Raw genomic sequence first — 72089 nt, forward strand, 5'->3', positions numbered from 1 at the left:
GAATTTTTGCATCTGTGTTCATCAGGGATATTGGTCTATATTCTCCGTTTTGGTGGGGTTTTGGGTTTTGGAATTAAGGTGATGCTGGCCTCATAGAGTGAGCCTGGAAATATTCCATCCTTTTCTATCTTTCTGAAAAGCTTTATTAGAATAGGTATTGTTTTTCTTTGAACATTTGATAGAATTCCACTGAGAAGACATCTAGCCATGGACTTTTGTGTCATGGGAGGTTTTGTTTTTTGTTTTTTGTTTTTTGTTTTTAATTAATTTTTATGGTGTTCAATTTACCAACAAACAGAATAACCCCCAGTGCCCGTCACCCATTCACTCCCACCCCCCGCCCTCCTCCCCTTCTACCACCCCTAGTTCATTTCCCAGAGTTAGCAGTCTTTACGTTCTGTCTCCCTTTCTGATATTTCCCACACATTTCTTCTCCCTTCCCTTATATTCCCTTTCACTATTATTTATATTCCCCAAATGAATGAGAACATATAATGATTGTCCTTCTCTGATTGACTTACTTCACTCAGCATAATACCCTCCAGTTCCATCCACGTTGAAGCAAATGGTGGGTATTTGTCATTTCTAATAGCTGAGTAATATTCCATTGTATACATAAACCACATCTTCTTTGTCCATTCATCTTTCGAAGGACACCGAGGCTCCTTCCACATCTTGGCTATTGTGGCCATTGCTGCTATAAACATCGGGGTGCAGGTGTCCCTGCGTTTCATTGCATCTGTATCTTTGGGGTAAATCCCCAATGGTGCAATTGCTGGGTCATAGGGCAGGTCTATTTTTAACTCTTTGAGGAACCTCCACACAGTTTTCCAGAGTGGCTGCACCAGTTCACATTCCCACCAACAGTGTAAGAGGGTTCCCTTTTCACTGCATCCTCTCCAACATTTCTGGTTTCCTGCCTTGTTAATTTTCCCCATTCTCACTGGTGTGAGGGGGTATCTCATTGTGGTTTTGATTTGTACTTCCCTGATGGCAAGTAATGCAGAGCATTTTCTCATGTGCGTGTTGGCCATGTCTATGTCTTCCTCTGTGAGATTTCTCTTCATGTCTTTTGCCCATTTCATGATTGGATTGTTTGTTTCTTTACTGTTGAGTTTAATAAGTTCTTTATAGATCTTGGATACTAGTCCTTTATCTGATACGTCATTTGCAAATATCTTCTCCCATTCTGTAGGTTGTCTTTTAGTTTTGTTGATGGTATCCTAAGCGGTGAAAAGTCTCTGAGTGTTTCCCCATTGAGAATGATTATTGCTGTGGGCTTTTCGTAGATGGCTTTTATGATGTTGAGGAATGTTCCGTCTATCCCTACACTCCAAAGAGTTTTGATCAGAAATGGATGCTGCATTTTGTCAAATGCTTTCTCTGCATCCAATGAGAGGATCATATGGTTCTTGGTTTTTCTCTTGTTGATATGATGAATCACATTGGTTGTTTTACAGGTGTTGAACCAGCCTTGTGTCCCAGGGATAAATCCTACTTGGTCATGGTGAATAATTTTTTTAATGTACTCTTGGTTCCTATTGGCCAGTATCTTGTTGAGAATTTGTGCATCCATGTTCATCAGGGATATTGGTCCGTAATTCTCCTTTTTGGTGGGGTATTTGTCTGGTTTTGGAATTAAGGTGATGCTGGCCTCATAGAACGAATTTGGAAGTACTCCATCTCTTTCTATCTTTCCACACAGTTTTAGGAGAATAGGTATGGTTTCTTCTTTAAACGTTTCATAGAATTCCCCTGGGAAGCCATCTGGCCTGGACTCTTGTGTCTTGGGAGGTTTTTGATGACTGCTTTATTTCCTCCCTGGTTATTGTCCTGTTCAGGTTTTCTATTTCTTCCTGTTCCAGTTTTGGTAGTTTGTGGCTTTCCAGGAATGCGTCCATTTCTTCTAGATTGCCTAATTTATTGGCGTATAGCTGTTCATAATATGTTTTTAAAATCATTTGTATTCCCTTGGTGTTGGTAGTGATCTCTCCTTTCCCATTCATGATTTTATTAATTTGAGTATTCTCTCTCTTCTTCTTAATAAGGCTGGCTAATGGTTTATCTATCTTATTAATTCTTTCAAAGAACCAACTCCTGGTTCTGTTGATCTGTTCCACAGTTTTTCGGGTCTCGATTTCATTGAGTTCTGCTCGAATCTTTATTAACTCTCGTCTTCTCCTGGGTGTAGGATCTATCTGCTGTTTTTTCTCTAGCTCCTTTATGTGTAAACTTAGCTTTTGTATTTGAGTTCTTTCCAGTTTTTGAATGGATGCTTGCATTGCGATGTATTTCCCCCTTAGGACTGCTTTTCCTGCATCCCAAGGATTTTGAACGGTTGTGTCTTCATTCTCATTAGATTCCATGAATCTTTTTAATTCTTCCTTAATTTCCTGGTTGACCCTTTCATCTTTTAGCAGGATGGTCCTTAACCTCCACGTGTTTGAGGTCCTTCCAAACTTCTTGTTGTGATTTAGTTCTAATTTCAAGGCATTATGGTCTGAGAATATTCAGAGGACGATCCCAATCTTTGGTATCGGTTCAGACCCGATTTGTGACCCAGTATGTGATCTATTCTGGAGAAAGTTCCATGTGCACTTGAGAAGAATGTGTATTCAGTTGAGATTGGATATAAAGTTCTGTAGATATCTGTGAAATCCATCTGGTCCAGTGTATCATTTAAAGCGCTTGTATCTTTGGAGATGTTGTGCTTAGAAGACCTATCGAGTATAGAAAGAGCTAGATTGAAGTCACCAAGTGTAAGTGTATTATTATCTAAGTATTTCTTCACTTTGGTTATTAATTGATTTATATATTTGGCAGCTCCCACATTCAGGTCATATATATTGAGGATTGTTAAGTCCTCTTGTTGGATAGATCCTTTCAGTATGAGATAGTGTCCCTCTTCATCTCTCACTACAGTCTTCAGGGTATATTTTAGTTTATCTGATATAAGGATGGCTACCTCTGCTTTTTTTTGAGGACCATTCAAATGGTAAATGGTTCTCCAACCATTTATTTTCAGGCTGTAGGTGTCCTTCTGTCTAAAATGAGTCTCTTGTAGACAGCAAATAGATGGGTCCTGCTTTTTTATCCAGTCTGAAACCCTGCGCCTTTTGATGGGGTCATTAAGCCCGTTCACGTTCAGAGTTACTATTGAGAGATATGAGTTTCGTGTCATCATGATATCTATGCAGTTCTTGTTTTTGTGGATTGTTCCATTGAACTTCTTCTTAAAGGGGAATTTTAAGAGTCCCCCTTAAAATTTCTTGCAGAGCTGGTTTGGAGGTCACATATTCTTTCAGTTCCTGCCTGTCTTGGAAGCTCTTTATCTCTCCTTCCATTTTGAATGAGAGCCTTGCTGGATAAAGTATTCTTGGTTGCATGTTCTTCTCATTTAGGACCCCGAATATAGCCTGCCAGCCCTTTCTGGCCTGCCAGGTCTCTGTGGAGAGGTCTGCTGTTACCCTAATACTCCTCCCCATAAAAGTCAGGGATTTCTTGTCTCTTGCTGCTTTAAGGATCTTCTCTTTATCTTTGGAATTTGCAAGCTTCACTATTAAATGTCGAGGTGTTGAACGGTTTTTATTGATTTTAGGGGGGGATCTCTCTATTTCCTGGATCTGAATGCCTGTTTCCCTTCCCAGATTAGGAAAGTTTTCAGCTATGATTTGTTCAAATACATGTTCTGGCCCTCTGGCCCTTTCGGTGCCTTCGGGAACCCCAATTAAACGTAGGCTTTTCTTCCTCAGGCCGTAGTTTATTTCCCTTAATCTGTCTTCATGTTCTTTTAATTGTCTCTCTTTTTTCCTCAGTTTCCCTCTTTGCCATCAACTTGTCTTCTATGTCACTCACTTGTTCTTCCACCTCGTTAACCCTCATTGTTAGGACTTCTAGTTTGGATTGCATCTCATTCAATTGATTTTTAATTTCTGCCTGATTAGATCTAAATTCTGCAGTCATGAAGTCTCTTGAGTCCTTTATGCTTTTTTCTAGAGCCACCAGTAGCTGTATAATAGTGCTTCTGAATTGGCTTTCTGACATTGAAGTGTAATCCAGATTTTGTAACTCTGTGGGAGAGAGGACTGTTTCTGATTCTTTCTTTTGAGGTGAGGTTTTCCTTCTAGTCCTTTTACTCAGTGCAGAGTGGCCAAAAACAAGTTGTATTGGGAAAAGGAGAAAAAGAGAGGAGAGAAAGAAGGAAAGAAAAGCGAAAAAGAAAAAAGAAAAAGGAAGAAAAAAGGAAAAAAGAGAAGAAAAATATAAAGAAAAAGAAAGAAAGGGAAAAAAGGTGGGGGAAGCAATCAAATAAAACAAACAAACAAACAAACAAACAAAAAACATGAGGGAGTATCTTCTTATTCTATATACTTTAAGTCCCTTGACTTCCCCTGGAACTGGTCCGTATAGCTGGTCTTCTGGGGAAGGGGCCCGTTGTGCTGATTTTCAGGTGTTAGCACTTGGGGGAGCTGCTCTGCCCCCTGCCTGGTGCAGTGTTCAGTGGGGGTTGTTTACCCCGTGAGGCCCCAGGAGGAAGAGCCCCAGTGGCGGGGCGTGCTCTGGAAACCTGGATTCAGCTCCCGCAGTAACTAGGGAGCTCTCTGTCTGCAGGGACTGGAGGCTCCGGGGCGGGGCCGCTGATCTGCTCAGCTCGGGGCAGGGGCGTCCTTGCTGTCCTGGGCCCTCCCGGCCTCTGCCTGTCCCGTGGGGAGGCCGGATCCTGGGCTGTGTCCCGGCGCCCTGTGCTCCGGGTCTGTGCTGTTGGATTCGTGCTCCTGCCCCGCAGCCCCTTCCATGGAGCTGCCGCTCAAGCCCCTCCGAGCTGCTCCCAGCCCGTAGCCCCCTCCGCGGAGTTGCCCCCGAGCCCCTCCGAGCTGCTCCGGGTCCCACCCTGCGCGCTGCAGCCCTTAGGGAGTTTGGTGCACTCTCCTGGGCGCGCAGTTGTTCTGTTACTGTCCCAGGGAGCCCGAGGGCACCCCCTCCCACCTGGGGTCCTGCTCCAACTCCCTACAAGCCCCTTTCCCCCCGGGAAGGTCGGTGCAGCTCCTGCTTCTCCGGGACGGGGCTCTCCTGTCCTGGGGACACTCGCCCCGGCCTCAGCCTGGCTCCTCGCGGGGCCCCTCCCCCTTGGAGGCCTTTTGTTTCTTTATTTCTTTTCCCCGTCTTTCTACCTTGATAGAAGCGCGAACTCTTCTCACTTTAGCATTCCAGGTGTTCTCTCTTTAAATCTCAGGCTGAATTCATAGATTTTCCGGGTAATTTGAAGGTTTTCTAGGTAATTTGGTGGGGACAGGTGATTTGGAGACTCTACTCTTCCGCCATCTTGCCCCTCCTCTTCTCTTGGGAGGTTTTGGATGACTGCTACAATTTTCTCCCTGGTTATTGGCCTGTTCAGGTTTTCGATCTTCCTGTTCCAGTTTTGGTAGTTTTTGGTTTTCCAGATATGGGTCCATTTCTTGTAGATTGCCTAATTTACGGCATATAGCTGTTCATAAACCTAACCAAAGAGGTAAAGGATCTATACCCTAAAAACTATAGTACACTTCTGAACAAAATTGAGGAAGACACAGAGAGATAGAAAATATTCCATGCTCATGGATTGGAAGAATTAATATTGTGAAAATGTCAATGCTACTCAGGGCAATATACACATTTAATGCAATCCCTATCAAAATACCATGGACTTTTTTCAGAGAGGTGAAACAAATTATTTTAAGATTTGTGTGGAATCAGAAAATACCCTGAATAGCCAAGGGAATATTAAGAAAAAAAACCAGAGCTGGGGGCATCACAATGCCAGATTTCAAGTTGTACTACAAAGCTGTGATCATCAAGACAGTGTGGTACTGGCACAAAAACAGACACATAGATTAATGGAACAGAATAGAGAACCCTGAAATCGGCCCTCTACTCTATGGTCAACTAATTTTTGACAAAGCAGAAAAGACAATTCACTGGAAAAAGGACAATGTCTTCAATAAATAGTGCTGGGAACATTGGATAGCCACGGCCAAAGAATGAAACTAGACTATTCTCTTAACAGCATACACAAATATAAACTCAAAATGGATGAAAGATCTAAATATGAGACAAGATTCCATCAAAATCCTATAGGAGAACACAGGCAACACCCTTTTTGAACTTGGTCACAGCAACTTCTTCCAAGATACATCTGTGAAAGCAAGGGAAACAAAAGCAAAAATGAATTATTGGGACTTCATCAAGATAAAAAAATTCTGCACTGCAAAAGAAACAGTCAACAAAGCTAAAAGACAACCTACAGAATGGGAGAAGATATTTGCAATGACTTATCCTGTATAGGGCTAGTATCTAAGATCTATAAAATCTTATTAAACTCAAAAGCAAAGAAACAAACAATCCAATCATGAAATGGGCAAAAGACATGAACAGAAATTTCACTAAAGGAGACATACACATGGGCAACATGCATTTGAGAAAATGCTCTGCATCACTTGCCATCAGCGAAATGCAAATCAAAACCACAATGAGATACCCCCTCACACCAGTGAGAATGGTGAAAATTAACAAGATAGGAAACAACAAATGTTGTAGAGGATGTGGAGAAAGGGGACCCTCTTGCACTGTTGGTGGGAATGTGAACTGGTGCAGCCACTCTGGAAAACTGTGTGGAGGTTCCTCATAGAGTTAAAAATAGAGCTACCGTATGACCCAGCAATTGCTCTGCTGGGAATTTACCCCAAAGATACAGATGCAGTGAAATGGCCGGACACCTGCACCCTGATGTTTATAGTAGCAATGTCCACAGTAGCCAAACTGTGGAAGGAGCCTCGGTGTCCATCGAAAGATGAATGGATGAAGAAGATGTGCTCTATGTAAACAATGGAATATTATTCTGCCATTAGAAACGACAAATACCCACCATTTGCTTCAGTGTGGATAGATGTGGAGGGTATTATGCTCAGTGAAGTAAGTCAATTGGAGAAGGACAAGCCTTATATGATTTCACTCATACGGCGAATATAGAAAATAGTGAAAGGAATTATAGGGGAAAAGAGAGAAAATGAGTGGGAAATATCAGTGAGGGTGACAGAACATGAGAGACTCCTAACTCTGGGAAAGGAACAAGGGTAGTGGAAGGGGAGGTGAGTTAGGGGTTGGGGTCACTGGGTGATGGGCACTGAGGGGGGCGCTTGAGCTGATGAACACTGGGTGTTATACTATATGTTGGCAAATCGATCTTCAATAAAAAATATATTATAAAAATAGTTTTGTTGCAATGTATGAGAAATACAAGTTGACTCATGCCATCCATACAGTTCAAGACAGCTGGTGCTAGTTGGACTGTGGAACTTTTGTTTTTATGTCCTCTTTCCTGACACTGACATGACACATGGTGGACTCAAGGACTTTGCTTTTTTTTCTTTGTTAATGAATGAGTTATAGTAGACTATAAAAATGGCATCCACAAAATTTAATTATATTAACACTACACATATTGTTTTTTACTTTGGCAGACATCCAAGGCAATATTTTTTAAAACGCTTAACACAATTTCAAAAATATGATGTATATTTTTGTACAATGAAATCTTATTGTAGGTATGTTAGAAACCATTGCCAGTTAATAACGAAAACACTTTAGGGCAGATTTGTTTCCAATCTTTGTATTTTCTGAAAGAAAGGCTCTGGACATATGGTCATGGATATTCTGAGGAGCACAGGAGAGGAAAGCAGGGAGAAGAGGGAGAAGTTACGACATCTCTAAAGAAAATATATCTTTTAGTACAAAGTGACCAGGGACAATCGTGAACAGACCTACAGGCTTATTTGTAAGTTATTTTACACTTTGTCTCAGGGTTTTAAAAATACATATATTTTAAATTTTAGAATAGTTTTAGCTTCACAGAATTATTATGAAGTAGCATAGAGAGTTTCATATACATACATATCCCACACTAAGTTTCCTTAATTATTAATGGGTTACATTAATATAGTACATTTTTATAATTGATATACCAATATTGATACTTTATAATTGACTAAAGATTATACTTGATTTTATTTCCTCCACTTTTCTCTATTACCTTTTTCTGTTCCAGGATTGCATTCCAGATACCACATTACCACCTTTAGTCATTGAGTCTCCTTAGTTTTCTATTCTCTGTGACAATTTATCAAATATTCTGTGATTTCCTTATTTTAACAGTTTTAAGGATTACAGGTCAGTACTTTATAGAATGCTCCACAGTGTTGATTTGTCTGATGTTTTTTTTTTTTTCACAATTAGACAGGAGTTATAGGTTTATTGGGAGTAAGAGCATTGAACTACAGTGTCATTCTCATTATATCAAAGGACTTACTATCAATATGAATTACCACTGTCAATACTGATCTTGATCACTCATCTGAGAGTGTTTTTCAGGTTTTTCCACTGTAAATTAACTTTGTTCCCTACTTTTCCATTTTATAATCTCTAGGAGTGATTATGCGCAGACATCAGTTAAGGAGGGCAAAGGCATATTTCCACCTCCTTTAGTGCAGACTATCTACATAAATTTTTTTAGTTCTTCTCTGTGGGAGATTTGAGAATTCTCTTCCATTCATTTATTTATTCAATCATTTATTTATATGAGCATGGATTCATGGCCATTTTTCAATACCTTGGGTTAAAATCCAGTACTGTTTATTTATTTTGTTGTTTACATTATTCTAGCTTTGGACATTGGGAGCTCTTTTGGTTGACTGCTGTATCCCTTTACACACTCCCATTTTTTTTCATTTTCTTATTTAGCCCTTTGTATTTTCTAGCACTAAAAAATGCTTCAAGTTAATCAGGTATATTTTCTGCCCCAGTACTAGAATCAGCCATTTTTCTAAATTCAGGAGAATTAGAAACCAAAATGTGATTACTAGGTGTGCTTGTCGCTATCTGGGCATCATTACTTCTAAGCTCTCTCAGGTGACAAAGCAATGAAAAGTCTGTGTGTATACAAACATATATATATATATGTTATATATATATATGTTATATAAATATATATATATTTCTTTATGCAATCATCTATTAAGTCGAACATGTATTCATACTCCTGTCTTTTACTCAAATTCACTACCAGATGGATCATAATAACTTCCTCCCCTTGCTTATCTGTTAACTCACACTCCAACCATGAGAAACATGGCTCATCCACCCTCCATTTATTTAATTGTTCAATTCCAGCATACATATACATTGGTTTTTTAACTGTTAACTTGTACCATACCATATGGGGACCATTTTTTTTTTTCAACTAGAGTACAGGACTTATATACAGTTTACTTTGCCTTTATTCATATACACAACACTCTTTTAATCAGTTATTTAGGTTAGAAACTTATTCCCCTATACTTTTCTGTGACATTATTTCATACATATAATAGTTAGATTGTTTTCCCATTCTGCACTCCATAATAGATTTGCTTTTTCTTAACTGATATTTCAAAATTTTCAAAGTTTTAGTTTAATTCATTGCATAAAAAGTTCAGTGAGTTTTGAAAAAAATTGAGAGTATAAGGAATCCACAATTATAGCATTAGAAAGAATAGTTTCATTACCTTAAAAACTCCTGTGCTTCACATTTTCAGTAACACTCTCCTTATCCCCCTATCTCAAAAACCTCTGGCAATCACTTATACTTGTCCATCTACATAATTTGCCTTTTCCAAAATGTCATATCATTGGAATCATACAGCTTGTAGCTTTTTAAGAATAGCTTTTTTACTTAGCAATATGCATTTATCTATATTTTCCATAGTTTATTAGCTAATTTCTTTCTTTTTTCTTTTTCATTTGCATAAGAGAAAGCCAAGAAAGTTATTTGTTTTCTTGATAAGAATATGATTAATAAATAAATGTCCACTTACAGAAATATCTAATTACTGGAATAGACACAGAGTCCTATTTAACTACCTAAACTTAGCTATAGGTTTATAATACATGAATATTTCTAATGCTCACCCAAATATACAATGGCATTTATCTGTTTCTCGATATTTTACTGTATGCAACTTATAAAAGTTTTATTGAATGCAACTTAAAAAATTAATTAATGTTAATTAATTAATTAATGGATAAAAAATGTTATCCATTAATTAATTAATGGATAAAAAATGTTATCCATTAGGGGAGACTGGGTGGCTCAGTCACCTAAGCATTTGCTCAGGTCATGATTCCAGGGTCCTGGGATCCAGTCCTGCAATGGGATCCCTGCTCAGTGGGAAGTCTACTTCTCCCTCTACCTATGCCCTCTGTTCATGATTGCTCTCTCTCTCTCTCATGCTCTATTTCTCTCTCAAATAAATAAATAAGATATTAAAAAATCATTAGAACTGTGAAATAGAATTTTAAAAGATCAGTCATTGACATTTGGATAAGACCATATTGTATGTATTTAAAAGAGGCTAATCTGTAAAGTCTTCCTGTAAAAAGCATTACTACTTCATCAGTAGCCACTTACTTTGAATCCAGAAATGTAAAGCTTTTTTTTTATGGTTTAAAGTGTAAAGCTTTTTCTTTGAATTTTTCTAGTTGCAGGGAGAGTCAGAGGGAGAGAGAGAATCTTTTTTTTTTGTATATATTTTTTATTGGAGTTGCATTTGCCAACATATAGTATAACACCCAGTGCTCATCCCATCAAGTGCCCCCCTCAGTGCCCATCACCCTGTCACCCCATCCCCTCGCCCACCTCCCCTTCCACTACCCCTTGTTCGTTTCCCAGAGTTAGGAGTTTCTCATGTTTTGTCACTCTGATTTTTCCCACTCATTTTCTCTGAGAATTTTAAGTAGGCTCCACACCCACCACAGAGCCTGATATAGGACTCATTCCCATAACCCTGAGATCATGACCCAAGCCAAAATCTACAGTCAGGGGATACCTGGGTGGCTCAGTGGTTGAACCTCTGCCTTTGGCTCAGGGCATGATCCTGGAGTCCTGGGATCAAGTCCCACATTGGGCTCCCTGCAGGAATTCTGCTTCTCCCTCTGCCTGTGTCTGCCTCTCTCTCTCTGTGTCTCATGAATAAATAAAATCTTTAAAAGAAATCTGAGTCAGATGCTTAACTGACTGAGCCACCCAGGTGCCTCTGTAGTTGATTTCTTTTAAATTGAACTATTGTTGACATATAAATTTATATTAGTTTCAGGCATACAACATAGTGAATTGACAATTTTATACATTACACAATGCTCACCAGGAAAAATATAGTTACTATCTATCACCATACAATGTTATTATAATATTATTGACTATGTTCTCTATGCTTTTTTATCACTGAGTAATAGTCCAATGTATGGATGAATACAGTTTGTTTATTTATTCACTATTGAAGGACATCTGGGTTGTTACCAGTCTTGGACAGTCATAAAGCCACTATAAACATTTGCATACAGGTTTTTTTGTTTGTTTTGTGAACATAAATTTTGTAACTCAGTTAGTTGAATACCCAGGAATATGATTATTGGAATGTATGATAAGAGTGTGTTTAGTTATCTAAAAATTGCCAAGCTGTCTTCTAAAATGGCTGTACCATTATGCATTACTATCTGAAATGAATGAGATTTCTTCTTCCACATTCTTGCCAGCATTTTATGCTGTTAGTGGTTTAGATATTAGCCATTTTAATAAGTGCATTATTGTATCTCACTATTATTCGAATTTCCAATTTCCTTATTACAAATGATATTTAGCATAATTTTCAATGTTTATTTGTCATATAATATATATATAATTTATATATCTATAATCTATATATATATATTCATATACATATATATTCTTTGGTAGTGTTCAGATCTAGTGCCCATTTGTTTTATTATGTTGGAGTTTTAAGGGCTCTGTGTGTAATTTTGCATACAAGTGCTTTATCACACATATGTTTTCAAATATTTTCTCCCAGGCTATTGTTCTATTTTTCATTCTTTTAACAGGGTTTTCCACCAAACATAAGTTTTTTTGTGTGTTTTTAATCTTAATAAAATTCAATATCATTTTTTCATGCATAATACTTTTGTGTTTTACATAAAAAATGTATTACCAAATCCAAGATCATATTGATTTTTCTCTGTGGTTTGGTTAAGAAGTTTTATAGTTTTGCATTTTACATATATGTCCATGATCCATTTTGGTTTAATATTTATGAAAGCTGTAAGGTCTGTTTATAGGTTCTTCCTTCTGTATACAGAACTCCAATTGTTTCAACACCCTTTGTTGAAAAGACTCATTTCTTTATCAAATTTTCTTTGTTCCTATGTCAAAGATCAGTTGATTGTGTTTGGGTCTATTTCTGGGAATATCTGTTTTATTCCATTGATCTATGTTTCTACAATTTAGCCAATACCACACTTTCTGGATGACTGTAGCTTTATAGGAGTTTTAAAATTAAGTAGTGAATTCTCCCATTTTGTCTTCAGTATTGCACCGGCTATTCTAGATCTTTCATCTTTTCATATAAACATTAAAATTAGTTTGTCAATATCTACAAAATAGTTTGGTGATATTTTGATTGAGATTAAACATAGAGATCAAGTTGGAAAAAATTGACACGGTATTGAGTTTTAATCTATGACATGAAATATATTTTTATTAGGTTTTTAATTACTTCTTTGGTTTTTTTTTGTATTTGAGTATAGTTGACACACAATGTTATATTAGTTTCAGGTATATAACATTGTGATTCAATATTTATATACACTCAAAACAGACATCACAATGTCTAGTTACCACCTGTCACTATACAAAGTTGTTAAAATATTATTGACTATATTCCCTATGATGTGAATCACATCCTCCTACCTTATTTATTTTATAGCTAGAACACTGTATCTCTGAATACATTTCACCTATTTAGTATATCCCTCATCCCCCTCTCCTCTGGAAACCATAAGTTTGATCTCTGTACCTATAAGTCTGTTTCTGGACCGTTTTGTTTGCTCACTTGTTTTGTTTTTTAGATTCCACATATAAGTAAAATCATATAGTATTTGTCTTTCCTTGACTTATTTCACTTAACATATTACCCTCTAGGTACATTCATGTTGTCACAAATGACAAGATTTTATTCTTATTTATAACTAATATTCCATTATATTATTATTATAATCCATTATTCCATTATATATGTATACATACACACACATACCATAACGTTTTTATATTCACCTACAGGTGAACACTTAGGTTGTTACCATATCTTGGCTATTTTTTTTTAAGATTTTATTTATTCAGGAGGGACAGAGAGAGAGGCAGAGATATAGGCAGAGGGAGAAGCAGACTCCCCATAGGGAGCCTAATGCAGGACTCAATCCCAAGACCCAGGAATCATGACCTGAGGCAAAGGCAGATGCTCAACTTGAGCCAACCAGGTGCCCTTGGCTATTTTAAATAATGCTGCAATGAACATAGTGGTGTTCATAATGGTAAATTAGTATTTTCATTTTCTTTAGATAAATACCTAGAAATGGGGTTGCTGGATCATATGGTGGTTCTATTTTTAATTTTTTGAAGTGTCTCCATACTGCTTCCCATAGTGGCTGCACCAATTTATATTTCCAGCAACAGTACATGAGGGTTCCCTTTTCTCCACATTCTCACCAACTCTTATTTCTTGTCTTTTTGATAATAGCCATTCTGACTGATCTGAGATAATATTTTATTGTGGTTTTGATTTGCATTCCCCTGATTGTCAATGAACATCTTTTCATGTGCCTATTGGCCATATGTATATCTTTTGGAAAAAATGTCTATTCAGGGCCTCTGACCATTTTTTAATTGGATTGCTTATTTTTTTTATATTTAGTTATATGAGTTATCTATTTTGGATGTTAACCCCTTATCAGATATATCATTGCAAATATCCTCTCCCATTTGTTAGGTTGCCTTTTTGTTTTGTTGATGGATTCCTTCATTGAGCAAAAGTCTTTATTTAGTTTGATGCAGTCCCATTTGTTTATTTTTGTTTTGTTGCCCTTGCCTTCAAAAACAGTATTACAAAGACCGATGTCAGAGAGGTTTCTGTATATGTTCTTCTATGTTTCAGGTCTTACATTTAAATGCTTAACCAATTTTGAGTTTATCTTTGTATATGGTGTGAGAAAGTGGTCCGGTTTCATTCTTTTAACATGTAGCTGTCCAGTTTTTCCCAGGACTATTTATTGAAGATATTGTCTTTTCCCTAACAGTATGTTCTTGTCCCTTTGTCATATATCAATTGATTATATAAGCATGGATTTACTCTGAGTTGAAAAATGTTACCACAGTTTCTATCTTCTGAAAAAGGTTGTGGAGGATTCATATCATTCGCTACTTAAATTTTGGTAGATGTCAATGGTCACACCACATGGAAGTGATGATTTTGTTTTTGGCAGATTATTAATCACTGATTCATTATATTTTACAGATATAGAATTCATATTACCTTTCTCCTGTGAATTTTGGTAGTTTCTGTATTTCAAGGAATTGAAAGGAATTCAAGGAATTCATCTACGCTATTAAATTTGTGTTTATACAATTGTTTATAGTATTCCTTTATTAACTTTCTTATGTCTTTGTCATCAGTAATGTCATTTTTCTCTCTTTTCATTCCTGATATATTTTTGACTTCTTTTCTTTTTAAATTTTTTATTGTGGAGATATATGTAATTTTCCACTTTGCCATTTTTGAGTGTATAATTCAGTAGCATTAATTAAATTCACAACGTTGTGTAACAATCACCACTATCTATTTCCAAAGCAACCCAGAGAAACCTCGAGCCATAAGCAATAACTCCTCATTTCCCCATCACTTCCACCCCTAGTAAACTCTAATCTACTGTCTGTCTCTAAGAATTTGCCTATATTATATGTTCTATATAAGTTCATCATAAAACATTTGCCCTTTTGTGTCTGACTTATTTCACTTAGCATGTTTTGAAGGTTAATTCATGATGTAGCATTCTCCAGAATTCATTCATTTTATGGCTGAAAAATATTTCATTGTGTGAATATATCACATTTTGGTTATTCATTCATCTGTTGATGGACATGTGGGTTATTTCTACCTTTTGGCTATAGTGAATAAGGCTGCTGTGAACATTGGTGCAAAAATATCTCTTTGTGTCCATATTTCTTTTCATTATACACCCAGAAATGGAATTGATATCACATGATGAATTCATACTCAGATTTATGAGAAACTACCAAATTGTTTTCTACAGTCGAGTCTCTGTTTTACATTCCTACCAGCAATGCATGAGGATTCCAATTTCTCCACAGCCCTTATAAATGGGATTAGTGCACTTATAAAAGAGATCCCAGAAACCTCTCTTATCCTTTCTATCGTGTGAGGACACAGGAAGAAGATGACTGTCTGTGAGACAAAAAGCAGGCCTCAACCAGACATTGAACTTATAGGCACCTTGCTCCTGGACTTCCCAGCCTCCAGAACTGTGAGAAATATATTTATTCTGTTTATAAGCTACCCAGTTTATAGTATTTTGGTATAACAGCCTGAACTAACTAATACAAGGTATCTTTTCATGAGCTTTTTGGCCATCTGTATATCCTCTTTAGAATAATAGTCTGCCCACATCCTTTGCACATTTTTTATTAGGCCGTTTGTTTTTGTTATTGAATTGTAGGATTTTTAAATATATTCTGGATACAAAGTCTTAGTCATAGAATTTGCAAATACTTTTGTGTATTTTGTAGAATTTTCTTTCTTTTTTTTTTAATTTCTTGATACTATCTTTGGTGAACAAAAGTTTTCAATTTTGATAAATTCAAATTTACCTTTTTTGTATTGTTGTGTTTTTCTGTCCTGCTGTTTTGGTGTTATCTCTCTCTCTCACTCTCTCTCTGCCTCTCATGAATAAATAAATAGAAACTTTATTTTTAAAAAAAGAATTGTGTTATCCTTTATATTATTGTAATTCACTTGCATTTTCCATGACCTATAATCACTCAATATATCATTACTATCACTATTTCAACAGTTGCCTTTTAGATCACTTAAGGATGAGAAAAATAAAATATCTTTTTTTTAAATAATAAATTTATTTTTTATTGGTGTTCAATTTGCCAACTTACAGGATAACACCCAGTAATCCTCTAGTCAACTGCCTTCCTCAGTGCCCGTCACCCATTCTCCCCAACCCCCGCCCTCCTCCCCTTTCACCACCCCTAGTTCGTGTTCCACAGTTAGGAATCTTTATGTTCCGTCACCCTTTCTGATATTTCCCACACACTTCTTCTCCCTTCCCTTCTATTCCCTTTCACTATTATTTATATTCCCCAAATGAATGAGAACATACACTGTTTGTCCTTCTCCGATTGACTTATTTCACTCAGCATAATACCCTCCAGTTCCATCCACGTTGAAGCAAATGGTGGGTATTTGTCATTTCTAATGGCTGAGTAATATTCCACTGTATACATAAACCACATCTTCTTTATCCACTCATCTTTCGATGGACACCGAGGCTCCTTCCATAGTTTGGCTATTGTGGACATGGCTGCTAGAAACATCGGGGTGCAAATGTCCCGGCATTTCATTGCATCTGCATCTTTGGAGTAAATCTCCAGCAGTGCAATTGCTGGGTCATAGGGCAGGTCTATTTTTAACTGTTTGAGGAACATCTACACAGTTTTCCAGAGTGGCTGCACCATTTCACATTCCCACCAACATTGTAAGAGGGTTCCTTTTTCCTCCGCCTCCTCTCTAACATTTGTGGTTTCCTGCCTTGTTAATTTTCCCATTCTCACTGGTGTGAGGGGTATCTCATTGTGGTTTTGATTTGTATTTCCCTGATGGCAAGTGATGCAGAGCATTTTCTCATGTGCGTGTTGGCCATGTCTATGTCTTCCTCTGTGAGATTTCTCTTCATGTCTTTTGCCCATTTCATGATTGGATTGTTTGTTTCTTTGCTGTTGAGTTTAATAAGTTCTTTATAGATCTTGGATACTAGTCCTTTATCTGATATGTCATTTGCAAATATCTTCTCCCATTCTGTAGGTTGTCTTTTAGTTTTGTTGACTGTATCCTAAGCAGTGCAAAAGGTTCTTATCTTGATGAAGTCACAATAGTTCATTTTTGCTTTTGTTTCTTTTACTTTTGTGGATGTATCTTGCAAGAAGTTACTGTGGCCGAGTTCAAAAAGGGTGTTGCCTGTGTTCTCCTCTAAGATTTTGATGGAAACTTGTCTCACATTTAGATCTTTCATCCATTTTGAGTTTATCTTTGTGTATGGTGCAAGGGAGTGGTCTAGTCTCATTCTTCTGCATGTGGATGTCCAATTTTCCCAGCACCATTTATTGAGGAGACTTTCTTCCAGTGGATAGTCTTTCCTTCTTTATCGAATATTAGTTGACCATAAAGTTGAGGGTTCATTTCTGTGTTCTCTATTCTGTTCCATTGATCTATGTGTCTGTTTTTGTGCCAGTACCACACTGTCTTGATGACCACAGCTTTGTAGTACAACCTGAAATCTGGCATTGTGATGCCCCCAGCTATGGTTTTCCTTTTAAAATTCCCCTGGATATTCACGGTCTTTTCTGATTCCACACAAATCTTAAAATAATTTGTTCCAACTCTCTGAAGAAAGTCCATGGTATTTTGATAGGGATTGCAATAAATGTGTAAATTGTCCAGGGTAGCATTGACATTTTCACAATGTTAATTCTTGTAGTCCATGGCCATGGAATGTTTTTCCATCTCTTTGTGTCTTCCTCCATTTCTTTCAGAAGTGTTCTATAGTTTTTAGGGTATAGATCCTTTCTTATTTGGTGAGGTTTATTCCTAGGTATCTTATGCTTTTGGGTGCAATTGTAAATGGGATTGACTCCTTAATTTCTCTTTCTTCAGTCTCATTGTTAGTGTAGAGAAATGCCACTGACTTCTGGACATTGCTTTTGTATCCTGCCACGCTGCCAAATTGCTGTATGAGTTCTAGCAATCTTGGGATGGAGGCTTTTGGGTTTTCTATGTAGAGTATCATGTCATCGGCGAAGAGGGAGAGTTTGGCTTCTTCTTTGCCAATTTGAATGCCTTTAATGTCTTTTTGTTGTCTGATTTCTGGGGCTAGGACTTCCAGTACTATGTTGAATAGCGGTGGTGAGAGTGGACCTCCCTGTCTTGTTCCTGATCTTAGGGGAAAGGCTCCCAGTGCTTCCCCATTGAGAATGACATTTGCTGTGGGCTTTTCGTAGATGGCTTTAAAGATGTTGAGGAATGTTCCCTCGATCCCTGCACTCTGAAGAGTTTTGATCAGGAATGGATGCTGTATTTTGTCAAATGCTTTCTCTGCATCTAATGAGAGGATCATATGGTTCTTGGTTTTTCTCTTGCTGATATGATGAATCACATTGATTGTTTTATGAGTGTTGAACCAGCCTTGTGTCCCAGGAATAAATCCTACTTGGTCATGGTGAAAAATTTTCTTAATGTACTCTTGGATCCTACTGGCTAGTATCTTGTTGAGAATTTTTGCATCCATGTTCATCAGGGATATTGGTCTGTAATTCTCCTTTAATGGAGTCTTTGTCTGGTTTTGGAAGTAAGGTGATGCTGGCCTCATAGAATGAATTTGGAAGTACTCCATCTCTTTCTATGTTTCCAAACAGCTTTAGTAGAATAGGTATGGTTTCTTCTGTAAACGTTTGATAGAATTCCCCTGGGAAGCCATCTGGCCCTGGACTTCTGAGCCTTGGGAGGTTTTTGATGACTGCTTCCATTTCCTCCCTGGTTATTGGACTGTTCAGGTTTTCTATTTCTTCCTGTTCCAGTTTTGGTAGTTTGTGGCTTTCCAGAAATGCGTCCATTTCTTCTAGATAAATGCAATAAATTATTGGCATATAGCTGTTCATAATATGTTTTTAAAATCGTTTGTATTTCTTTGGTGTTGGTAGTGATCTCTCCTTTCTCATTCATGATTTTATTAATTTGAGTCTTTTCTCTCTTCTTTTTAATAAGGCTGGCTTGTGGTTTATCTATCTTATTCTTTAAAGGAATCAATTCCTGGTTTTGTTGATCTGTTCCACAGTTCTTCTGGTCTCGATTTCGTAGAGTTCTGCTCGAATCTTTATTAATTCTCTTCTGCTGGGTGTAGGATCTATTTGTTGTCTTTTCTCCAGCTCCTTGAGGTGCAGGGTTAGCTTTTGTATTTGAGGTCTATCCAGTTTTTGGATGGATGCTTGTATTGCAATGTATTTCCCCCTCAGGACTGCTTTTGCTGCATCCCAAAGATTTTGAATGGTTGTGTCTTCATTCTCATTAGTTTCCATGAATCTTTTTAATTCTTCCTTAATCTCCTGGTTGACCCTTTCATCTTTTAGCAGGAAGGTCCTTAACCTCCACGTGTTTGAAGTCCTTCCAAACTTCTTGTTGTGATTTAGTTCTAATTTCAAGGCATTATGGTTTGAGAATATGCAGGGGACGATCCCAATCTTTTGGTATGGGTTCAGACCTGATTTGTGACCCAGTATGTGGTCTATTCTGGAGAAAGTTCCATGTGCACCTGAGAAGAATGTGTATTCAGTTGAGTTTGGATGTAAAGTTCTGTAGATATCTGTGAAATCCATCTGGTCCAGTGTATCATTTAAAGCTCTCGTTTCTTTGGAGATGTTGGCCTTTAAAGACCTATCGAGTGAAGAAAGCACTAGATTGAAGTCACCAAGTATAAGTGTATTATTATCTAAGTATGCCTTAATTTTGGTTATTAATTTATTGATATAGTTGGCAGCTCCCACATTCGGGGCATATATATTGAGGATTGTTAAGTCCTCTTGTCGGATAGATCCTGTAAGTATGATATAGTGTCCCTCTTCATCTCTCACTATAGTCTCTGGGGTAAATTTTAGTTTATCTGATATAATGATGGCTACCCCTGCTATCTTTTGAGGACCATTTGAATGGTACATGGTTCTCCAACCTTTTATTTTCAGGCTGTAGGTGTCCTTCTGTCTAAAATGAGTCTCTTGGGATCCCTGGGTGGCGCAGCGGTTTGGCGCCTGCCTTTGGCCCAGGGCGCAATCCTGGAGACCCGGGATCGAATCCCACGTCGGGCTCCCGGTGCATGGAGCCTGCTTCTCCCTCTGCCTGTGTCTCTGCCTCTCTCTCTCTCTCTCTCTCTCTGTGTGTGACTATCATAAATAAATAAAAATTTAAAAAAAAAAGATATTTAAAAAAATAAAATAAAATAAAATAAAATGAGTCTCTTGTAGACAGCAAATAGATGGGTCCTGCTTTTTTATCCAGTCTGAAACCCTGCAACTTTTGATGGGGTCATTAAGCCCATTCACGTTCAGAGTTCCTATTGAAAGATATAAGTTTAATTTCATCATGGTATCTATTCAGTCCTTGTTTTTGTGGATTGTTCCACTGGACTTCTGCTTAAAGGGGAATTTTAAGAGTCCCCCTTAAAATTTCTTGCAGAGCTTGTTTGGAGGTCACATATTATTTCAGCTCTGCTTGTCTTGGAAGATCTTTATCTCTCCTTCCATTCTGAATGAGAGCCTTGCTGGGTAAAGTATTCTTGGCTACATATTCTTCTCATTTAGGACCCTGAATATATCCTGCCAATGCTTTCTGGCCTGCCAGGTCTCTGTGGAGAGGTCTGCTGTTACCCTAATACTCCTTCCCATAAAAGTCAGGGATTTCTTGTCTCTTGCTGCTTTAAGGATCTTGTCTTTATCTTCGGAATTTGCAAGCTTAACTATTAAATGTCGAGGTGTTGAACAGTTTTTATTGATTTTAGGGGGGGATCTCTCTATTTCCTGGATCTGAATGCCTGTTTCCCTTCCCAGATTAGGAAAGTTTTCAGCTAGGATTTGTTCAAATACATATTCTGGCCCTCTGTCCCTTCGGCGTCCTTGGGAACCCCAATTAATCGTAGGTTTTTCTTCCTCAGGCTGTCGTTTATTTCCCTTAATGTATCCTTATGGTCTTTTAATTGTTTGTCTCTTTTTCCTCAGTTTCCCTCTTTGCCATCAACTTGTCTTCTATGTCACTTACTCGTTCTTCTACCTCCATAACCCTCGTCCTTAGGACCTCTAGTTTAGATTGCATCTCATTCAATTGATTTTTAATTTCTGCTTGATTTCATCTAAATTCTGCAGTCATGAAGTCTCTTGAGTCCTTTAAGCTTTTTTCTAGAGCCACCAGTAGCTGTATAATAGTGCTTCTGAATTGGCTTTCTGACATTGCATTGTAATCCAAATTTTGTAACTCTGTGAGAGAGAGGACTGCTTCTGATTCTTTCTTTTGAGGTGAGGTTTTCCTTCTAGTCATTTTGCTCAGTGCAGAGTGGCCAAAAACAAGTTGTATTGGGAAAAGGAGAAAAAGAGAGTAGAGAAAGAAGGAAAGAAAAGAGAAAAAGAAAAAAGGAGGAAAAAAAGAGAAGAAAAAGAAAGAAAGGAAAAGAAAGGTGGGGGAAGCAACCAGAAATCAAAAAGAGAAAAAAGAAGAAAAAAAAAATACACAGGGGAATATCTTCTGATTCAGTATACTTTAAGTCCCTTGACTTCCCCTGGAACTTGTCCGTCTAGCTGGTCTTCTGGGGGAGGGGCCTGTTGTGATTTTCAGGTGTTAGCACTTGGGGGAGCTGCTTTGCCCCCTGCCTGGTGCCAGGCTCAGTGGGGGTTGCTTACCCCGTTAGGCCCCAGGAGGAACAACCACAGTGGTGGTGGCCAGCTCTGGAGCCCTGGATTCAGCTCCTGCAGTAACTAAGGATCTCTCAGTCTGCAGGGGCCTGGATGCTCCGGGGCGGGGCCGCTGATCTGCTCAGCTTGGTGCAGGAGCGTCCTTGCTGTCCTGGGCCTTCCTGGCCTCTGCCTGTCCCGGGGGGAGGCCAGATCCTGGGCTGTGTCCCCGGAGCCCTGTGCTCCCGGGCCTGGGCTGTTGAGTTCGGCTCCCGGCCAAGCAGCCCCCTCTGCAGAGCCGCTGCCCAAGCCCCTCCGAGCTGCTCCGGGTCCCGCCGTGCGCTCTGCAGCCCTTAGGGAGCTCGGTGCACTCTCCCGGGGCGCAGGTGTCTGTTAGTGTCCCAGGGAGCCTGAGGCATCCCCGCCCTCCTGGGTCCTGCTCCAACTCCCTGCGGGCCCCTTTCCCCCCGGGAAGGTTGGTGTAGCTCCTGCGTCTCCGGGACGGGGCTCTCCTGTCCTGGGGACACTCGCCCCGGCCATAGCCCGGCTCCTCGCGGGGCCCCTCCCCCTTGGATGCCTTTTGTTTCTTTAATTTTTTTTTCTCCGTCTTCCTACCTTGATAGAAGCACTAACTCTTCTCACTGTAGCGTTCCAGCTGTTCTCTCTTTAAATCTCAGACCGAATTCGTAGATTTTCTGGATGATTTGAAGGTTATCTAGGTAATTTGGTGGGGACAGGTGACTTGGGGACCCTACTCTTCCACCATCTTGCCCCTCCTCCCGAAAAATAAAATATCTTATTGTATCTTTATTTATTCCTTCTCTGATGCTGTACCTTTATGTCAATGCAAGTCTTTCCTCCTGAGGAAAGTATTTTTTTTTTTTTGGTACAATTATATTTATTTATTTATTTATTTATTTATTTATTTTTTATTGGTGTTCAATTTACTAACATACAGAATAACACCCAGTGCCCGTCACCCATTCACTCCCACCCCCCGCCCTCCTCCCCTTCTACCACCCCTAGTTCGTTTCCCAGAGTTAGCAGTCTTTATGTTCTGTCTCCCTTTCTGATATTTCCCACACATTTCTTCTCCCTTCCCTTATTTTCCCTTTCACTATTATTTATATTCCCCAAATGAATGAGAACATATAATGTTTGTCCTTCTCCGACTGACTTACTTCACTCAGCATAATACCCTCCAGTTCTATTTTAACAATTTACTACAGGGCAGGTCTGAATGCAATAAATCCACTTTATTTTTATTTTCCGAGAAGGTGTATCATTTTCAATTTTGAATAATTTCTCTGGATATAAAATTTTAGTTTTATGTTTTATGTAAAAGTTCTTTAAGTACTTGAAATATTTCATTCTGTTCATTTATTTTTGGCTTTGTTTCTGGTGATAAGTCTGATCTAAGCATTATCTTTGTTACTCTACAGATTCGTTTTATCTCTAGATTTTTGCAAGATTTTTTCTCTCTTTAATTTCTGCAGTTTGAATATGATATGCCTAAGTGGATTTTCTTTGCTTTGGTTTGGCATTTATTCTGCTTAGTCTTATTTGTGCTTCTTAGATCTGTAGTTTGATTTCCATAATTAATTTTGGAAGTTCTAAACTATTATTTCTTCAAATAATTTTATGCTCTATTCTCCCTTTCTCTTGTTATTTCAATTAAATATGGTACATGTTTCAAAACTATCCCACAGTTCTTCAATATTTTATTTAAATATTTGTTCCTTTTACTCTCTGCATTTTAGTTTGGGAAGTTTCTATAGACCTATCTTCAAAATCACTCATTTTCTTCCTTGACATTGTTGAGTTTACTGAAGAACCCATCAAAGGCATTTTTTAAAAAACTTTCTATTACAGTACTGTTATTATTGTTTTCTAAGATTTCCTTTCATTCTGCCTTACTGCTTACATGACCCTTCAGTTTCTTGTCAGTTGGCTTCTTTTCCCACTAGAGCTCTTAACATTTTAATCATAGTCATTTTAAATTCCCTTCTGATGATGTAAAATATATGTCATATCTAAATGTAGTTCTGATACTTACTTTGCCTCTCTAAAGTACATTTTTTTGGTGACTCAGTGGTTGAGTGTCTGCCTTCAGCTGGGGCACGATCCTGAAGTCCTGCGATTGAGTCCTGCAATGGGCTCCCCACAGAGTCTGCTTCTCTCTCCACCTATATCTCTGCCTCTCTCTCTGTGTATCTCATGAATAAATAAGTAAAATCTTTTTTTTTTAAGTATATTTTTCCTTGACTCTTGGTTTGCTTGTAATTTCTTGTTACGAGCTTAACATGTTGTATTTGGTTTAAAAAATGAAGCAAATAAGATTCCGGTGTGAGGTTTTATGTTATACTAGTTAAGAGTGGGTTTTCTTTGATGTTTGCTATAGCTATATGTGCTAGAGACTTCAAATTTCTCTAATATCTTTGTTTATTTTTCCCTTCTTAACTTTGAGTATCTCCAACTACCTCTTAGAAAACTTATGTCTTGCAGCTCTTTCAGTTATAATCCATTAACATTATACTGAAATTCTGTTAGTGTATGGTAAAGTGCAGATACCTGTGTCAGTTTACTTTCAATCTACAAAATGAAAATAATAATACAAGCTGTCTGATAGAGTTTTTGTGAGAATTCTTTTTTTAAATTTTTATTTATTTATGATAGTCACACACACACAGAGAGAGAGAGAGAGAGAGGCAGAGACACAGGCAGAGGGAGAAGCAGGCTCCATGCACCGGGAGCCCAACGTGGGATTCGATCCTGGGTCTCCAGGATCGTGCCCTGGGCCAAAGGCAGGCGCCAAACCGCAGTGCCACCCAGGGATCCAGTTTTTGTGAGAATTCAATGAGAAAATATGAACAATGTGCAATGCACAGTGCCTGGCACAATGAAAAGCTCTCAATAAATGTTACTGATTATTATTGTTGTTATCACCAAAATCGTGACTATTTGAGAAATATGGTGGGGACCGTGCATGTGACAAAGATGACAAGAACCTTGTTTTGCCATATTAAGAGACAAATTAATTTGCACTTTATAATTATTAGTGACAAGGAAAAAGTTTGGATATTTCTTTAAAATTTTATTTATTTATTCATGAGAGACACACAGAAAGAGGCAGAGACACAGGCAGAGAGAGAAGCAGGCTTCCTGCAGGGACTCCAATGTGAGACTCAGTCCCAAGACTCCAGGATCACGCTCTGAGCTGAAGGCAGATGCTCAACCACTGAGCCACCCAGGCATCCCTGGATATTTTCTGATTATGTATATTATTGATGATAATATCGAGTGTTGCCCTGTATTTGGATAGATTTACTCTTTTTTAAAATTTTCTTTCTTGGTTTGTATGTTATTCCTTCTTTCCTTCCTTCATTATTTATCTGGAAAATATTTATTAGCTTCCTCATATGTTCCAGCATTATACCAGACTCTATGCTAAGTCCTGAGACTACAGAGTCAAAAAGTTATAATTCCTATCTCTGAAGTTCACAGCTGGGGGAAAGTTGGGAAAGAAGATTAAAAAATGATAGAAAATATAATGCCATAAATATTACTAAAATCACTTTTAAAGCTATGGGGTCACATTTAAAGGAAAGTAAAGAACAACTAATTGTGCATAAGTTGGTCAAGAAAAGTCTTCCCAGAGAAGATGACTTTTTATTTTATTTTAAGATTTTATTTATTTATTCATGAGAAACAGAGAGAGAGGCAGAGACATAGGCAGAGGGAGAAGCAGGCTCCATGCAGGGAGCCAGACATGGGACTCCATCCAGAGTCTCCAGGATCTCACACTGGGCTGAAGGCAGCACTAAGCCACTGAGCCATCGCGGTTGCCCAAGAAGATGACTCTTTAGCCAAGTCTTGAACAATATGGAAGATTTTTTCCAGATAAACAGAAACAGCAAGGACATATGAAAGATTATTTGGCATGTATATGTGTATGCAGTTAGGTGTGTGCATGTGTATGTCGGCATGTGGATGTATGCACCACAAATAGAAGTTTAATATGGTTGAATCATATGGTTTGGATGTTGGGATGTAGGGATATTTAGGACACTTGATGGCTATTATCTATAAATGTAGGTAAGGTATCAGTCATAAAGTATTTTGTATGTTATGCTAAGAATAGAATACTTTTTTCCTCCAGCTTATAGACAGCCATTAAAAGATTTAAAGATTTATTTATTTATTTATTTATTTATTTATTTATTTATTTATTTTATGATAGAGAGAGAGACAGAGACACAGGCAGAGGGAGAAGCAGGCTCCATGCCAGGAGCCCGACGCGGGTCTCAATTCCAGGACTCCAGGATCGCGCCCTGGGCCAAAGGCAGGCACCAAACCGCTGAGCCACCCAGGGATCCCCGCCATTAAAATATTTTATCCCAAGGAAGCCCCAGTGGCTCAGCGGTTTAGCACCGCCTTCAGCCCAGGGCTTGATCCTGGAGTCCAGGGATCGAGTTCCACGTCAGGCTCCCTGCATGGAGTTTCTCTCTCTCTCTCTCTCTCATGAATAAATAAACAAAATCTTTTAAAAAATTTATCTCAGATTTGGCTTGCAAAGCTCTGATCTGCTTGCTCTGGCTGTAGAATAAGATTATCCAATCCATATTCTTGAAAGAGCACTCTGGTGATTGCAGTAATAACTAGAAAAGGAAGATGGAGTGCCAGGAATACCACCAGTGAGAAGGATTTGTAATAATCCAAGTAGAAGATAATAAGAGTCAACATTTCCACAATGGCAAAGGAAAAAAAATAGAGTAGTATTTTTACAGGAGATGACAACTGACTAGATGTAGAAAAGGAATTTTAGAGTCAAAGCTGATTCTAGTTTTTTTAATTTGGATAAATAGGCAGAGTGTGATTTACAAAGAAATGTGGAAGAGACTAATGGAAGACTGAACTTCAGAGAAACAATTGCATAATGAAAGCCGTAACATAGGATAAGAACTCAGGATCTCAGATGCACATGACTTCAGCTTACAGCTCTAGAATTCCTAGAAGTTAGAAAACCCAATATATAGATATAAATCCTGAGAATTATAAAAGCAACAAAACAGAAGTCATTGAAAATCTACATCCCTATCAAAATGTCAAACAATTAGAAAAATTTTTTAAAAATCCTTTAAAGCCTTGTACCCATTTCTATTTTAAATCCTTATAATAGAAAAAATGCCACAACATTCCCTTCCCTTTAAGTTTTGAAAAAGTCTTTAAAGTTTTTTTTTAATTTCTTACTGAACCTAATTGCCACTCATGCCTTAATATGTGTTTCTATTATTTTTCTTTTTAAAAATATTTAATTTATTTATTCATGAGAAACACACAGAAAGAGAGAGAGAGAGAGAGAGGCAGAGACACAGGCAAAGGGAGAAGCAGGATCCATGCAGGGAGCCCAACGTGGGACTCGATCCCAGTACACCAGGATCAGGCCCTGGACTGAAGGCAGGTGCTAAACTGCTGAGCCACCCGGGCTGCCCTGTGTTTCTTTTCTTTTCTTTTTTTTTAAGATTTTATTTATTTACTCATGAGAGACACAGAGAGAGAGAGAGAGGCAGAGAGAGAAGCAGGCTCCATGCAGGGAGTTCGACGTGGGAATCGATATCCAGGATCACGTCCTGGACTGAAGGCAGGCACCAAAACGCTGAGCCACCCGGGCTGCCCGGTTTCTTTTCTTAGTGCAGTTTACAGAACAAATGTCTTCACCCCCTCACCCTAAGTAAAGCAAATCGTTACGTGGAATAATATTAATACTAATACTAATACTAATACTAATACTAAAAACAGTATCAACTATCTAGAGAGGAAATTGAGCCTCAGGACTATTATGTTGTTCCAGTTTAGTGCTTTTATAAGTGACCACTCCATGAATGTAAACTATCTTCTGAAAAGTACTCTTATTGTCTTTATATATTCTACGGTTTCATTTCTGTGTTAAGTTTGGGCTTTTCAGATTAAATGTAGTCTCTTTCATCTTTTTGTCATATCTTCTTAAGTAGAGAAGAAATTGGAGCAGACAGCTTTAATAACTTTACATACAGCAAGGAAACTAAGCACAGGCAGAATATAAAAAAAGTAATCTAAAATTCAGCACTTTAAGTGCCGAGAGCTTGAAAATGACTAAGGTGTTATAGCTTAATAACATCTTTTGGAATCACATTTCGCACTAAAAAAAAGAGAAGGAAATACAACTTGTGATTTGTGGTACAGTATATTGCCCTTCTGAGGATAATTTGCTGCTTGTTCATTATTACATGCAGCTTCAAGTCCAGGTTTAAATTAGCATTTGCAGATTATTGCAATTCTAATTTACAGTAAGTAAGGTTAGTAATTAAAACCAGTTGTGTCTGGTACTAAAGTGTTGTGGGGATCTTCTTGGTATGTTCAAATCTAAATATTAAGAAACCTTTTTAAAAAAATATAGGAAATTATTTTTGTTTCACTATAAAAACTGTTAAAAGCAACTTGAGAATAAGTATAATGTTTTGAATTCTGTCTTTTTTTTTTTCTTGTGTTTTCCTGATAGGAGTCATTTAACAATAGGTAAGGGAATCCAGATTAAAATGTTCTGAGCTCGGCATCTGGTTGGCTTTGTCATTAAAGCATGTGACTCTGAATGTCAGGGCTATGAGTTTGAGCCTCCATGTTGGACATGAAGATTACATTTAAAAAAGTAAAGTGATTTAAAAGTAAGCAGATCATTAAAAAAATGTTTTTGAGCCAAATGTTCTTTTTAAAATTTTCTAAACATAGTAAACATAATGTGAAAATTGAAAAGAAAACTATTGCAACAGCCTCAATACCTCCCTCTATGATCCCTTCATAGTTTAATTTTGTCCTTCCAATGTTTTTTTTGTATATATTTTTTTATTAGAGTTTGATTTGCCAACACATAGTATAACACTCAGTGCTCATCCCGTCAAATGCTCCTCTCAGTGCCGGTCACCCAGTCACACCATTCCCCCGACTACCTCCCCTCCCACTACCCCTTGTTAATTTCCCAGAGATAGCAGTCTCTCATGTTCTATCACCCGTCTGATATTTCCCACTCATTTTCTCTCCTTGCTGCTATAATCCCTTTCAATATATTTTATATTCCCCGAATGAATGAGACCAAAGAATGTTTGTCCTTCTCCGATTGACTTATTTCACTCAGCATAATATACTCCAGTTTTATCCACGTCAAAGAAAACGTGGGTATTCATCAATTCTAATGGCCGAGTAATATTCCATTGTATATATAGACCACATCTTCTTTATTCATTCATCTTTTGATGGACATCAAAGCTCCCTCCACAGTTTGGCTATTGTGGACATTCTTGCTATAAACATTAGGGTGCAAGTGTCTCAGTCTTTCACTGCATCTGTATCTTTGGGGTAAATCCTCAGTAGTGCAATTGATGGGTCGAAAGGTAGCTCTATTTTTAACTCTTTGAGGAACCTCCACACAGTTTTCCAGAGTGGCTGCACCAGTTCACATTCCCAGCAACAGTGTAAGAGAGTTCCCTTTTCTCCGCATCCTCTCCAACATTTGTGGTTTCCTGCCTTGTTAATTTTCCCCATTCTCACTGGTGTGAGGGGGTATCTCATTGTGGTTTTGATTTGTATTTCCCTGATGGCAAGTGATGCAGAGCATTTTCTCATGTGCGTGTTGGCCATGTCTATGTCTTCCTCTGTGAGATTTCTGCTCATGTCTTTTGCCCATTTCATGATTGGATTGTTTCTTTGATGTTGAGTTTAATAAGTTTTTTTATAGATCTTGGATACTAGCCCTTTATCTGATAGGTCATTTGCAAATATCTTCTCCCATTCTGTAGGTTGTCTTTGCATATTGTTGACTATTTCTTTTGCTGTGCAGAAGCTTTTTATCCTAATGCGCCCATTTCTTCTAGATTGCCTAATATATTGGCATATAGCTGCTCATAAAATGTTTTTAAAATCGTTTGTATTTCCTTGGTATTGGTTGTGATCTCTCCTCTTTCATTCATGAGTTTATTATTTTGAGTCTTTTCTCTTTTCTTTTAATAAGGCTGGCTAATGGTTTATCTGTCTTATTAATTCTTTCAAAGAACCAACTCCTGGTTTTGTTGATCTGTTCTACATTTCGTCTGGTCTCTATATCATTGAGTTCTGCTTAAATCTTTCTTATCTCTTTTCTTCTGCTTCGTGAAAATTTTATTTGCTGTTCTTTCTCCAGTTCCTTTAGGTGCGAAGTTAGCTTGTGTATTTGAGATATTTCCAATTTTTTGAAGGATGCTTGTATTGCTATGTATTTCCCTCTTAGGACTGCTTTTGCTGTATCCCAAAGATTTTGAACATTTGGATCTTCAATTTCATTAGTTTCCATGAGTCTTTATAATTCTTCTCTATTTTACTGGTTGACCCATTCACCTCTTAGTAGGATGCTATTTAAACTTCATGTGTTTGAGTTTCTTGCAAATGTCTTCTTGTGATTGACTTCGAGTTTCAAAGTATTGTGGTCTGAAAATATGCAGGGGACAGTTCCAATCTTTTGGTATCTGTTGAGACCTGATTTGTGATCCAGTATGTGGTCTATTCTGGAGAAAGTTCCATGTGCACTTGAGAAGAATATATATTTAGTTGCGTTCGGATGCAAAATTCTGTATATATCTGTGAAATCCACATGGTCCAGTATATTCTTTAAAGCCCTTGTTTCTGCAGTGATTTTCTGCTTTGAAGATCTGTCATTTTTGAAAGTCCCATGTTGAAGTCTCCTACTATTAGTGTATTATTATCTAAGTATGTCTTCACTTTGGTTATTAATTGATTGATATACTTGGCAGCTCCCACATTAGGGGCATAAATAGTCATGATTGTTAGGTCTTCTTGTTGGATAGACCCTTTAAGTTTAATATATTGTCCCTCTTAATCTCTTACTACAGTCTTTAGGATAAACTTTACTTCATGTGATATGAAGATTGCTACCCCTGCTTTCTTTGGAGAACCATTTGAACGGCAAATGGTTCTCCAACCTTTCATTTTCAGGCTGAAAGTGTCCTTAGGTCTAAAATGAGTCTCTTGTAGACAGCAACTGGATGGGTTCTGCTTTTTTATCCAGTCTGAATCCCTGCATCTTTTGATGGGATCATTTGGCTCATTCATGTTCAAAGTTACTATTAAAAGATATGAACTTAATGTCAACGTGATACCTATTCAGTCCCTGTTTTGTGGATTATTTCCTCCTCTTTCTTTTACAGAGTCCCCCTTAATATTTCTTGCACAGCTGGTTTAGTGGTCATATATTCTTTCAGTTACTGCATATCTTGGAAGCTCTTTATCTCTCCTTCTATTCTGAATGAGAACCTTGCTGGATAAAGTATTCTTAGCTGCATATTCTTCTCATTTAGGACCCTGAATATATCATGCAAGCTCTTTCTGGCCTGCCAGGTCTCTTTGGAGAGGTCTGCTGTTAATCTGATATTTCTCCTTACATAAGTTAAGAATCTCTTGTCTCTCGCTGCTTTAAGGATTTTCTCTGTATCTTTGGAATTTGCAAGTTTCACTATTAAATGTTGAGGTGTGGAATGGTTTTTATTGATTTTAGGGGGCAACCTATCTCCTGGATCTGAATGCCTGTTTCCCTCCCCAAATTAGGGAAGTTCTCAGCCATAATTAGTTCAAATATACTTTCTGGCCCTCTGGCCCTCTCAGCGCCCTCTGGAACCCCAATTATATGTAGATCTTTCCTTCTGAGGCTGTCATTTATTTACCTTAACCTTTCCTCATGGTCTTTTAATTGTTTTTCTCTTTTTTCCTCAGCTTCCTTCCTTGCCATCAACTTGTTTTCTATGTCACTAACTCTTTCTTCTACCTCAAAAACTCTTGTCGTTAGGACCTCCAGTTTGGATTGCATCTCATTTAATTGATTTTTAATTTCAGCCTGATTCAATCTTGTACTGAAAAAAGGGGAAAAAAGGAAGGGGTACCCTCTGGTTTATATGCTGTAAATCCTTCAAATTCCCCTGGAGCTTTCCAGCACTGCTTGGTGAAGAACTTGCTCTTCCCCTGTTCTTCCAGTTGGCCTTCTGGGGGAGGGGCCTGCTGTGCCGATTCTCAGGTGTGTGTACCTGGGGGAGCTGCCCCACCCCCTGCCGGGTGCCAGGTTCAGTGGGAGCTTTTTGCCCCATGAGGCTTCTGTTCCCTGGCAGCCCCACCCCTCCCAGGCACAAGGTGGAACAAGGAGGAAAAACAACAATGACGGTGGCCAGATTTCCAGCTCTGGATTCAGCTCCCCACTAGTAACTGCCGCAGTCTCCCAGTTTGCACTGGTCTAGGTGTTCCTGGGGCCGGCATCGGTGCACTGATCTGTACTGCTTGTAGGGCACCAAGTGGCAGGAGATTCCTCACTGTCCTGTGCCCTCCCTTCTTCCACCTGTCTCCAGGGGGAGCACAGGATCATGGGATTCCCCCGACACCCTGGGACCTGGGGTCCATGCTCCTGGAATTGTGCTCCCAGGGCCACAGCTCCCGAAGGCAGCAGGGCACAACCCCCTCCTTCCAGAGCCACCTGTTTGACCGACTGGCTTCTCCCAAGGACCCGCCAGGTGTGCACTCCAGCCCTTTACCGCGCTCCCCCGTGGGATATGGTGCTCTCCCCTCGTGCGCACTTCCTCTTTTAGTGACTCCAGGAAACTGGAGGCTCCAGTGCCCCTCCTGTGATTCTGCCCAATGTTCCTGCCAAGTGCTTTTCTGTCTGGGAAGAATCCGGGGCGGATTTTTTAAAGTTCCCGCTTCTCCAGGGCTGGGCTTTCCTGTCCCGGAAGCTCTGGCCACCGGGTTTTAGCTGGGCTCCTCGGGGTGCCCCTCCCCCATTTGATTCTTTTTCATTTAATTTTTTTCCACCTTTATACCTTGTTAGAAGTGAAAAACCTTCTTTCTGTAGCATTCCAGCTGTTCTCTCTTTAAATATCAGGTTGGATTCATAGGTTTTCAGGATGTTTTGAAAGTTATCTAGGTAAGTTGGTCGGGCCAGGTCAGTTGAGGACCCAAACCTCCTCCGCCATCTTGCCCTGCTTCTGTCCTTCCAATGTTATCATGACCTTAGACTTGAGTGGAAGCAAGAGGGAAAAAAATAAGGAAAAATTTTAAACTATTAGAATATTTAAGAAAGATGAGATCAAAGCTTCCCTACACAGCATAGCCATTATATTAAAATGACTTCTACCTCATTGAATGGATTAATTCATGCTTTTTGATAACAAGTCTAATTGGTTATCGTTTATATATTCCAGGACTACAATGTGATGCCATTCAAAAACTTGGAGATAAGGTAAATATATTTTCCTTGGAGAGGCAAACAGCAAAATCAGCACCTAATGGATCAGAACAGAGATAAGCAAAGTCAACTAAAGGAAAAAGAAATTGATTTTTAGGTCTTTAAGACTGGATTTTATAATGTTCTAAATATGAATTAACTAATTAGCAATTTATTTTTTTCCTCTACTCTTACACTCAATTTACTTAATACAAAATAGTAATTCATTGGGCATTGTCAATTGCTGGTGTCTCCTAATCATAAACACACATGCAATACAACCTTTTCTCAACTAAAACAGATTTATACTTTTGCATCACTAAGATATTGCACTTAAAATAAATCTCTTTCTTTGAACATAGGCCACACCTGGACTAAAGAATGGTGAAGAGTTTTAGGTTTGGTGGGCTCATTCAGGTCAGGATTGATTAAGACAGTAATACAAAATACACAGGTAATAATAGCATTTAGTTATACACATATTGAATTATTTAATCCTCATAAAGATCCTATAAGATAATCACTGTCACCAGGCCCATTTTACTGAATAAAAGCTGAAAATAAGAGATATTAAAGTAAATATATTACTTAATAGTAATATAACTATTAAGTGATAGAAACAGAATTTAAACTGAGGGACTCCTGTTCTAGAAATTGTAATTTTTTTTTCTTTTAGTAAACTCTGTTAAATATAGGGCTGACTCTTCGCAGATGACATGATACTCTACATAGAAAACCCAAAGGCTCCACCCCCAGAGTGCTAGAACTCATACAGCAATTTGGCAGTGTGGCAAGATACAAAATCAATGCCCAGAAGTCAGTGGCATTTCTCTACTCTGACAATGAGACTGAAAACAGAGAAATTAAGGAGTCAATCCCATTTACAATTGCCCCCAAAAGCATAAGATAACTAGGAATAAACCTAACCAAAGAGGTAAAGGATCTATACCCTAAAAACTATAGAACACTTCTGAAAGAAATTGAGGAAGACACAAAGAGGTGGAAAAATATTCCATGCCCATGCATTGGAAGAATTATCCTTGTGAAAATGTCAATGTTAACCAGGGCAATTTACACATTGAATGCAATCCTTATCAAAATACCGTGGACTTTCTTCAGAGAGTTGCGACAAATTATTTTAGGAATTGTGTGGAAGCAGAAAAAAAACCAAATAGCCAGGGGAATATTAAAAAAGAAAACCATAGCTGGAGGCATCATAATGCCAGATTTTAGGTTGTACTACAAAGCTGTGGTCATCAAGACAGTGTGGTACTGGCACAAAAACAGACACATAGATCAATGGAACAGAATAGAGATTCCAGAAGTAGACCCTCAACTTTATGGTCAACTAATATTTGACAAAGTAGGAAAGCCTATCCACTAGAAAAAAGACAGTCTCTTCAATAAATGGTGCTGGGAAAATTGGACATCCACATGCAGAAGAATGAAACTAGACCACTCCCTTGCACCATACACAAAGATAAACTCAAAATGGATGAAAGATCTAAATGTGAGACAAGATTCCATCAAAATCCTAGAGGAGAACACAGGCAACACCCTTTTTGAACTTGGCCACAGTAACTTCTTGCAAAATACATCCACGAAGGCAAAAGAAACAAAAGCAAAAATGAACTATTGGGATTTCATCAAGATAAGAAGCTTTTGCACAGCAAAGGACACAGTCAACAAAACTAAAAGTCAACCTACAGAATGGGAGAAGATATTTGCAAATGACCTATCAGATAAAGGGCTAGTATCCAAGATCTATAAAGAACTTCTTAAACTCAAAACCAAAGAAACAAACAATCTAATCATGAAATGGGCAAAAGACATGAAGAGAAATCTCACAGAGGAAGACATAGACATGGCCAACATGCATATGAGAAAATGCTCTGCATCACTTGCCATCAGGGAAATACAAATCAAAACCACAATGAGATACCACCTCACACCAGTGAGAATGGGGAAAATTAAGAAGGCAGGAAACCACAAATGTTGGAGAAGATGCGGAGAAAGGGGAACCCTCTTACACTGTTGGTGGGAATGTGAACTGGTGCAGCCACTCTGGAAAACTGTGTGGAAGTTCCTCAAAGAGTTAAAAATAGACCTGCTCTATGACCCAGCAATTGCACTGTTGGGGATTTACCCCAAAGATACAGATGCAGTGAAACGCCGGGACACCTGCACCCCGATGTTTATAGCAGCAATGTCCACAAGAGCCAAACTGTGCAAGGAGTCTTGGTGTCCATCGAATGGATAATGATGTGGTCTATGTATACAATAAAATATTACTCAGCCATTATAAATGACACTACCCACCATTCGCTTCAACATGGAGGGACCTGGAGTGTATAATGCTGAGTGAAATAAGTCCATTGGAAAAGGACAAACATTATATGTTCTCATTCATTTGGGGAATATAAAAATTAGTGTAGAGGAATAAAGTGAAAGGAGAGAAAATGAGTAAAATATCAGTGAGGGTGACAAAACGTGAGAGACACCTAACTCTGGGAAATGAACAAGGGGTATTGAAAAGGGAGGTGGGCGGGGGTTTGGGGTGTCTGTGTGATGGGCACTGAGGGGGGCACTTGGCGAGATGAGCACTGGGTGTTATGGTATATGTTGACAAATTGAACTCCAATAAAAAAAAATAACTCTGGTTCAATATTAGGAACCCAATAAGCCCTTTTTTGAATATACTACAAGGATGGGCGATAAGAAAAGCCTGAAGGAAAATAAACCTATGTCCTGTCATTAATAATAATAATATAATGCATATTACTCTTATATTTCATTCTGTCATTAGAGCTCTTACCAATTTTCTATAATTATAAGAGTTAGATACCTTAGGTTACATTGAAATGAGTTGAGTTTGAAGTTCTCTGGAATATCCAGATGGCAGGTTTAGCAGGCAGCTTGAAATATAGTCTAAAGCACACTTATGACAATCAGTGTGATAATACTAAGAGTCAAGTCATTAAGAGAAAAAAAGGTGGGCAGAGTGTTGGACGTCAAGGTACTTTTAGGAGGAAGAACAATGGAGGAATCTATGATTGACAGGAATAAAGAATCCAAGGTGTGGAAAGAAAACATGAATTCCCTGTTGTGGAAATCAAGAGATAAAAATAGTTCAAGGAGAGAGGAGTTAACAATGGCAAGTACTAAGATCAAGAGGATATAAACCAGGATGCATCCACTAAATATCATTATCTCCCTAATTTTGGTAAGAACTTTCAGGAAAATGAGAGGACAGAAATCACATTTTAAGAGCTGGAAGTGTCCGGTTATATGGACTGGAGTTATCAGTTGAATTAAGGAGAACATTAATTCTTCATGTTTGTCCTAAAAGAAGATGTAATCTTCTCTGGAATATGTAGCCAAAAAAGTGTCAGTGTCAGTAGAAAGCCAAATTTTAATGAAGTCAAAGAAGTTTTAAAAGGTTGAAGAAAGATGCTAAATATTTAATAAGTTTGTTGACAACAAGATAGGGGACATCAAGGAGCACAGAATAAAGTGCTAAATTACAGTCGGTGGGGAGGTGCAAGTCAAACTGGAAAGTAATAATGAGCTTAATTTATGAGGACTACTAGTTAACTTGGCTTAAATCATCTAATAACTAGATTTTTGAGTGTTTCAAACATTTAATTGGATGCATAGAATTTGAGATACTTGCATATTACACTGAATTTCTTCTCTATGTAATATGCTAAGGAGTAACTTAAAATATGTTTTGAACCATTAGGTAGTACCTTTCTGAATTAGTCCCTAATAGTCTAGAAAAGTTTATTTTTGAAGTAGTCATATGTATAATTAGGAAAAGTCATGAGAATGTGATTTTCTTTTCATTTTTAAGAAACATTTTACTTTTAAGATAAAAATCAAAATAAAATAAATGATAAAAGAGTAAGCATAAAGTTAAAAATATGGTTTTCACCCTTCAGAAATTTTTAAAAAGATTTCTTTATTTATGAGAGAGAGAGAGAAAGAGAGAGAGAGAGAGAAAGAGAGAGAGGAAGAGAAAGAGGCAGAGGGAGAAGCAGGCTCCTCACTGGGAGCCCCTTGTAGGACTTGATCCTGAATCCTGGGATCATGCCCTAAGCCGAAGGCAGGCGCCCAACCGCTGAGCCACCCAGGCATCCCTGCCCTTCAAAATTTGCTTAAAAATTTCCTTCATATATGCTACGAATTTTAGACTTTAGGGTTATGAATTTGCTTTATACCCTTTTGAAGATAGCACCCATCAACCCACAGCACTGTTTGGATCCTTAGCATCATAACATAGAATAAAATAATTATAATTTATATGTTTATTTTCATTAGTCTGTTACATCATTTAAAGTTGAGAATTCAATTAAGAACACTCTCAGAATGATTTAATTGGAAATAGGTTTTTTAGTTTGCATTTTGTTGAAAAATCAGATCATTTCTGAATATATATCAAATAATATCATTTTATAGGATATTTTTCAAGTACATATTTCAAGTAAACACCCTTCTGTGGTAATATAAACTGTCATAAATCATATTTCTGAAAGTTACATGCACAATATATCATTAAATATGGGCACACAAGTAAAGTGCATGGTTTATTTATGTAATTATTCAGGAAATTCAACATTGGTTTCTAGGGCAATAAAAAAAAAGGATGTTGCCAGGGGATATAAAGCACACTGCTCCATCAGGAGCAATGCTTTAATCTGGAAGCAGCTATAATTTAAGAACTGGAGGTTGGGTCTCTTCATACATCTGCTAGTTAAGATCATTTCCCTACTGCTATTTGTAGACTTTGTTTTGATTTGGAAAATTACAATGCTCATAACAGAGCTTCTTAAACCCTTTTTTAAATTTTTATTTTTGTCTAAACTGTACCAACAATGAGTTGTGGCATTCTATGTTATAATTATACCTGCCATCAGAAAGTGAAAACTGAACCAGAAAATTGCAAGTTGGATTTTTTTTTCTCCTTGATTGATTCAAACATAAACTGTGTCAGATAAAATTAGGGGGAAAATGCAGCATTTAAGGTTTTGTTATGATAAAGTCCTGATTGAGCAATCCTTAATAATGGATAAACATTTTTTTTCATGAAACAGCATAATTATCCCTTTTATGTCCTAGCAAAAATGCAAGGCAGTCACTGGAAATTGACTTAGTTGGATAACTAAGTACGAGAACTTAGAAACCACAACAGAAGCTGCCACTTAGAATTGACTTAGTTGGATAACTATGTAACTAGAACTTAGAAACCACATCAGAAGCTGTACTGCTACTATATTTAATTGCTATAATGTGCACTTGTTGATGATACAGGATTTAGCTGCTTACGGGTATCAATTTTTATGTAATTTTCATTGGGAATCTGTCCAAGGCATATATTTGTTTACAGTTTGGACAAAGACATCATTTTCATATTTTTCCATAGAAACATTTTATTCCATCTTATTTCAACATATATTGGCTCTTTCTACGTTTTATTAGAAAATGATCTGGCATAGATTTACGTTTAATTATGTTTCAAAAGTATTTGAAAGATCAGTGCACATATCCCTGAAGATTATGATTCTGTGTACATTCAAAATGAAATAGTAACACAAATGTCAATCAATAAAGACTAAGTAGGTTGGCTATTATAAGGTTGATATAGTGTTATAATGAATTAGTGAAAATTCAATAAGCAGCAATTCCACTTAGTTACCACTAGTTCAAACTTTCATATCAGTGATGTTTCTATTCATGTTGGAATTCCCTTTGTGACTGAATAATAATGGCTAAAGATATTCACATATCTTTCAGTTTTCTCAAAAATATATCATTGTGTAGCATATTGCATATGTTTAAAGGAATTTAACATGGATTTTAGAATTATGAAATAGTAGACACTTGCTCTAGATGAAACTGAATTTGGCATTCTGTATTTAATGAAAGAGTAGAAGCTCTTAAAAGGCAAGGGCTATGACTGAAAAATTTTATAGCCACCAAAATTCCTAAGACTCAATAAATGCATTTTGATTGAGAAAGTCCTACAAGTGAGATTAAAAGGTCTACTGCACATGAGTTCAGATATTTCACCCAGTTCATACTGTGTTAAGGTGAGGACAGATGCTTTAAAAATTATCAGTGTGGTACCATTCAACAGACGTAGGCAATGTTTCAGGCATGGTTCATGATGAAATGATAACAATGAAGTCATTCCTTTATTCTTGGTGATATCCCCCACCCCGATACACACACACACACACTAATAAGCCAAAATCAACTAAAGCAGGGGTCCCATGTATTTTATGTGTACTGTGTAAAAGGCATGCTTACTGTATTTCATTCATGAAAATTTAATTAATGTGTACAACTGGGAGATGGATAATGAGATTTGGGAAAAACTCTGTGTGTGTGTGTGTGTGTGTGTGTGTGTGTGTAGACACCGAGAGACAGAGAGAAGGAGAATATTTGTCAGGCAATCAATTTATTACAATGTCAGCCTATTATCATGATAAAACATATCTCTCTAACACATTTCAGTGTTTTCTGTTCTATTTTTAAAACTTTTTTAGTAGTAATAAAAATTGAATAAATTGAAAAGAAACACAACTTTTAGAAACTTGACACATATCAAAAAGTGTGTCACAAACCTTCTTACATAAACAAATTCTAAGAAAAAGTATGCAGCTTATTGAAGCTACAGTTGAAAAAAATGGTATTCTTAGGAAATGTCTTTTACTTCATGTTCTTATATTTTTTGTTTTTTGTAATAAACACATTATATACCTAAGTATACAGAATCACCATAAAGTCCAGAAACAGGTGAAATACATATATAGTTTTTGATCCTATATGATTAGTTAAATGATATTAAATAGTATATTTAATGTGATATCCCTCATTAGGAATGCTTAAGACAATGGTTTGTGCAAAATCACAATGGACACTGTATATTAATGCATTTCCATTAATCTCAGAACATATATTCATGATGTACTGCCTCACATAATTTGTCTCTGATTTCCCCTGAAAAATCTGTGCTAGTGGGACACTTGGGTGGATTGGTGGTTGAGCATCTGCCTTTGGCTCAGGGAGTGATCCTGGGTCCAGGGATCCAGTCCTGTATTGGGATCCCTGCTAGGAGCATGCTTCTCCCCTGCCTGTGTCTCTGCTTCTCTCTGTGTGTCTGTGTCTCTGCTTCTGTGTGTCTCTCATGAATAAATAAATAAATAAGTAATCTTTAAAAAAACTGCTATTAGTATACCTCAGAAGAAGTGAAAACAATTTGTTTAAAAAATAAAATAATATTAATCTGTATTTTCTGATTTTAGAGCCACCCCAAATGCTTCAGATAATTTAACAAAGATCCTAGGTCTATTTGATGTATATATCATGTGGCCATGATTCCAGGATCCTGGAATTGAGCCCTGTATGGGGAGGAAGAGACTGCTTCTCCCTCTCCTTCTACCTGCCTCTCCTCCTGTTTGTGCTGTCACTCTCTGTGTCAAATAAATAAAAAGTTAAAAAAATATATTTACATATGGGTGCCAGGGTGGCACAGTCAGTTAAGTGTCCAACTCCTAGTTTTAGCTCAGGTCATAATCCCAGGGTCCTGGGATCAAGCCCTGTGTTGAGCTCCATGCTCAGCATAGTGTGTGCTTGAGATTCTCTCCCTCTGCTTCTCCTTCTGCTGTCTCTCTCTCTAAAATAAATAAAATGTTTTTTAAAACTTATTTACACAAAATATCTCTACTTTATTACTCCTTGATATTGACATCTGTCTTGTGGGATTTCTTGAGACTTTATATAATTGACCTAATTGTGTACTGAAAGATGTTAGACCAGGTGCCAATCTTTGTGTAAATTCTTCATAGTGTCCATAGATTACTAAATCAACCAATAGAAAAGAACTGGTAACTTAATGTCCTTGATCTCACTGCAAAAGGGCTGGTAAACTGAGACACTGAATATAGATGGCTTGATAGTCATCAAAAAGGTATAAGAGAAAGATAACAACCACTTCATTGCAAACTTCTTTTGATTTCCAGGTGATTAGATTCATGGTATATTATTTTCTGTTGGCTTTTCCTTGTGCTTTCACTTGAGAGCAGGTTATGAGGTACCTGAAATAAGCAAGGGAATGAAACCTTTCACCTTCCCATGATTAGTGATAAAAATGTCAAATTATAAGGATATGCTTAATTAATAGAAAATATACATAGATATGTATATAAACTCTTAAATGTATAGTTTTTTTAATGAAAACTGACCATTTTGGGGGCTGCTCAGTCTCTAAATGACCAATTGTTTCTCCCATGGCCATTAACAACTTAGTAGATTGTTTCATTTTCCTGAAGCCTTACCAGAGGTCTGCTCTGTATTTTACTTCTAGGTCTAGGCTTATGCCCTCTTGTAGAAAACTGACCTCCGTGCTTCAGAGCCAAAATATAACACAAAGACAGAGTTTGGGATAAAAAGGAACAATAATGTCATTGCTTTGCCTGGCAAAGTAGGATGCAGCAGGTTATGGCCTTCAAAAATTCCAAGCCCAGAGGAAGGGGCTGGGGAGCTCTATAGGGGAATATAGGGTCTAGCTGGTTTTGGCAGGAATTGTGTAAGTGCTACCAGCCTCCTTCCTCAAGTCTTTAGGGTGGTACTGAGTTTCTGAAACAAAATGCTAAGAAGGGAGGAACAGAGGCTTACAGAAGAGAGGAAAAAAGTTACTTTAAAGTCAAGCTTCTCTAAAGCATTAGTGTTTTTATTTTTGCTCAACCTTGTACTTTTACCAGTTTCATTATAACTTTCAAATGTGACTAGACTTTTACTAAATTTTTTTCCAGGGGATGCCTGGGTGGCTCAGTGGTTGAGTGTCTGCCTTCAGCTCAAGATGTGACTCCAGGACCTAGGATCAAGACCCACACTGGGCTCCTTGCAGGAAGCCTGCTTTTCCCTCTGCCTGTGTCTCTGCCTCCCTCTGTGTGTGTGTCTCTCATGAATAAATAAATAAATACAAACTTTTTAAAAATTGTTTTCAGATTGCTCCATGGTACAACCTTCATCTGTATTAAGGCTGGTAGTCTTAGTAGAAGTTAGGAGAGTGGAAAACACTCAGATCTGGTCCTGTGGAACATCTATGCTTTGTCACTACTGCTCCTAACACCTAGGGTTTTGTGGGGTGCATGTGCCCCCTTTGAATCAGTATTGTTGTGTCCTTTGGGTAAATGCCTAGTGGTGAAATTTCTGGGTTGTAAAGTACCTCTATTTTTAATTTTTGAAGGAACCTCCCTACTGTTTTCCATGGTGGTTGCCATAATTTACATTTCACCAATAGTGTACCAGTGTTCTTTTTTCTCCACATCCTCACCAACACTTTTATTTTTTGATTAATTTATCTTTTTGTTTCTGTCAAAGATCTTTTTCCAATGTCTTTCTTAAGGCTCTTATTCTGTCTTGGACTGTGTTAGAATTCGCAGGTAAATTATGGGATATTGAGTTAAATCTAAATTTCAGATGAGAAATGAAATCATTTTAATCATTTTAATATAAAAGTATGTCCCAAAATATTGCATGGGACATACTTACAATTTGGAAAAAATCCACTGTTCAAGTGAAATTCAGTTCAATTTAGTATCTTATATTTTCATTTGCTTAATTTGGCAACCCTTGACTAATGGCAAAAAAGTCCTTTTCTAGTCAATGTCCTTTCCAGTCCCCCTTCAACTCTAAGTCCATGATTATCTTTCTAAACCATAAATTGGATTATAGCAATTTCTTACTGAAAGAGAAACCTCCTTTGACTCCTCATTTCCTGTAAATTACTTCTGAATTACATAGTTTGACTTCTAAAGCCATTGGCAATCTGTTTTTAACATATCCTTAGAGCTATACCATCTATCACAGATTCCCAGTGTACATGTACCTTATACCACACTGGACTTCTCACTTTCGCTTGATCTTCCTTGAACTCATGCAGAATTTGTACATGTGATTTCCTTTATGTGAAGTTCCCATTCCTGCTTCATTACCTAGAAAATTCTTTTATAATGTAAGAGAAAATTCAAGTATTCTTTGCCTATTAATTCATATTAATTTGACCTGCTTCATCTCTTTCTGAATGTGCACACACTCCTCTTGGCAACCCATGTGAATGTAGGCTGTAGGCATCATGGTGTCTCACTCCTAGATGTGCCAGCAGGGATCTTCTATGAACAGAGACTGCTTCCTGCCCAGCTCAGCACCCAGCCACACGTAGGGAAACATTTTATCAATGACACTGCCCCATCATCATGTGGTTTTTTGTTTTGTTTTTATATTTTTAAGCAGGCTTCATGCCCAATGTGCCTGTTTTTTCTTCACCCTGGATTGAAAAGGATGCTTGCATTGCATTTAGCTGTCCTGTCTCTTTAGGTTTCTGCAGTCTAGAAGAGTACTTCCTGTCCCCAGCCCCATTCTCAACAGCTCTAATCTCTTGTGATCAGACTCAGTTCTACAAGACCAGTCAGGAGTACCATGTTGGTGTTCTTGAGGGAAGGAGGCTTGAGCTTGGCCCTTCACTGAATACCTGCCTTCTTGCAGTACTTTTCTCTAGGAATTTTGGGGAGATACAGAGGAGGCAGCACTTGTAAGCACAAGCAAATCAACATCAGATTTAATTATTAACTCCTTTGAATTCCAGTATTTTTAATTTCAATGTTCCCAGTAGTGGCTTCAATAACTGTTTCTAATGCCACCTTTTTGTGGCAATTGCCACACTGTACTGTAATAATCTATTTACAGATTTGTCCCTGTCCCTACTAAGTTTTAAAACTTATTTGAGAGAGGAAGCACAGAGGGAGAGGGAGAGGGAGAAGCTGACTCCCCACTGAGCTAAGAGCTTGATTCAGGGTTTGATTGCATGGCTCTATCCCAGGACCCTGAAACTATGACCCAAGCTGAAGGCAGACGCTTAACCAACTGAGCCACCCAAGTGTCCTTATCCGTGTCCTCATTTGAGCTATCACAAACAAGTGGGGGCCATGTTTTATTCATCTATGGATCCCCAATACCTAGCTGAATGTCTGACATACTAGATATTCAATAAGTGTTTGACACACCTATAGATACCTCCTATCTTTAAATTCTTTGATATCTGAAGTAGAATCCTACTTTCTACTTTCCCTCCCCTAATACTCCTAAGTGGGTGTGTATGGGTGTGCCTTTGAAATTCTGTTTTTTCTTAAAGATTTTATTTATTTATTCATGAGAGACACAGAGAAAGAGAGGCAGAGACATAGGCAGAGGGAGAAGCAGGCTCCACACAGGAAGCCTGATGTGGGACTCCAGGATCATGTCCTCAGATGAAGGTAGACGCTTAACCGCTGAGCCACCCAGGCATCCCTGAAATTCTGGTTTTATGCACCAAAAATCACCCCACATAACATCTATTAAGCGCATCAATTCCCAAGTGTTTTCATCACTAAATTTTTCTAAAAATGCCATCACTAAAATGGCATTTTTATATGCCATTATAAGCAGAAACCCATTGAAATATCTAATTAAAAACAAAGCCCTTTTCTAAAAGTTCTTTGCCAATGATTTGCCTCCATAAGCATCTATCCAAAATTGCGTTAAATGCTATTCATGTAATTCAGGGAAAAAAAGTGGAGAAAATTAGAGGTGTAGAGAAGTTGTTAGCCAGGCTTTGGCTGTCATTTCTCCAGGAGTTAGAATATTTGGTTGGTCGTGAAAATTGTATTTCTCCTCCTTAGATAATATTGAAGACAGAAATTAGGAGTTGGGGATGCCTGCTGGCTCAGTGATGGAACGAACATGCAACTCTGGATTTGAGGGTCGTGAGTTTGAGCCCCACATTGGGCATGAAGCCTGATTAAAAATATAAAAACAAAACAAAAAAAACCCCACAAAACCCTAGGTGTTAGGAGCAGTAGTGACAAAGCATAGATGTTCCACAGGACCAGATCTGAGTGTTTTCCACTCTCCTAACTTCTACTAAGACTACCAGCCTTAATACAGATGAAGGTTGTACCATGGAGCAATCTGAAAACAATTTTTAAAAAGTTTGTATTTATTTATTTATTCATGAGAGACACACACACAGAGGGAGGCAGAGACACAGGCAGAGGGAAAAGCAGGCTTCCTGCAAGGAGCCCAGTGTGGGTCTTGATCCTAGGTCCTGGAGTCACATCTTGAGCTGAAGGCAGACACTCAACCACTGAGCCACCCAGGCATCCCCTGGAAAAAAATTTAGTAAAAGTCTAGTCACATTTGAAAGTTATAATGAAACTGGTAAAAGTACAAGGTTGAGCAAAAATAAAAACACTAATGCTTTAGAGAAGCTTGACTTTAAAGTAACTTTTTTCCTCTCTTCTGTAAGCCTCTGTTCCTCCCTTCTTAGCATTTTGTTTCAGAAACTCAGTACCACCCTAAAGACTTGAGGAAGGAGGCTGGTAGCACTTACACAATTCCTGCCAAAACCAGCTAGACCCTATATTCCCCTATAGAGCTCCCCAGCCCCTTCCTCTGGGCTTGGAATTTTTGAAGGCCATAACCTGCTGCATCCTACTTTGCCAGGCAAAGCAATGACATTATTGTTCCTTTTTATCCCAAACTCTGTCTTTGTGTTATATTTTGGCTCTGAAGCACGGAGGTCAGTTTTCTACAAGAGGGCATAAGCCTAGACCTAGAAGTAAAATACAGAGCAGACCTCTGGTAAGGCTTCAGGAAAATGAAACAATCTACTAAGTTGTTAATGGCCATGGGAGAAACAATTGGTCATTTAGAGACTGAGCAGCCCCCAAAATGGTCAGTTTTCATTAAAAAAACTATACATTTAAGAGTTTATATACATATCTATGTATATTTTCTATTAATTAAGCATATCCTTATAATTTGACATTTTTATCACTAATCATGGGAAGGTGAAAGGTTTCATTCCCTTGCTTATTTCAGGTACCTCATAACCTGCTCTCAAGTGAAAGCACAAGGAAAAGCCAACAGAAAATAATATAAATAAATAAATAAATAAAGTTAGCCTTTTAAAAAAAAGAGAAAGTTACAGTATAGAGAATACAGTTGATACGATTGTAACAAAGTTATATGATGACAGATGGTAGCTACATTTATTGTGGTGAGCAGTGTATAGTGTATAGAATTATTGAATCACTATGTTGTGCACCTGAAACTAATATAACATTGCATCCAACTATACTTAAATGATAAAAATTTAAAAACAAAGTTACTGGAGTGCACAGATTCAAGAGATAACAAGGAGATAGAACTGGTTGGATTTTGTGACCAATTCAATATTGGAGGTTGAGAAGGAAGAAGGAGCCCTGGTGAGTCCTAGATTTCTAGCCCAAGAGACCTATTTAGGGATGGAGTAAGTACATTGGTAAAGAAACAGCACTCAGATTTGCACATATTGGGTTTAAACTACAGGAAATGTCCTAAGACTCTATCCTACTTACATTATTAGTCATAAAATACTATTTCTTTTATTAAGTGATGTAATAGTACATGGTTAGTGATGTTTCTAAAAATTCTATCTAAGAGGAGCTTGGAGCAATGAATGGTTAGAAAGGAGTCATTTGCACAGAAAAAGCATCTTTTCCATAGACATACTTAATGTGGATGGTTTTGAAGGAGGCAATGGGGATCATTGACCCAACCACAGAAAAGTATTATAGGCTTACTTTAAATGTTGTTTTATTGATCTCACCTAGAAAATGCCATCACCAACAAAATACCTTAGGACACTGTCATTCTCAATTATTTTTTAAGTTTGTGTTCACTCATTAAATACAAAAGCTAAGGAGGCATAGTCTTAAAACTTCTACATCTAATGGCTTGACCTAATGTAGCCTATTTACCTTTTCTAAAGAGACTCCCATCATCTTGCTCTTGCCCACATTTCTCGGGGTTTACCCATAAGGTTTTTATGGACCTTTCCTAGAAAAGGTAGAGATAAAGAGGATGCAATGAAACAGGTGTATCTGAAAGGCAAAACTTGACAGATGCCAAAACAAAAATAAAAAAGCACTTCAACCAATTTTTTTATATAATAGAAACAACTTTTAACCAGAGGTTTGATCCTAAAATTATGAATTCCCTGAATATTTATTATTCTGCAAGAAATACCATCTTGTATTTTTATTTTAATTTTTTATATTAAGTGTCTATTATGAAAAAGCATTAGCTTAGAGCAAGTGACTGATAGCACCTGGGGCTACAGTTTCTTGTCATCTACATAGGTAAACATAAGGCTGGTCATTGGATATCACTTGCCACACACTGGATATAAGCATGTCTACTCACTTGTTATGTAGATAATACTAATTACGTTAGATCATTAGCATTTTCAACAGGGATATGTTGGTTCATAAACCCCAAGATTAACCAAAATGCTCATATCATATAAATGGAGAGAGTGTTCCATTAAGAACATACTTTTATTACAGTAGTGGTTCTTATAATGGGCTTGAGTCTTCATAAATGTGTGTGCCCTCATTTAAACAATTAGCACAGGCTTAAAGTTCATCACTTGAACTTGAACATTTTAACAAAAACACATTTATACACCACATTACACAGATTTATTTCTGAATGTATAATACTGGGAAAGCAATTGCTGCTTATTTTTATTTAATTAACAATGAAGGATAAATGACATCAGCAAAGAAATATCAGCCAAAGGGGACCGAGTGCGTTTGTTACAGATCGCCTCATTAGCTTGTTTCCAAAATATGTTCACTGGAGTGAAAAGCAATCATGTGACTAGCTGAGTGACAAAACATCTGTTGTATTAACTCCAATAAGGCTACTGGGAGTGAGTAAGGACAAATTGTGCTCTTTTTTAAATCAGGTTAAGTGAAAACTGAGATTATGTCATTTGTGGTCTTGTCTCAGGCTGTTGTTTCTTCTAAAATAATAATAATAATAATAATAACAACAACAACAACAACAACTTAGGAGGTAAGGGTTGCCATTTACAGTTTTATGCTCTTTTTGTAAGTAAATGGTTTTCATCTGCTTTGTAATGAGTATAAATGCTGTAGCTGCAAATTGTCAAAAAAGCAACTATCCCTGTTCTTGAAAAAACACATCAGGGACTGAATGTACTTGTTATGTCTAAGTGAAAGATTCCAATAATTTTATAAGATAGATTCTTTGTACAAAATATCAGCTTCATTGTCAATCCTATTAGTAATTCATGAAGATAAAAAGAGTTGAGCACAGTTTTCACATTGTTGTCTAAATTCACATCTTAAGGAGAATATAGTTACTGAGAAGCATTTCAAATAGTTATCTATGTCAAGGATAAAGAATTTATACTATTATATGATGCCAAGAGAGTACATTTTTACCATAGAAAATTGACTGTTCATTAAGGTACCGTTATAATTTAACAAACAAGGTAAGAAATCACATATACAAACACACACACATATTTTGTGTATGTGAGAATGAATGAATGAATATAGTTTTAGATATACAAAAATTAGCATTATTTTAAAAAGAAGAAACATTTCCATTTGCTGTGATCTGTTGGTAAACCATCCACTTAATCATTGCTCTAAGGAATCCGTCATACATGGCAAGGTACCATTCTTTTGAAAGAATAGATCTCTAATTCCAAATGATCAGAAAGCAACACTTATAGAGATTTTCTCTGTCTTCTCTTTCTTTGTGTCAGTGTCACTCTGCTAATATGTGGAAAAATTGTTATTGGTAAATCATTTAGCAAGGGAAAGGACCCTCTTAACTTCAATACATTATGAAACTGGGCTCCTAATGTCTTGAATTATTTTGTCCCTAAGTGTAAATGAAATATACTATGATTTTTTAATTGTGAAAGTGATCCAGTAAAAATATTGTTCACTTTAGAATATAGCAATGATTATATATTTAATGCCAATAGTATAGCCAAGTTCCTACCAAATTTCCAAGTAATGTATTAGTAGTGTACCCTCCCCTCTACCTTCTGCTTTTCTTACTGAACAAATATTGAGAGTCTAGTACACCACATGCCTAACCATTTCTTTGTCCTCTTTTCCACTGTCTCAAGTAGATACTGAGATATTTTCATAAAACACATTGTGTGTTTTTGTGTGTAAATCACATTTATAGCCATATGAAAATGACTTTCTGATATGTTCTTGTTTATGTTCATTTTTCTAGCTTGAATTGATAAATATTTTATGAATTTTACCCGAGTTTATTATATTCACAAAATAATCCAGCCAGTATTTTTTAAATATCTTTGATTTGTCCTTCATTAGGTTTAGTACCACGAGGGATAAATAAAGCATTCTTACTATAAATATATATATCATAAAACAGACAATGTTTGGGAGTGCTTGGATAGGTTGACTCTAAATGATGTCCTCAGGGCAGCCCTAGTGGCTCAGCGGTTTAGCGTCGCCTTCAGCCCAGGTTCGTGATCCTGGAGACCTGGGACCGAGTCCCACCTCAGGCTCCTTCTCCCTCTGCCTATGTCTCTGCCTCTCTCTCTCTCTCTCTCTGTGTGTGTGTGTCTCATGAATAAATAAATAAAATCTTTTAAAAAAATTTTTAAAAAATGATGTCCTCAGAGTAGACTTCATTGAGAAGGTAAATTTTAGCAAAAACTTGAAGTAATGAGAAGGTCAGCCTTTTAGATATCTGTGGAAGAGTATTATACGTACAGGAAACAACTGGTGCAAAGATGCTTATAGCAAAAATGTGACTGACTTATTAGAGATAGCAAAGTGATCAGTGTGGCTGGACTGGAAGGGAGATAGGTGATGAAGTCTGAGAGTTAACAAAGGTGGAGCTTGTGTAGGGCTTTGTAAGCTAGTTGTCTCAGAGATGCAAGTAAAAGAGCTTAAGGTATGAAAACAGACCAAATCAGTTTATATAAATATATTCAGAGAGAAGTAATGTGCTGATCAGCTTACACAACCTCATGATCTCCCTTGAATATAGGGGTAGAGGGGCACGTGTCTGGCTCAGTCAGTGAAATATGTGACTCTTAATCTCAGAGTCTTAAGTTTGAACCCAACATTGGGCACAGAGTTTACTTAACAAATTAAATGTGGTGTGTGTGTGTCTGTGTGTGACATGTACATGGCATCAGCTTCCTAAGAACCACATAAATCCCCAGATAATTGAAAAAGAATGATGGACACTGCCAAAATAATCATAAATGTCCACTAAATAATTGGGAGATTTAAAAATATTTATAAGATACAGTTAAAAAACAACTGAAAAAAATTAAGATTTTTACTTATCAAAACAAAGTCCACATATTAGCTTCTGTTTTGTGTTAACTGTGAAACAGATCAATCTCTAAAGGAGAGATATTCTTCTTTAACCATAAACTTACTCTTTCAAAGACAGTAGTGTGGCTATTTTCTTGATAGTCATTTCTATGCCATCTCTAGTTTCACTGATCAAATAATTTTGTTCAGCTGGATAAATAAATTGTTGAAGGAATGATGTTTTGTATTCTACAAGTCCAGAATCAAATAAATAATGTGATTTTTTTTTACTTTTTTGGTGAAATGGCAAGATACTCAGAGAATTAGGATTTTATAACTATTAAAATATATCAATCCTTATTGAAAATGTATAGCCTGGAGCACCTGGGTGGCTCAGTGATTGATTATCTGCCTTTGGTTCAGGTCGTGTTCCTGGGGTCCAAGGATCAAGTTCTACATCAGGCTCCCTGGAGGGAGCCCGATTCTCCCTCTGTCTATGTCTCTGCTTCTCTTTCTGTGACTTTCATGAATAAATAAATAAAATCTAAAAGAAAAGAAAAGAAAATGTATGGCCCTGGCATTTTAATTTTCTTATAGATCAGCCCCAGTAAACAACAGCAAAGGAGAAATGGGGCATGTATATCATAGTCCAGTCATAGAAAATAGTAAAAAAAAAAAAAAAGGCAAAAAGGAAAAACTATTATAAAATGATTAAAAAAAATAAATGTTAGTAAAATAGAATAGAATATCAACAATGGAAAGATTATAATGCTGATCAGGATTCATGTTTGTCACATAGATGTGTTTTCCTTCATCCAATTATAGTTTCCACTTAAATCGGAGCTCATACAGTTTAAGTAGTATACAAGAAAAAGATTGATTGTGCTTATTTTCACTTTGAAGACAAAAATTCTTTTTATTTAAGCATTAAAATGATCTAAATCTGGAGTGCTTCTATCAGTAGTTTAGAAATGACTGCAGTCAATGTAAAGGAAGGGAATGGCTCTCCTGTATATTTTTCTTCAAAGAAGACATAAATATATATCACTGACAAAGTTAACTCTTCATTGTACAACCTGCTTTATTTTGATTTATACACTTCTAGAAGAAAAACAAATGAGAGTTTAAGGCCTCAGAAATCCAGGAAAGGTCATCCAGCCCCACATGTTGGTTCATTTGTCTTCTGTTGCATGTTTATAAATCAAGAAAGGTCATTAGGCACTTAAGATGGTAAGTGGGTGAGTAATGGACAAAAACAAAAGTAACAAATGATCACTGAACATCTCAAGTAAACTCAAATAATTATATTACAACTCTCAATCCAATATCTAGCTTTACTGGGGGATTACCTTTGGAAAAAATATCCCAATACTAAATGCCCAGTTTTTGACTATTCACACAATATGTGGATCATGACACAAATGAAAATTTATATTATATTATGTACTGGAACTTTTATCTTCTGATTTTTGCATACCATGTTAAAATTTGAGGTTCATTCAAATTGTAAGGTCATGGTATCTTCTACCTGATTTTTGTTCTCTTTTCTAGCTTTTATCCTTGAAAACACACACACGCCCCAACACACACCATTCACTTGAGAGTCTGTATGCATGGGATTTTATTCTACAAATGACATGTACAAATATTTTTGATGAATTTACTTGCATATTCAGTTATGAAAAGATCAGTTCAGAAAAAAAAAACATAGAAAATTTGGTAAATTAATTTTACTGGCAGTTATATTGAGTTGAAAAATGGTGCTTGGCCCACTGGTTAGGTCAAAATTATTGAACTACTTGTTTATAGAGACATAGTTTCACTAAGCTTTATGTTAAAAAAAATAAGAAAAAAATACAACAAATTGGTGCTTCTGTTCTTAACAATATAAAAATATTGTTTTTACCACTTTACGACTTTAAGATTTAACTATGCAAATTTCATTCATATTTAAAACAAGGAAGGGATATTACTGATAGAAGTATGGGTAAAATGATGAATATGATATATTATTAAGTTATTTTTAATTCTTCCATACTGGTTATTTTATAATCCTTAATAACAGAAGCAAATATTCATTATAAGTTAGATAGGACAATTCATTTTTAATAGTAGCCTCTGTAGAAGATTGGGCCCCTTTGTTTTAAATGATTAATTTTGTTTTAAATGATTAATGTAATTCATTTAAAAAGGCGATGTTGAAGCATATGGATTTAAGTATATCTTATCTGATTGTAGCATTTTGGAAACTGCATTGAAATAAGAATCCTATTAATTTTATGCATGTAAAAAACAGACAGTATTTTATGGATTTGTTAAATGTATCATGCTTATCCAATGGTCATCCATTGCTTGTTTTAAGACATCTGGGTTCTGACTGGAATGATAATCTATTTACAATTTGGTCCATTTTGAAATCTCAGAGTTATTTGGTTCCATTGATATTATTTCTATTGAGCAGTTTTTTACTAGAATGGTGGAAGAAGTGGAAAGATGCAAAATCATGCTTTGTAACAACCTGAAACCAAATAGATGGGATTTAAAAATCACCTTTGATATCATTTATTTCTAACATAAATTTTAATAACTTATCTATAAATTTACAGTGAAATCTTTGAGATTAAACAGTAATTAAAAACATTCCAACAAGTAAATGTCCAGGACCAAATAGTTTTACTTACGAATTTTAACAAGCATTTAAAGGAGAATTAATGTCAACCCATATTAAACTATCCCAAAAATTGAAGAGGAGGGAACAACCTCAAAATCATTTTACAAGGCCAACATTGTCCTGATACTAAAGCCAGAAAAAGACACTCTAAGAAAACAAAACAAAACAGACCAATATCCCTGATGAACAGACATGTAAAAATTCTCAGCAAAATATCAGCATACCAAATTCAACAGCATATTAAGAAGATTATACACCATGATCAAGCAGGATATAACCCTCGGATAGCTCAACATACACAAATCAATAAATGTAATACACCACATTAATAAAGACAAAAACCATATGATCATCTCAATAGATGCAGAAAAAAACATTTGACAAAATACAACATCCTTTCATGAAAAAAATAAATAAAACACCCAACAAATTTGGTATTGAATGCACATACCTCAGCATAATAAAGACCATGTATGACAAACCCACAGCTAATATATCCAATAGTGATAGTTTGGAGCATTTTCTTCTAAGATCAGGAATAAGAATAGCATGCCCACTATCACTACTCCTATTAAACATAGTACTGGAAGTCCTAGTCAAAGAAATTAAGCAAGAAAAATAAACAAAATGAATATAAATCAGAAAATAGAAGTAAATTTGTCTTTGTTTGCAGGTGGCATGACATTATACATAGAAAACCCAAAAGACTCCACCAAAGAACTGTGAGAATTAATCAACAGTTTCAGGAAGTTTGTAGGATATAAAATTAACATACAAAATCATTTGTGTTTCTATACACTGACAATAAAATATCTGAAAAAAATAAAGAAAACAATTCCATCCACAATAGCATTAAAAACAATAAAATACTTAAGAATAAATTCAAACAAAGAGGTAAATATCTGTACACTGAAAACTACAAGATTCATAAATGAAATTGAAAAAGACACAAAAAATAGAAAAATGTACCAGGTTTATGTATTAGGAAAATTAACATTTTTTTATTGTAAGCTCTATGCCCAATTTGGTCCTTGAACTCATGACCTGGAAACCAAAAGTCACATGCTCTACTGAATAAGCCAGGCAGGAGCCCCAGGAAAATTAATATTGTTAAAGTGTCCATGGACACCTGAGTGGTTCAGCCAGTTAAGCACCCAACTCTTAATTTCCGCTCAGGTCATGATCTCAGGATGATGAGATTGAGCCCTGTGTCAGGCTCTGCACTGGGTATAAAGCCTGCTTAAGATTCTCTCTCTCCTTTTCCCTCTGCCCCTCTCTGCTCTCTCTCTCCCTCTCAAATAAATACAATAAATCTTAAAAAAAAATAAAAATAGGGATTCCTGGGTTGCTCAGCAATTGAGCATCTGCCTTTGGCTCAGGTCATGATCTCAGGTCCTGGGATCAAGTCCCACATTGGTCTCCCCACAGGGAACCTGCTTCTCCCTTTACCTATGTCTTTGCCTCTCTTTCTTTGTCTCTCACGAATAACCATACTACCCAAAGCCATCTATCGATTTAGTGTAATCCTTATCAAAATTCAAATGACATTTTCACAGAAAAAGAAAAAAATAATTCTAAAATTTTTATGGAACCAGAAATGGCACTGAATAGCCAAAACAATCATAAGAAAGGAGAACAAATTTAAAAGCATCACATTTCTTGATTTCAAACTACATTATAAAGTTATAGTAATCAAAACAGTATGACATTGGCATTAAAAACAGACACATAAACCAAAAGAACAGAATGCAGAGCCTCCAAATAAACCCTCACATGCTAAAATTCAACTAATTATCGACAAGGGAGTCAACTAATAATTAACAAGGGAGTAAATATTTGTTTCAGTGGAGAAAATATAGTCTTTTTAATAAATAATGTTGGAGAAAGTGAATAATTACATGCAGAATAATTAAATTGGACCCCTATCTTACACCATCCATGAAAACTAACTCACAATGTTTTAAAGATGTAAACATAAGAACTGAACTATAAAACTCCTAGAAGAAAACAGACAAAAAGCCCCTTGACATTGGTCTTGACAACAATTTTTTTGGATACGACAACAAAAGCACAGATAATAATAGCTAAAATATGGGATGTCATTCTTTGTCTTGTATATGTGAGCAATAGAAAGTAACTGCAAATTTAGAGTAAGATGATATACATATACTTCAATAAGAAAAAAATAATTGGATGTCTAATTTATTGACTTTTTATGCACTTCTTTTAGAAAAATAAAACATACCTATTATATCAAATCAAATAACATAAATAATATTTTCCTCTCCACCAACCTCATTCCCTTGGTAGTAAAATGGCAGTCTGATTTCTTCTTCCATTCCTTCTTTCCTCTGTTTTTATGAGATACATTCAAACATACAAACACAAAGGAATATTTGTGATATGCTTATTGTCTTTTGCCCAGATTCCTATCATTGTCTCTTAAATGGTCTTATTGCCTCTAATCTGGTTCTGCTCCCAACACTTTAAATATAAAGAATGAGTTTTTAGTTTGACCCCAATACCCTTAATGATTCAATCCCCACCTACCCTTCTACTCTCATGTCCTGCCACATATAATTTGTGCACCATCCACACATATTTAATTGTATTTCTTCAAAAGTTATATTATGGTGGTTTATTTCTTCAGATTTTTATATATTATGTTCCTCTTACTTAAAATGTGTTTTCCTTCTTTGTCTAGGTCAAAGCTACCTTTTATTTAAAACTTTTCTCAAAACCTAGGAATTATTTCCTGACTCATTGTTTTTCCCATATCACACTCTAGAAAACTGTAGACTTGTTACTCCTCCCAATTACAATTCTAGTCAAACCAATAAATGTTTTTAAGTTTTAATTTTAATTCTATTTAGTTAATATACAATGTTATATTAGTTTCATTCAACAGCCAGTGCTCATCACAAGTGCACTCCTTAATCCCCATCATCTATTTAACCCATCCTTCCACCCACCTCCTCTCTGGTAACCATCAGTTTGTCCTCTGTAGTTGAGTCTGTTTCTTGCTTGTTCTCTCTCTCTCTCTCTCTCTCACTCTCTCTCTTATTTTTTCTGCTTATTTGTCGCCTTTCTTAAATTCCACATATGAGTGAACTCATATGGTATTTATCTTTGACTGACTTATTCACTTAGCATTATACCCTTTAGTTCCAAAAATATGGAATGCTTCATGAATATGTTTGGTATTCTTGCACAGGGGCCATGATAATCTTTGTCATTCCAATTTTAGTATATGTGCTAACAAAGTGAGCACAAACTAGTCTATGTTTAAAGTCTGATGGTTGGGACACGTGGGAGCTCAGTCAGTAAAGCATCTGACTCTTTATTCTTAAGATTTTATTTATTCATTCATGAGAGACACACAGAGAGAGGCAGAGACATTAGCAGAGGAGAAGCAGGCTCACCTAAGGGAGCCCGACATGGGACTCTATCCTGGCACTCCAGGATCATGCCTTGGGCCCAAGGCAGGAGCCAAACTGCTGAGCCACCCAGGTCTCCCAACATCTGACTTTTTTTTTTTAATAATTATTTTTTTTATTTTTTTTATTTATTCATGATAGACACACACACAGAGAGAGGCAGAGACACAGGCAGAGGGAGAAGCAGGCTCCATGCTGGGAGCCCGATGCGGGACTCGATCCCAGGACTCCAGGATCGGGCCCTGGGCCAAAGGAAGGTGATAAACCGCTGAGCCACCCAGGGATCCCCAACATCTGACTCTTTATCTCAGCTCAGGTCTTGATCTCAAGGTCCTGAGTTCAAGTCCCACTTCAGGCTCCATGCTGGGCATGGAGTCTACATAAACAAACAAACAAACAAACAAATAAATAAATAGGTAAGTAAGTCTGGGGGTTATATATTCCCATTTCCACATCAATGTAGCTGCAAGAAAGAAACTAAGGACTAAGAAATGGAAGATACTCTCCTCATACCATGGTAATGGATTATTTAGATATTCTTCTGCTTAGATTAATTTCTTATTTTTTTCATTATTCCAAAGAGTTTGGCCTGCCTAGAAGAAAATAAGAAATCAACAATAATTCTAATAATTACTAACATTTCACAGTTGAGAAAGTTAAACACAAAAAGTTAAATTCTTCTCTGAGTTACAGAGCTACTAAGTGACAGAACCAAAATTTTACCTCTAGAAGGACAACTGCAGAACACATGATCTAAACCATTATAAGATATTGATGTTTACTGGGGGACGGGGTAAGATGGCAGAAGACTAGGGTCCCCAAGTCACCTGTCCCCACCAACATACCTAAATAACTTTCAAATCATCCTGAAAACCTACAAATTCGGCCTGAGATTTAAAGAGAGAACAGCTGGAATGCTACAGTGAGAAGAGTTTGCACTTCTATCAAGGTAGGTAGATGGAAAAAAATAATAAAGAAATAAAAAGGCACCCAAGGGGGAGGGGCGCCCCAAGGAACGGGGCTAAGGCCGCATGTCGAGTGCCTCCAAGACAGGAAGGTCCAGGCCCAGAGAAACAGGAGCTTCACCAATCTTCCCGGATGGAAAGGTGCACGCAGGGAGCTCAGACAGGATCCCAGGAGGGAAAGGGATGCCCTCAGGCTCCCAGGGGCACTAACGGAGGAACTGCATCTGGGGTAGAGCACGCCACACACCACAGGCCAAGCTCCCTAAAGGGCTGCAGCCCACACCTGGCAGGGCGTCAGGAGGAGCTCAGCTGGAGGTTGTGCGGGGGGTGGGGGGGGCGGCTCCACACGGAGGGGAGTGTTGCAGGCCCTGGAGACCAGGGCACTGGGGGACACAGCCCAGGATCCTGCGCTCCCCCTGGGACAGGCAGAGGCCAGAAGGGCTCAGGACACCGAGGACGCTCCTGCCACCAGCTGGCCCAGAGCTGTGCAGATCACCACCCCCCGCCCCCAGAGCACCCAGGCCCCTGCAGACTGAGAGCTGCGGTAGTTACTGCTGGAGCTGACTCCAGGGCTGGAGAGCTGGCCAGCGCCACTGTTGTTGTTCCTCCTGGTGTCACCTTGTACCTGGACTTAGCAGGGGCCTCACAGGATAAACAACTCCCACTGAGACATGCACCTACAGGGGGCTGGGCAGCTCCCCCAGGGGCATACACCTGAGGATCAGCACAGCAGGTCCCTCCCCCAGAAGACCAGCTAGAAGGACAGGGGAAAAGCAAGTTATTGACCAAGCAGCACTGGAAAGTTCCAGGGAAGTCCAGGGATTTACAGTATATAGAATCAGAGGATACTCCCCCTTGTTTTTTGTTTTCTGTTTGTCCCCCCCTTTTTTTTATTTCTTTATTACTTTTTTCTCTCTCTCTCTCCCTTTTTCTCCTTTTTCCAGTACAACTTGTTTTTGACCACTCTGCACTGAGCAAAATGACTAGAAGGAAAATCACCACAAAAGAATCAGAAACAGTCATGTATCCCACAGTTACAAAATTTGGATTACAATTCAATGTCAGAAAGCCAATTCAGAAGCACAATTATAAAGCTACTGGTGGCTCTAGAAAAAGCATAAAGGATTCAAGAGACTTCATGACTGCAGAATTTAGATCTAATCAGGCCGAAATTAAAACTCAATTAAATGAGATGCAATCCAAACTGGAGGTCCTAACAATGAGGATTAACGAGGTAGAAGAATGAGTGAGTGACATAGAAGGCAAGTTGATGGCACGGAGGTAAACTGAGGAAAAGGATAAAAACAAAAGATCATGAGGATAAGCTAAGGAAAATAAATAACAGCCTCAGAAGGAAAAATCTACATTTAATTGGGGTTCCCGAGGGCACTGAAAGGGACAGAGGTCCAGAATATGTATTTGAACAAATCATAGCTGAGAACTTCCCTAACTTGAGAAGGGAAACAGGCATTCAGATCCAGGAGATAGAGAGATTCCCCTAAAATCAATAAAAACCACTCAACACCTCAACATTTAATACTGAAATTTGCAAATTACAAAGATAAAGAGAAGATCCTTAAAGCAGCAGAGACAAGAAATCTCTGAATTTATGGGGAGAAGCATTGGGATAACAGCAGACCTCTCTCCACAGAGACCTGGCAGGCCAGAAAAGGCTGGCAGGATATATTCAGGGTCCTAAATGAGAAGAACCTGCATCCAAGAATACTTTATCCAGTAAGGCTCTCATTCAGAAGAGAAGGAGAGATAAAGAGCTTCCAAGATAGGCAAAAACTGAAAGAATATGTGACCACAAAACCAGCTCTCCAAGAAATATTAAGGGGGACTCTGTAAAAGAAAGAGTAAGTCCAAGGAAACAATCCACAAAAACAGGGACTGAATAGATATCATGATGACACTAAATTCATAACTTTCAATAGTAACTCTGAACGTGAATGGGCTTAATGACCCCATCAAAAGGTGCAGGCTTTCAGACTGGATAAAAAAGCAAGACCTATCTATTTGCTGTCTACAAGAGACTCATTTTAGACATAAGAACACCTACAGCCTGAAAATAAAAGGTTGGAGAACCATTTACCATTCAAATTGTCCTCAAAAGAAAGCAGGGGTAGGAATCCTTATATCAGATAAATTAAAGTTTATCCCAAAGACTGTAGTAAGAGATGAAGAGGGACACTATATCATACATAAAGGATCTACACAAAAAGGGGACCTGCAGATCTCAGATGTGTGTTTTCTTCCCCCACCCTCTTCCATTTCATTTTTATTTTTTGTTTCTTTCTGTGCTTCAGTTTGGATAGCTACCATTGGCCTGTCTTCAACTTCACTGATTCCTGTCTTGGGCTATGTCCAGTCTGTGGTTAAATTCCTCTGATAGATTTTTTCATTTCAGATGTTTGTATTTTTCCATTCTAAAACTTCTATTTGGTTCTTTCATAAAGTTTCCATTTCTCTCTTAAATTTCCATCTCTTTATCCATCGTCTCATTTTACCTCTGAATTCTTTAAACTGTTTTCAAGTCTTTGTCTACCTATTCCAGCATCTGGGTCATGTGTGCATCTGTTTTAATTAACTGCATTTTCCTCTTTCACACAGCTAGTAATTCCGGATTATATTGTTGTACACTGTAGGTGACATGTTGTAAAGATTCTGGATTAAATTATCTTCCTCTAAAAAAAATCATATTTAGATAATAATACACTTATACTTGGTGACTTGAATGTAGCGCTTTATATAATCGACAGATATTCTAAGCACAAGATCTCCAAAGAAAGAAGAGCCTTAAATGGTACACTGGACCAGATAGATTTCACAGATATTTACAGAACTTCAATCCAAAGGCAACTGAATACACATTCTTCTCAAGTGCACATAGAAATTTCTCCAGAATAGGCCACATACTGGATCAGATTTCAGGTCTTAACAAATACCAAAAGATTGGAATCATCCTCAGCATATTTTCAGACCATAATGCTTTGAAATTAGAACTAAATCACAAGAAGTTTGGAAGGATTTCAAACACGTGGAGGTTAAGGACCATCCTGCTAAAAGATGAAAGGGTCAACCAGGAAATTAGAGAAGAATTAAAAAGATTCATTGAAACTAATGACAATGAAGATAAAACTGTTCAAAATCTTTGGGATGCAGCAAAACCAGTCCTGAGGGGGAAATACGTCGCAATACAAGCATCCATCCAAAAACTGGAAACAACTCAAATACAAAAGCTAACCTTGCACCTAAAGGAGCTGGAGAAAAAAACATCAAATAGATCCTACCCCAGCAGAAGAAGAGAGTTAATAAAGATTCAAGCAGAACTGAATGAAATAGAGACCAGAAGAACTGTGGAACAGATCAACAAAACCAGGAGTTGGTTTTTTTGAAAGAATTAATAAGATAGATAAACCACTAGCCAGCCTTATTAAAAAGAAAAGAGAAAAGGCTCAAATTAATAAAATCATGAATGAGAAAGGAGAGATCACCACCAACACCAAGGAAATACAAATGATTTTAAAAACATATTATGAGCAGCTATACGCCAATAAATTAGGCAATTAGAAATAGAGAACACAGGCAACACACTTTTTGAACTTGGCCACAGTAACTTCTTGCAAGATACATCCATAAAGGCAAGAGAAACAAAAGCAAAAATGAACTATTGGGACTTCATTAAGAATCTTCTGCACAGCAAAAGAAACAGTCAACAAAACTAAAAGACAACCTACACAATGGGAGAACATATTTGCAAATGACGAATCAGTTAAAGGGTTAGTATCCAAGATGTATAAAGAACTTATTAAACTCAACAGCAAAGAAACAATCAAATCATGAAATGGGCAAAAGACATGAACAGAAATCTCACAGAGGAAGACATAGACATGGCCAACAAGCACATGAGACAATGCTCCGCCTCACTGGCCATCACGGAAATACAAATCAAAACCATGATGAGGGCAGCCTAGGTGGCTCAGCGGTTTAGCGCGCCTACAGCTCAGGGCGTGATCCTGGAGTCCCACATCGGGCTCCCTGCATGGAGCCTGCTTTTCCCTCTGCCTGTGTCTCTGCCTCTCTCTCTCTCCTCTCTGTGTATTCTCATGGATAAATAAATAAAATCTTAAAAAAAAAAAACACGATGAGATACCACCTCATACCCGTGAGAATGGGGAAAATTAACAAGGCAGGAAACTACAAATGTTGGAGAGGATGCAGAGAAAGGGGAACCCTCTTGCACTGTTGGTGGCAATGTGAACTGGTACAGCCCCTCTGGAAAACTGTGTGGAGGTTCCTCAAAGAGTTAAAAATAGATCTGCCCTATGATCCAGCAATTGCACTGCTGGGGATTTACCCCAAAGATACAGATGCAGTGAAACGACAGGACACTTGAACCCCGATGTTTAATAGTCACTTCAACAGATTTTTACATGATATCCAAAAAAGAAAGAAGAAAAAGAAAATAAATCATGCCCATTCTCTTTATTTTTATTCAGTTCTCTACATCAACATCCACTTGTTGCAGCTCCAGTAACTGTCTTGAAGAATATAAATGCTGCTGATCTGATAGCTACTAGTTCTGAAGATTGGACAAAAACAGAGAGATTGAATGAAATTAGAGTACAAGTAATTTAAGCATAGAAAAATGTAACTATGCATAGCTATCATGAGTTATTAAGAGAAATTGTGATATTTCCTTCTTTTTAGTTCTGTTAGTTTAGATTCTTACTTGAAGTGTATAAGAGCTATTTTCTAGTCACTCTCTGACTAATGCCAAAGAATCAGTAAGCTAGGCATTTGCAGCAAAAATAAATAATTATATCACTTATCTTAGTGTATCAGGGGCTGATGATTAAAAACAAACACACACATATTGGGAAACTTTGGAATCACCTTTAGATGCTTAAACATCCCAGGCAAAACATACATTATGAATATAAATGGAATTTATGTGCAATGATGGGAATCTCATTACATAGATAAGCTAATACAAAGACCTATACAATGAGTTGTATATATGAATATTATTCTAAGTATTATGAGAATATTGTGTTCTAACCTTAATGTTTAGCAATCACTGGTAGAAAAGATTCCATAAAAAGCAACACTTTAAATATTCAAAGATTTTAGTATTGACTATGTATTTCAGTTTTTCAGAAATAGAATCTCTAGAAGCCTATTCCTTTTTAAATGAAGGAAGATGACTTTGATTCTTATATGACTGGGCTAAATTACGGATGTTTGGACATTATATTATGTAGAAACTTCTGTGGCTGCAAGAGAAGATCTAAATAACACTGTGTCATTGAAGAGTCTACTTCTCTCAAATAACAAGACATTTCATATTTTTACTATAGGAGCTGATTCACTGACTCAATATAACCAGACTGGCATTTCTATGATTCTATTGTCCTTTCCCACAAGATTGCAAATTGCCATATCTCCAAGTATCCCATTTATATCCCAACCCATCTATATGCTTACTTTGCCATAACTCATTACTTGATCCTTAGCTACAAATGAGACTGAATTTTAAAGTATTTATCCTTTACTTCACAGAAATCAGAGGGAAGTAGCGTATAAAGATTTGAGAAATGGGCATTAATGTTAGCTTACCTACAGTTTCATCCACAGAGGTAAAGATTTTTAGTGGAGTTCTATATTGCTAAGGAAATTATGTTCTATTGGACCTACTTTTCCAATGTAGTTGATACTGCAGATAATAGCAGCAATGTTCTCACGTTAAATAACTCAGATCCATTGTAAGGGATATATTACATTAGAACATTTGCTTCATCCACTGTGGCGTGTATTTCTGTTCTTGTGTTTAAACAGTTTCAATCAGTATGAGATGATTTAAATAAATATAGATAATCAATTATGAATAGAGGAAGCATCATGTTGTTGACTTAGCAAATTCCTTAAAATTGTTGGAATGTTAGTATTATTTGAATTATATTTGATAAATCACATCAAACCTCTAAACAGGACAGATTGCTGAAGTTTTAGTAACTTTGTTAATTTTAATTTTATTTTTTAAAGTAATCTCTACATCCAACATGGAGCTCAAACTCATGACCCTCAGATCAAGAGTAACATGCTCTACTGGCTGAGCAGGCCAGGCACCCCAGTTTCAGTAAATTCTTAGTAAAAGTACAGACACAGATGAAAATAGATTTTAAATCACAATATACCATTACTCAAGGAAACTTAAACCATCTCTAAACTTCCTTATACTTACGAAGCCAGCTATGGGGGGATGCCTAGGTGGCTCAGTGGTTGAGTGTCTGCCTTTGGCTCAAGATGTGATCCTGGGTCCAGGGATCAAGTCCCACATCAGACTCCCTGCAAGGAGTCTGCTTCTTGGAGCTCTGCCTATGCCTCTGCCTTCTCTCTGTGTCTCTCATGAATAAATAAATAAAATCTTTTTTAAAAAGTTAGCTATGGGTTTAAATCCCCTGAGATGATTTTCAAAACAAACTTCATGGCTCTACTTCAGTCTGGTTTAATCAAAATATATGGGATGTGAGATCAATATATCTCTATTGTCAACCAGTCATAAAAAAAGTCATCAGGTGGCTTTTTGCATTGGTTTTCAGACTAATATTTAATAACAGGTATACAACCTAAAATTGTACATGCTTTAAAAACATTGCTTCTATTATTTTAATATAGTAAACTGCAAATAAAAGTAGAGAATAATTACCAATAAAAGTATAATTTAGTCTTATCAATAAAATTAATTTAAAATAAAGCAAACCGGGATCCCTGGGTGGCGCAGCGGTTTGGCGCCTGCCTTTGGCCCAGGGCGCGATCCTGGAGACCTGGGATCGAATCCCACGTCGGGCTCCTGGTGCGTGGAGCCTGCTTCTCCCTCTGCCTGTGTCTCTGCCTCTCTCTCTTTCTCTCTGTGTGACTATCATAAATAAATAAAAATTTAAAAAAAAATAAAAATAAAAATAAAATAAAGCAAACCGGGGTGCCTGGGTGGCTCAGTTGGTTGGATGCCTGCCTTTGGCTCGGGTCATGGTCTTTGAGTCCTGGGATCAAGACTTGCATTTGATTCTCTGCTCAGCAGGGGAGTCTGCTTCTCCCTCCATTTGCCTCTCCTCTCCTCTCATGCACTCTCTCTCTCTCAAATAAATAAATAAAACCTTTTAAAAAGTAAAATTAAAATAAATCAAACATTTTTATTCTGGGAAGTTTGGATCTCAAAGATTTCAAGATATATGATCTGATACACACTCATAATACTTAAGAGGAAAAATATTAAAAGAAAGAGAATTGTACTAACAACTTAAAAAGTCTAGAAAGCTTTGATTTCTGATTCATTGAAATTCAATTAGGCCACTTGTCTGAGAAGAAATTTCAGTTCAAGATCCTCGAAAAGTTGAAGTTGTCCTTGAGATTCAGTGCTATACAGCTACTATTCATCAGACAGCTGAGCTTGCTGATGGGTTAATTAATCACATCAGCTCAACTGGAAGGCAAGTTTCAAATTACTCAATGGAGTGTTGACACTGTCAATGATTTCTTGTTCTATATCTTGATGGAGGAGAGTTTATCATTAATGAACAAGTGAACTCCAAAACGTGGTTAAGAGCTCTCTTAGAGACAAAAAGGTTTAAATTTTCTCCCCAAATTTCTAAATCCCCCTTAATAAGATGATATGAAACACAGAAATATCATAGCAATGAAAAAACAAAATGAATTTTAAGTCCTCTAGATTAAAATAATGATGGTAATAATTTAAAAATGACAAAGTATATCTAAATATTGGATTATTTCTCAGTGTCCTCTTCCCCTACATATACTGTTTTTCTTATATAGATAGATTTCTATTTTACCTAGGCATTTTTAAACTTTATTATTCTATTTATTATAATATATTCTAATATTTTGAAAAATTTCACTTTACCTTGTACCTTGTGTTATATTTTCAATATGTCTTGGTTTTTAGTAACAGCAAATGTAACAATAAACCTTCAGTATTTAAAACTGGCATACTGATTAAGCCAGTCTTTATCTTTCAATGTTCTCAAGTTGAAATGGTAGCTACAAAGTATCAAAATGTGTTGTTTTTCAAATAATTTATTAACATTGACAATACTGATAATAATGTTTAAAACTTGCCAAGCTGGGTAGTGAACTAACATATTTGTTATTTGTTACTTTTCTTTTTTTTAAGTTTTATTTATTTATTTGATACAAAGGGAAAGAGCACAAGAAGGGAGATTGGCAAGCAGAGGGAGAGGTAGAAGTAGGCTCTTTGTCCAGCAAGGATCCCCATGCTGCCCAATTCTAACACCCTGGTAACATGACCTGAGCTGAAGACAGACGCTTAAACAACTGAGCCACCCAGGTGCCCAAGGTTTCAGAGTGGATAAAAAAGCAACACCCATCTATTTGCTGTCTACAAGAGATATTTTAGACCTAAGGACACCTACAGCCTGAAAATGAAAGGTTGGAAAACGATTTACCATTTAAATTGTCCTCAAAAGAAAGCATGGGTAGCAATCCTTATATCAGATAAATTAAAGTTTATCCAAAGACTGCAATAAGAGACGAAGAGGGACACTATATCATACTTAAAGGATCTATCCAATAATAGGACCTAACAATCATGAATATTTATGCCCCTAATGTGGGAGCTGCCAAGTACATCAATCAATTAATAACCAAAGTTAAGACATACTTCGATAATAATACACTTACACTGGGAGACTGCAACAGGGTGCTTTCTAATAATGACAGATATTCTAAGCACAACATCTCCCAAGAAATAAGAGAATAAGAGCTTTAAATGACACACTGGAGAAGATGGATTTCACAGATATTTACAGAATTTTACATCCAAACGCAACTTAATACACATTCTTTTCAAGTGCACGTGGAACTTTCTCCAGAATAGACCACATACAGAGTCAATAATCAGACCTTAACTGATACCAAAAGATTGGGATTGGCCCCTGCATATTTTAAGACCATAATGCTTTGAAACTAGAATTCAATCACAGGCAGAAATTTGGAAGATATTCAACCACGTGGAGGTTAAAGACAATCGTGCTAAAAGATGAAAGGGTCAGCCAGGAAATTAAGAAAGAATTAAAAAGATGGCTGAAAACTAATGAGAATGAAGACACAACCATTTAAAATCTTTGGGACACAGCAAAAGCAGTCCTGAGAGGGAAATAAATCGCAATACAAGCAACCCTCAAAAAAATTGGAAAAACTCAAATACACAAGGTAGCCTTGGGCGTAAAGTAACTGGAGAAACAATAGCAAATAAAACCTACACACAGCAGAATAAGAGAGTTAATAAAGATTTGAACAGAACTAAATGAAATACACACTAGAAGAACTGTGGAACAGATCAACAAAAGCAGGAGTTTGTCCTTTGAAAGAATTAATAAGATAGATAAAGCATTAGCCAGCCTCATTAAAAACAAAAGAGAAAAGACTCTAATTAATAAAATCAAAAAAAAAAAAAAAAGAAAAAGGAGACATCACAACCAATACCAGGGAAATACAAATGATTTTAAAAACATAATGTGAGCAGCTAAAAGCCAATAAATTAGGCAATCTAGAAGAAATGGACGCATTTCTGGAAAACCACAAACTACCAAAACTGGAACAGGACGAAATAGAAAACCCAAACAAACCAATGACCAGGGAAGAATATGAAGCAGTCATCAAAAACCTCCTAAGACACAAAAGTCCAGGCCAAGATGGCTTCCCAGGGGAATTCTATCAAACGTTTAAAGAAGAAACCATACCTATTCTACTAAAGCTGTTTGGAAAGACAGAAAGAGATGGAGTACTTCCAAATTCGTTCTATGAGGCCAGCATCACCTTAATTCCAAAACCAAAGACCCCACCAAAAAAGAGAATTATAGACCAATATCCCTGATGAACATGGATGCAAAAATTCTAAACAAGATACTAGCCAATGGGATCCAACAATTCATTAAGAAAAATATTCACCATGATCAAGTGGGATTTATCTCCGGGATGCAAGGCTGGCTCAACACTCATAAAGCAATCAGTGTGATTGATCATATCAGCAAGAGAAAAAACAGGAACCATATGATCCTCTCAATAGATGCAGAGAAAGCATTTGATAAAATACAGCATCCATTCCTGATCAAAACTCTTCAGAGTGTAGGGATAGAGGGAACATTCCTCGACATCTTAAAAGCCATCTATGAAAAGCCCACAGCAAATATCATTCTCAATGGGGAAGCACTTGGAGCCTTTCCCCTAAGATCAGGAACAAGACAGGGATGTTCACTCTCACCACTGCTATTCAACATAGTACTAGAAGTCTTAGCTTCAGCAATCAGGCAACACAAAGAAATAAAAGGCATTCAAATTGGCATAGAAGAAGTCAAACTCTCCCTCTTCACAGATGACATGATACTGTACTTAGAAAACCCAAGAGACTCCATCACAAGATTGCCAGAACTCATACAGCAATTTGCCAGTGTGGCAGGATACAAAATCAGTGCCTAGAAGCCAGGGGAATTTCTATACACTAACAAAGAGACTGAAGAAAGAGAAATTAAGGAGTCAATCCCATCCTAGAGGAGAACACAGGCAACACCCTTTTTGAACTTGGCCACAGTAACTTCTTGCAAGATACATCCACGAAGGCAAAAGAAACAAAAGCAAAAATGAACTATTGGGACTTCATCAAGATAAGAAGCTTTTGCACAGCAAAGGATACAGTCAACAAAACTAAAAGACAACCTACAGAATGGGAGAAGGTATTTGCAAATGACCTATCAGATAAAGGGCTAGTATCCAAGATCTATAAAGAACTTATTAAACTCAACAGCAAAGAAACAAACAATCCATTCATGAAATGGGCAAAAGACATGAAGAGAAATCTCACAGAGGAAGACATAGACATGGCCAACATGCACATGAGAAAATGCTCTGCATCACTTGCCATCAGGGAAATACAAATCAAAACCACAATGAGATACCCCCTCACACCAGTGAGAATGGGGAAAATTAACAAGGCAGGAAACCACAAATGTTGGAGAGGATGCGGAGAAAAGGGAACCCTCTTACACTGTTGGTGGGAATGTGAACTGGTGCAGCCACTCTGGAAAACTGTGTGGAGGTTCCTCAAAGAGTTAAAAATAGACCTGCCTTACAACCCAGCAATTGCACTTTTGGGGATTTATCCCAAAGATACAGATGCAATGAAACACCGGGACACCTGCACCCGATGTTTATAACAGCAATGTCCACAATAGCTAAACTGTGGAAGGAGCCTTGGTGTCCATCGAAAGATGAATGGATAAATAAGATGTGGTTTATGTATACAATGGAATATTACTCAGCCATTAGAAACGACAAATACCCACCATTTGCTTCAAAGTGGATGGAACTGGAGGGTATTATGCTGAGTGAAGTAAGTCAATCGGAGAAGGACAAACATTATATGTTCTCATTCACTTGGGGAATATAAATAATAGTGAAAGAGAATATAAGGGAAGGGAGAATAAGTGTGTGGGAAATATCAGAAAGGGAGACAGAACATAAAGACTCCTAACTCTGGGAAACGAACTAGGGGTGGTGGAAGGGGAGGAGGGCAGGGGGTGGGGGTGAATGGGTGACGGACACTGAGGGGGGCACTTGACAGGATGAGCCCTGGGTGTTATTCTCTATGTTCGTTAATTGAACACCAATAAAAAAATAAATTTAATAAAAAAAAGAAAAGAAAAGGCCCTGAATAGCCAGGGGAATATTATGAAAGAAAGCCATATCTGGGGGCATCACAATGCCAGATTTCAGGTTTTACTGCAAAGCGGTAATTATCAAACTGTGTAGTCCTGACACAAAACAGACACATAGATCAATGGGACAGAATGGAGAATTCATAAATGGGCCCTCAACTGTATGGTCAACTAATATTCAACAGAGAAGGGAAGACTATCCACTGGGAAAAAGGCAGTCTCTTAAATAAATGGTGCTGGGAAAATTGGACAGCCACATGCAGAAGGATGAAACTAGACCACTCTCTTACACCAGACACAAAGATAAACTCAAAATGGATGAAAGATCTAAATGTGAGACAAGAATCCATCAAAATCCTAGAGGAGAACACAGGCAACACCCTTTTTGAACTTGGCCACAGCAACTTCTTGCAAGGTACATCCATGGAGGCAAGGGAAACAAAAGCAAAAATGAATTACTGGCACTTCATCAAGATAAAAAGCTTCTGCACAGCAAAAGAGACAGTCAACAATATGCAAAGTCAACCTACAGAATGGGAGAAGATATTTGTAAATTACATATCTGATAAAGGGCTAGTATCCAAATTCTATAAAGAATTTATTAAATTCAACAGCAAAGAAACAAACATTCGAATCATGAAATGGGCAAAAGACATGAACAGAAATTTAGCAAGGAAGACTTACACATGGCCCACAAGTACATGAGAAAATGCTCCACATCACTTTCTATCATGGAAATACAAATCAAAACCACAATGAGATACCACCTCACACCAGTGAGAATGCTGAAAATTAATAAGACAGGAAACAATAAATGTTGGAGAGGATGTGGAGAAAGGGGAACACTCTCGCATTGTTGGTGGGAATGTGAACTGGTACAGCTACTCTGGAAAACTGTGTGGGGGTCCTCAAAGAGTTAAAAATAGATCTGCCCTACGACCCAGCAAATGTACTGCTGGGGATTTACCCCAAAGTTACAGATGCAGTGAAATGCCGAGATACCCCAATGTGAATAGCTGCAATATCCACAATAGCCAAACTGTGGAAGGAGCCTCTGTGTCCATTGAAAGATGAATGGATAAAGAATATGTAGTATATGTATACAATGGAATATTACTCAGCCATTAGCAATGACTAATACCCACCATTTGCTTCTACGTGGATGGAACTGGAGGGTATTATGCTGAGTGAAGTATGTCAATCGGTGAAGGACAAATATTATATGGTCTCATTCATTTGGGGAATATAAAAATTAGTGAAAGGGGATAAAGAGGGAAGGAGAGAAAATGAGTAGGAATTATCATAGAGGGTGAGAAATCATGAGAGACTACTAAGTCTAGGAAAGAAACAAAGGGTAGTGGAAGGGGAGGTCGGCGGGGGGTTGGGGTGGTTGATTGACAGGCATGGAGAGGGACACTTGATGGGATGAGCACTGGGTGTTTGCTATATGTTGGCAAATTGAACTCCATAAAAAATATACAAAATATTCATAATAATATTTGTAATCAATAATAACAGTAATAATGTGAGCATGGTAAATTGTTAATACTTAGAGAATGTTTTCTGTATATCAGGTATTGTAATATATAAAATTGCAACATGGATTCAAAGAACCTAGCTTTGGTCTGTTTTTTACCTTGAGAATTTTGTTGACTTCTCCAAGCCTCAGTATCCTCGTCTGTAAAACGGGCATAATAAACATTACTACCTCAAAGGGTTGTGATGAACAATTACAGAAATAAATGAAAAATGTAAAGTAAAAGCTCAATATAAGGTAGACTGTATGATGATTATGGAGATACTTAGCAATGCATTGATTCTGCTCCCTCATAGTAATTTTTAAGCTGTTAATTAATCTTTGTGTCTTTGTTACTTAATATAGAATCAGCAACATTATAATTACTCAAAAAGATTAAAGTGAACACAGATTATATCAATATATGGTTAGAGAGTATCTAAATGGATTTTTCCTTTTAATAAAAAGCAAATATTTGTATTTTATAATATTGGTGTTTTCTAATCATTATTTTACTTCCCAATTTATTTATTTTGAATTTAGGTGCTAACTTCTTTGAGTTTGCTTTACTGTACCAGCACTTTATAGAGCATATTTTGTTTCAATTTTTATTTTATTTAAGCTATGAAATATATCAATTATTTTGTTTCCTTATATTTTCTCTGTTTTCCCTTTAAAATTGATTTTATTGACAAAATGATAATAATATATTCAAATAAATCATATACTCTATTAATGAATAAAAGATACACAGTAACAGAAAAAAAATTGTGTTTTGTGTGTATGTGTGTTTGTGTTTTGATGTTTTTTTGAAAGGGGTTGTTGAGGGAGTGTGGCTGCTTACTGAACTGTGAGTTGGACTTGGGTAATTGGAGGCTCCTTACCCTCTCCTCTGTCCTTGGAATGTACATCCCACCCACCATTCCCACAATAGGGGCTGTTTCATGGAGGTAACCTTGACATAGTAAGGTGTTGTTGAGACCATTTGAATGGTATGCATGACTGAACCCTGTTAAAGCATTAACAAATAATGAATAAAATCTTTAAAAAAATAAAAAATAAAAATAAATAAAACAAATTTCACATGTATCATTCTTTTCCTAAAAAAATAAATAAAAACAAAAGGAATTAATGAGTCTAGGTGGAAAGACAGTATAAGGGACAGACCAATGTCAAAGTTAGATAGAGAAATCAGTCAGATGCAATATAATTTAGCATTTATGTTTAGATTATTGAAATTATATGTTCTCTTTCTATCTTGTTTTTTTAAGATTTTATTTATTTGTTCATGAGAGACACACAGAGAGAGGCAGAGACAAAAGCAGAGGGAGAAGCAGGCTCCCTAGGGGAGCCTGATGTGGGATTGGATCCTAGGACCCCAGGATTACACTTTGAGCCAAACGCTCAATCACTGAGCTACCCAGGCACTCCATCTCTTTCTATCTTGGAAGAATATTAAATTAAAAGTACTATACAGACTAAGGGTAAACAAGCAATTTTTTAGCAATTCTAGATAGCCAGTGGGAATTGTAATTTATAATAAGCTCTTTTGGATATAACAATATATCATGGTTTTGAACACAGGTCAAAATCACATGATGATAGATTATGAATAGAAT

General features: G+C 37.1%; 1 long non-coding RNA gene and 1 other non-coding gene across 2 annotated transcripts; one reads left to right on the forward strand and one right to left on the reverse strand.

Annotated features, from left to right (window-relative positions):
- The first annotated feature begins 32076 nt into the window (after nucleotides 1-32076).
- Nucleotides 32077-41868, forward strand: LOC144307744 (uncharacterized). The gene is made up of 3 exons (XR_013374469.1): nucleotides 32077-32205; nucleotides 32893-32930; nucleotides 41732-41868. It is a non-coding gene; the product is annotated as an uncharacterized LOC144307744 (long non-coding RNA).
- Nucleotides 41869-55968: 14100 nt separating this feature from the next.
- On the reverse strand, nucleotides 55969-56070 carry LOC144309281 (U6 spliceosomal RNA). The gene has a single exon (XR_013375335.1). It is a non-coding gene; the product is annotated as a U6 spliceosomal RNA (small nuclear RNA).
- Nucleotides 56071-72089: the final 16019 nt, after the last annotated feature.

This window comes from Canis aureus, chromosome X (genome assembly GCF_053574225.1).
Source record: "Canis aureus isolate CA01 chromosome X, VMU_Caureus_v.1.0, whole genome shotgun sequence".
NCBI classification, from domain to species: domain Eukaryota; kingdom Metazoa; phylum Chordata; class Mammalia; order Carnivora; family Canidae; genus Canis; species Canis aureus.